Source organism: Rutidosis leptorrhynchoides, chromosome 7, assembly GCF_046630445.1.
Source record: "Rutidosis leptorrhynchoides isolate AG116_Rl617_1_P2 chromosome 7, CSIRO_AGI_Rlap_v1, whole genome shotgun sequence".
NCBI lineage: Eukaryota > Viridiplantae > Streptophyta > Magnoliopsida > Asterales > Asteraceae > Rutidosis > Rutidosis leptorrhynchoides.
This window is the reverse complement of record NC_092339.1, coordinates 50,538,718-50,610,806: the sequence shown is the minus strand read 5'-3', so window position 1 is coordinate 50,610,806 and position 72,089 is coordinate 50,538,718. Positions and strand designations below refer to the sequence as shown.

At 33.9% G+C, this 72,089-nt stretch overlaps 2 protein-coding genes across 2 annotated transcripts; both read left to right on the top strand.

Moving 5' to 3' along the window:
* The first annotated feature begins 26,410 nt into the window (after positions 1-26,410).
* LOC139857618 (large ribosomal subunit protein uL6-like) lies at positions 26,411-28,382 on the top strand. The gene is made up of 3 exons (XM_071846434.1): positions 26,411-26,845; positions 27,310-27,432; positions 28,230-28,382. The coding sequence occupies exons 1-3, from the start codon at positions 26,474-26,476 to the stop codon at positions 28,314-28,316; spliced, it is 582 nt and encodes a 193-aa protein (XP_071702535.1). The 5' UTR covers positions 26,411-26,473; the 3' UTR covers positions 28,317-28,382.
* A 14,374-nt stretch (positions 28,383-42,756) lies between these two features.
* LOC139859203 (uncharacterized) lies at positions 42,757-43,440 on the top strand. The gene is made up of 2 exons (XM_071847998.1): positions 42,757-42,790; positions 42,905-43,440. The coding sequence occupies exons 1-2, from the start codon at positions 42,757-42,759 to the stop codon at positions 43,438-43,440; spliced, it is 570 nt and encodes a 189-aa protein (XP_071704099.1).
* The last annotated feature ends 28,649 nt before the right edge of the window (positions 43,441-72,089 follow it).

Below are 72,089 nucleotides of genomic sequence, written 5' to 3'. Positions count from 1 at the left end.
ACATCACAACTTCTAACTATATTTAATATCCTCATTTACTACTTACGACTCATATAGATAATATAGATGATAAATGTAATGGTAAATTTTTAATTTTTATCTTTTTTACTATCGTAATAAATGACATGGGTAAATTTTATTAAGTTAACCCTATTTATTATTATACTTAATTTTCTAGGACTCAATTCTTATAAATATATATAGATATAGATATATAGATAGATATCGATTATGATTATACGTGCAATTTAATATAATGAAATTATTAGTTTTCATAGAATATATATTTAACATTGTTATAAGAAATATTATTTAAATGCATTTATATATATACATCACTCTTATCATTTAACAAACTACCATCTTATTTTTATTTTGAATTCTTTTCTTTACTCCATCACACCTAATACCACTCGTGAATTGATGTTTCTAGTTTGATCTCACTTTATTCTTTTGACAAAGCATATAGAACCAAAAGCACATATTTTCTTTATTTATTAGATTCTTTGTTGTTTCTTTTCTTTACATATAACAAACACATACACTCACTACTTGTCTTCTACTACTACTCAACGACGGAATACGAAATTCCGCCTGTGACAGACGACGGCTAACTTAATCACACGTTTAAATTTTAAATTATATTATACTTAATATTATATTATTGTTTTTTTCAATAAGTGCAATTATATAATGCACATACATCGCATCTATGAGATTTATGATTGTTGGACACTGTTTCTAATTGATTGATTCATTTGAGTTTTACTGTTTTGCTTTTGATGATATCTAATCTATATAAACATATAAGATTACATTACATGGAAACCACTATCCCCACCCTTGCATTCTTTTTTCTTCCTTCTCCTTGTTTATCCGAGAACCACTTTTAGAACACCCACCATGACCCCAAGTTTAAAACTAAATCGATCATCATTTGTTTCTGTTTCAACCAAAACCATCGTCATGATAATTGCTGAGTTCACCATCACCACACTACCAATATTTCTGAGCGATGATATCGATTGTTTTTCATTCGAATCAAGAACCACCTTTCTTTAGTAACCTTCGAATCAAACCACAATTCATCATCGTGTTTCACCCTACAACCTCACCACCTCGCTGAATGATACCACCTTGTCTCCTTATTCTCCATCACTACAAAACGCCACCTGTTACCTCTCTATCGATTTCTCTCTCTCTCTCTCTCTCTCTCTCTCTCTCTCTCTCTCTCTCTCTCTTCCTCTCCTATTTCTGTCTTGTTGAATCCACGAACAACCACCATGCCAAACCATTGCTTAATGTTTCTACTTATCTATTTGTGACCAACCACCACCATAATTAAACCCATATCGCCACGACATCGTCTCTCAAACACACTCTCTCTCCTAATTTGGATCGAAGGTATTTTTTGTTTCAGCTTATGTTTTCCCTGCTTATTGTTACAATCATCGCAAGATCACCATTAATAACCACACCTTCTTACTAACGCTACTATATAGTTATTTCTGTTTCAAGTTTTAACCATCGCAAAGGAACACCCTTTCTATGTTCCTATTGAACAGACCCAAACAGACTGCAGCCAACATCACGACCACCGTCACACCTCAATCACCACCACTGCATCCAACACCACACATTCACTTTTTATATCGAACTGTTTATAACCTACTGCTACAGAACCTGTTTGTTCCTATTTTCTGTCCAAAATCAAACCCACAAACCATTTAAAAACCTGCTGCTACGCCTTCGTTTATTTCTGGATCTCTGTTGGTGTCAAACAAGACCCATAGCAATTAACAATTGCACCAAACGCCACCTTTGTTTCTATTTTTCTGTCCAAATAGTGGAGATGATTCATGAGTGTGATATTGACTAATAAAAGTGTTGACAACTGGTAAGACTTATTAACCATATACACCAAATACATGTGGGGCTGATGTATAACTTTTTCCTATTTTAATCAGCACCACCGACGATTCTTTTCCTTCTTAAATTTATTCTGTTAAACTGTTGGGCCGATTTTATTAAATGGATTGGGCTTGTGAGGAAAAATATTGGGCCATGATGTTGCAATCTATTGTTTCTATCTTCTGGGTTTTACTCGTCAACAACACAGACTCACACAATTAAGTTCATGATCATTAAGAATGCTAATTAAGACGCCTAAATGATTCGGTTTAAATGATAACGATGCTAGACAGTAGGTTATGACGAGATGAGATAATGATGATTATGATCTAGTTTAAGTGATGACGACGTCATGGTGATAACTCGATGATGATACATGATATTTATAAAGATGACGAGTAGTAGATGTTACTATGATGTACGTGATGATCTTAGGATGCTTGTATAATTCGTTTCTGTTGTAACCCATTCAGTTTAGAAGATTGATAAATGATAATGACGATATGATGATATGAAGAAATAGAAACAGATAGAACGGGTTATACATAACTGGTTTACGATTTAATATAGAAAAACAGAAATGGACGAATGGTCAAGGATGTAGTGTGTTAGGCGAGAGGTCTCAGATTCGAGCCTTGTTTAGGGCATTTATTTTTAGGAAAGCTCTTTAAAGGTAGTAAACTAATAGGGCATTTATTTTTGGGAAAGCTCTTTAAAGGTAGTAAATTTACTACTACTACTACTACTACTACTACTACTGCTACTGCTACTGCTACTGCTACTGCTGCTGCTGCTGCTGCTGCTGCTGCTGCTGCTACTGCTGCTGCTGCTGCTACTACTACTACTACTACTACTACTACTACTACTACTACTACTACTACTACTACTACTACTACTACTACTACTACTACTACCATTAAAAAGAGTATTAGGATTATTATCATTACTCTTGTTATTATTATTAATATTATTATTAGTATTATCATTAAATATTATTATTATTATTATTATTATTATTATTATTATTATTATTATTATTATCATCATTACTAAAAGTATCATTTTTAAATTTATCATTTTTATTAAAATTAGTATTATTATTAAAACTAACATTCTTATCAAAATTATCTTGTTTTATCATGATTATTATCATAATTAGTATTATTTTTATCATCATTACTATTAGTATTACTAATATATCAAATAAAGATTTATCTATATAAAAATATATTATTAACATAAAACATAACTATATTGAGATTTTTGCAATAAATACTAGTTATCTATTTAATATATATAAAAATAAATATATCTAATTAAGTTATTAATGGAACATATAATTTATTAAAATAACAACTATATCAATAATAATATGTAAATTGTTCGATTACCATTATATGTGTTAATATATATATAAATGATATAGGTTCGTGAATCAAAGGCCAACCCTGCATTGTTCAGTTCCGTCGTATGAATATTTTTACTACAAAATATTGTAGAGTGAGTTTCATTTGCTCTCTTTTTAAATGCTTTTGCAATATATATTTTTGGGACTGAGAATACATGCGCAACTTTTATAAATGTTTGACGAAATAGACACAAGTACTTAAAACTACATTCTATGGCTGAATTATTAAACTGAATATGCTCCTTTTTAGTCTGGTAATCTAAGAATTAGGGAACAGACACCCTAATTGACGCGAATCCTAAAGATAGATCTATTGGGCCCAACGAGCCCCATCCAAAGTACCGGATGCTTTAGTACTTAGAATTTATCATGTCCGAAGGGAGTCCCGGAATGATGGGGATATTCTATATGCATCTTATTAAGGTCGGTTACCAGGTGTTCACCATATGAATGATTTTTATCTCTATGTATGGGATGTATATTGAAATATGAAATCTTGTGGTATATTAAAATGATGAAAATGATCGTTTATGATAAACTAATGAACTCACCAACCTTTTGGTTGACACTTTAAAGCATGTTTATTCTCAGGTGTTAAAGAGATCTTCCGCTGTGCATTTGCTCATTTTAGAGATATTACTTGGAGTCATTCATGACATATTTCAAAAGACGTTGCATTCGAGTCGTTGAGTTCATCAAGATTATTACTAAGTCAATTATAGTTGGATATATTATGAAATGGTATACATGCCGTCAACTTTCGATGTAATGAAAGTTTGTCTTTTAAAAACGAATGCAATGTTTGTAAAATGTATCATATAGAGGTCAAGTACCTCGCGATGTAACCAAATGTAATGTATTCGTCCAGATGGATTAGGACGGGTCACTACAAAATATCCTCACCTCTTCGCGACCCTTCCGTCTACCTCAGCTTAAAATTTCGGGACGAAATTTTCTTTAACGGGTGGGTAATGTAACGACCCGACTTTTTCGACATATATTATTACTTTATACTTTCACGAATCTGCATATATGTGCGTACTGAGCTAGATAATATTCTGGGATCATTATCCATGTTAATTACTTTCGTTAATATCTTAAAACATGTTATTAAGTGCTTAATTACTTAACTTGATCCTCGAATGCTTTTATGACCGTTAGTGTCACTTGTCGTTTGGAATGAAATATGTACTTGGTACACGTTAAACTTTGGTCATAATTGGAGTATTATGACTACTTAATCCTAATTGTACTTCTTAATGACAATTATGAACTTCGTTGATTTCTTAATTACGCTTAGTGTTTTATTAATGCGCACTAGTTGTATTAATGGGCTTATTGCTTTAATGGACTTAGTTTATCAAAGGTCCACCCTACTCTAGCTATTGGGCTAGTAAGTGAGCCCATATTAATGGACTTATGAACCCATTAAGATATAAGACAAAGTCCATTAAGAATTAAGACAAAATGCTTGCATGCTTATGTACCCTTTCTTACATATTTTAACACCATGCAACATGCTAGCCAACATGCCTACATCACCATTTGTACCACCACCATGGACCACCCAACCCCCCAAAACCGATCGGTTTGGGAGAGGATGTTTTATTTTATTTTTTTCTTTTTCTTTCTTTGTTATATACATGCACTTCATTCATTTTTCACAAACACACACTTCTCTTTACATTCCCACTCTAGAATTCTCTCCCATTTGTAAGTTCTAAAACTTATTTCCTTTCTTTTTCTTTTTTTTTACAAAACGAAAATCATCATCATTATTCAAAGATTCAAGTTTTGTAGCTTGAATCTTCATACATCTTGTAACTTCAAGCCTTGGTTTGAAGAACATGCAAGAACAAGGAATCCAAGCTTTGTAGCTTGAGGTTTCTACAAAAAGTTTGTTAAAAGATCAAGTTTATTAACTTATGATCCTCTTTAAGTTGTTTTACTTCAATTTTGTAACTTGAGTTTTCATTAAACAAGGATACAAGCTTTCTAGCTTGAAGTCTCATAAGTATTGTTAAGAGATCCAAGCTTTCTAGCTTAGGGTTTTATCATTTTATTTTATCGAAGTTATGTAACTTATGGTCATCCAACTTGTTAAAACAAAAGCTCACTAGCTTATATTCATTCTACATTGTAAAAATCTGTAACAACCCGACATCGTTTTACCAAAAACACGCCTTAAAAAAAAATTTGTTAGACAGCGTATCTGGACGGCGTCCCATAATCTGGACGGCGTCCAGAGATGAAGACCAGGACGGCATCCCATGATTCTGGACGGCGTCCAAATGAACTAAAGTGGACTGATCAGTTTTTATTTACACGCGAGTGGAAAACCCGCTTCCCGACACTTTTAAACGTAGCCAATTTCACAATATGTCATATTAAGTAAAACTAAGATATTTCCACCATAAAAACAAGTTTTTACAACACCGGTCCCACAATGACCCGTTTTACAAATAATGTAGCGATTTTGACCCATTTATCTCTTTAGACGGATTAGGACTCCACAACCCAACCCGATACCAAGAGCATAATCCCGGGGACTACCAAAACCCCCATCCGCGTCCAATTGTCCAAAAGCTACCCCATCAAGCCCAACCACTCCTGCACGTCTAGTCTAACAACTAGCTAGCATCATTAACACAATACCTGTAAAAAGGTAAACAACGAGAGGGGTAAGCCGAGGCTTAGTGAATGCAATACCTACTTGCAAACACTTACACACATACCGTATACATGCTAGCAACACGATTAGCTTATCATCTCAAATACAAAGCTATAAACCTCCAATACCACAAGCTAGCACAACAATAGCATATATATAACTCAAACAATATAGGATGCTTACGCTACAACACAATAACCATGGTTAAACAATAACATGAGGGAATGGTACTTCGAATTTCCCACCGGTGTTCATAACAACCGTTAGTGTACAACGAAATATATCACTAACCCCTAGGCTATTCGGACAACGCAATATCCGCTCGAAGCAATCATTAGTGTACAACGAAATATATCACTAACTCTTGGTCGGTTTGGACAACGAAATGTCCATCGTTAGTGTACAACGAAATATATCACTAACTCTCGGGCAAATTGGACAACGAAATATCCATCGTTAGTGTACAACGAAATATATCACTAACTCTTGGTGGTATAGACACGTATACTCGGCCCTATCCCCCGCCCTACAAATAGATACATTATATACACACATGTATAATCATTCCACTCACCTCGAGATGCCCACACAAGTCATAAAGTAAGTCGTCTCCAAACTTAACCGAGCAAGCTTTTACCTATAATACGCATATAGATATACACACAATCAACACACATTCTCTACAAGAGAATTCGACGCCAATACCCTTAACCGAGGGTTTATGCTTACTACCACAATCCGCCCATTTAGACACCTAAGTGGACTCACCAATTACCACTACGGGTGGTAATTCCGACCCATTCAAACAAGTAAAATTTAACCTAAAAACGTTTCTCACGATTACTTTCATTAACAATGTCATTTAACGCTTGACACAATTGTTTAAACATCCATTTGATCCAAAATAGTGTCATTACCAATTTTGACCCATCTAAGTCAGCCCATTTTGACAAAAGTCCCAAAAACATCTTTAATCACTAACGTCTAGTGATTAACTTTCCAAAACATCATTTAACACTTACAACTTCAAATCACATGGCCAAACCCTAGATCATAGCTATTAGGGTTTTCCTTAACTCAACATAACCCAAATTCACCCATTTTACCCCCAAACGGGTCTTACAAGTTCCAACACTCCTAAAATCACTAATACTAGTGATTATACCCCACTTACAAACCTTAAACATGCTTAAATTATTAACCAACCCAAAACCCGCAAAATATCAAAATAGCTAGTCACAATAAACCCACTTTGTCATCTAAACGAGTTTCACAACTTAAACAAACTCAAACCCTAACTTGATTATCAAATTAACACAATGAAATTCGGATTTGAGACTTACCAATACTACCAAAATGTAGCCGTGAACGAGGCGAACAACATTAACTCCCGCGACTTGACCCGATTCACCCTTCTTCTTCCTCAAATGGAGCTCTCTCTCTCTAAGCTCCTCACTCTCTCTTTAGATGGAAATGGGTGGAAGAGGTGAAATGAGGATAGAGATAAGCATTGGGTCAGTTTTAGAGGCTCAAAACCGACCCCCAAGTGAAAAGACTCAAATACCCTTCATTAAAACATTGAAATTCCAACAGTTGGCCCATCAGGCCATTTGGGCGGCGTCCAAAATGGCTGGACGGCGTCCAACCTTTCACTGGTGGACGGCGTCCCAAAATCTGGACGGAGTCCCACTGAACTGAGTCTGAAACTGAACTTGTTTTGGTCGTAACTTTCAAACCGTAACTCCGTTTTTAACGAATCAAATATCGTTGGAAACGTAATGAGATTTACTATCCAATGGTAAGGTTTTAGAACCTTAAATCTAACTTTATTTAGAACTCAAATATATGCTTACATGCCTCGTATTTCGAATGTCGTTCGAAATAACACGTAACTGAAAAACGAGGTGTTACAAAATCTAAGTTTTATAACTTAAGATTTTGTAAAAGTTGAAAGTCTAAGTTCTATAACTTAGGGTTTCATCTAGAACACAAGATCTAGACTTCCTAGTCTAAGGTCTTCAATATTTAGTTAAGATCTAAGTCTATAACTTAAAGTCTTGCTTGTTTGGTTTGAATCCAAGTTTATAGCTTAAAATTTCAAATAGAACTTATACTTGTGTCAAAACTAAGAACTTGATGTAACTTTGATTCATCATCCTTCAAAAACTCTAAAATGAGTTGTACTTCTTTTTTTAGTCTTGACATTGTGTGTTGATGGTTAAAACTTGGTCAAAATGATGCTAAAACATCAAGAGTTGTACACTTGAGGCTTATACGCATCATGGATGAGAACCGTGATAAACATCAAACACCAAAGAGCAATAGAATCTGTTTTTCCGGGTCTGATCTGACTCATGGAGCTTCTAGAAAATTGATTTCCAAAAAGTTCGGGATGTGTAGATGACTTTTCGTTTAAGACTCGCCTACATTCGATATATGGTTTAGGAGTTATGGTCAAAAGAAACTTACTACTACCTTGTAACGACGTGCTGAAATTTCTGACCTGTTCTCGCTCAGACTATCGACACGGTTTGAAAGCTTTGAGTTTAGATCTGGAAATTTGGCAGCGGTTAAAGGACTCACAAATGGAGCCTTGGCCACTGACCACTCGTCAATTGAGTTTGTATAGAGGGCACAACGGTTGTCCTAAGTTAGCCCTCTAAACCAGTCTTTACTTTTGTTAAACGACTTTTCTTTTGATGATTGATGATGATTGATGATGATGATGATGTCACTCGACTTACTTTAAACTTCTTACGAAACTTATCTAGACACGATTATTGACTTAGAAACTTGACGAGGGCTCGTTGGATAGACCACCTTACTTGCTTACGTTTACGCACTGTTTACTATACTGAGCATTCACTGTGAGTTATAGCTCCCTTTTTACTTTAACTATTTTTGGGACTGAGAATACATGCGCTTTTTATGTTTTACATACTAGACACGAGTACTTTAACTTTATATATGTGTGGGTGACATAACGACACAAATTTTCCCCTTAGCTCTGTAACGTTTAACTATTGGTTTATGAACCGGTAGACGCAAATCTTAGATATGGATCCATAGGGTTTGACACCCCCACTCGGGCTAGTCGCGCTAGCATTTAACGGGTGTTTATTACTTCGTCTATTTTAACGCACTCGCCAAGTGTACTTTTAGGGGGTGATATTTATATTACTTTGTTAAGTTAGTTACCTAGTGCCCACGGATAAGCATATACTTTCATACTGTTTTGAATACAAAAATCTCGTGTTCTACATTATTTTATTGGTTACAATAAAATTATAGCTCACCAACATTCGTGTTGATCTTTTTAGCATGTTTTATTCTCAGGTAACTAAGACGATTATGCATCCGTTATACTCTGCATTATTAGAGATGTCTCCTAATCATGAACTTTTTATTTTGCATTCACTACTTATATTGTATTCGAACCATGGTTTTGTAATGACCTAAGTGTCACGTACTATTGTTAATGCTTTCTATCCGTAGAAGCACGTTGCTTTTGTAAAACTTTTGTCGTTGGAAAAACATTATATTTTTATGAATGCAAAAACCTTGTTTTAAAATAGTATATAGTGTTATACCGTGTAATGGACTTGTTGTTGATGATCCGTACCATAGAGATTTTGGACGGGGCATCACAAATTTAAATTAGGGTGATGATATGTACACAACCTATTTTTTGTTATGTACACAATTATCATGCTTTACAGTGTTGTACAGTACAACGCTGTAAAACATGATGGTTGTGTACATAACAAAAATGGGTTGTGTACATATCACTCTCCTTTAAATTAATGTAAGGTCTTATTTATATTTAGTTAAGTATTATTTTTATTTACATATTGTATTGAAAATTTAATTTAAATAAGTTAAAGTTTGAGGTAAGTGTAAGGATTATATGACCCAAACAATAAGATTAATCACTGAGATTAATCACCCACTTCGACAAACGAAAGAATAATAATGAAAAAAATTAAAGAACGCGAAATTTAACGTTGTTATATGTAATCGAATGTCGATTACTTTAATCCACTGACCATCTAAGGAGATTTTATTGATATAATTCGTACATATATATGAGGGTTACAATAGGATGCTTATATAGGCCAAAAAACAACAAGGAAACACCATGGAGAACAAGAAAACTGTAAATATAGAAATTGCCAGTCAGAAAAGCCGCGCCGTGGCTACATAGGGCCGCGCTGCGCCTCCAAGGCAAAATCCCCGACATAAGTTTCTCGAATCTGATGCTCTGTTTATGCATTAGGCCGCGTCGCGCCTCTTCCTTTGAAACGTTTTCTTCGACTTGTTTTGATATCCTTCACATCCAACAGCGAGAGTGTAAGATATAAAGTGTTTAATTAAAGGAATGTTAAAGTTTTTTGCACTGATGTGGCGCTGAAGTAGAGGAGAAAAGTTGTGTTAAAGGACTAGTCTAATGGTTGTCAAGATCCATTATGTATTTCAAAGACTATAGTATTTGCTCCGTATTAATTTCCAATATCAAACTGACCCGCCCAACATTTTAATCGGGTCGGATTATTCGATCCAAAAGCTAGTGGTGATCTTCTGAAATGAAGAAAAGATACCCCACGAGAAGCGCCTATGACACGTGATGACTGTTTACTTGATTAGTAAAATCAAAGGCATTCTTATCTTTCTTTTCTATTTTTTGATAGTACTCGGTACTCACTTATCTTAATCTTATACTCGCATCTACTTAAACATGGCTAAATAAAGAGGATGATTCCACCAATGACAAATTCAACAGAATTATGCATGAGATATCAATATGTTTAACTTTAATGGTAGAACTTGGCGATCTTAACACGGGTTGAAAATTATAATTTGAAGGCGAATAGTATAATAAAATTTACCCCTAAAAATTATGAACATTACGCTAGAAAATTTTCGCGGGTGGAGCTGGTACTCCAATTGGGCTACACTAACTTCCGTCCCTGTTTAACTTGTTCATCTTTCTGTTACTATTGGTTCTTTGCACAATAAGTGACACTTTCTGAGTTTTATAGTTTGAGGCACACTAATTGGTGGCTGCTTTGTTTTATTCGATGGTTTTATGTCAACGTAAATAGAAGTTATGGGTAGGGGTGTCCATGGTCCTTATATTTCATATTTTTCGGTCTTCGGTACGGGATGGACCGTTCCCGAAAAAACGGGAAAAATACCGGACCGAACTTTTAATTACTTATTCACGTGATGATGTTGCTTCTTTTAAGAACTATTGGATTTTGTATGATAATATACTATTGAGAGTTAACTTGGTTAGAATGGATCAATGTATATATATTATATTTAATTTACTCTACCGGTTAGAATGGATATATTATACTCCGTATAACATGTAGTAAATTTAGTGTAATTTTGGGTTTTAATCTACACTTGTAAATGGGTTTGGAGGTACGGAGTGTACACCCATTAAGTGATAGATTACCCGAACCCAAAAGTGGTTTTCCATTATTTACTATCATGACTTGGTCTACCTGAAATTTGACTAAGTGTTTTCAGTACTAAGTTTTCTTAGTAAGCTGAAATTTGGCTAAGTGTTTTGTGCTGGTTGTTCTGCATTGCTGGTCCTTGTACTGGTTGTTCTGCATTGCTGGTCCTTGTGCTGGTTGTTCTGCATTGTTGGTCCCTGTGCTGGTTGTTCTGTGCAGCTGGTCCCTGTGCTGGTTGTTCTGCGCAGCTGGTCCCTGTGCTGGTTGTTCTGCGCAGCTGGTCCCTGTGCTGGTTGTTCTGCGTAGCTGGTCCTGTTTGCTGGTTCCTCTGCGCTGCTGGTCCTGTATGCTGACTTTTGCGCTGCTGGTCCTGTATGCTGACTTTTGCGCTGCTGGTCCTGTTTGCTGATTTTTGCGCTGCTGGTCCTTTTGCAGTGCTGGTTCTTAAGAGACAGCAGTAAGAAAACACTTAACACAATTTTGAGTGATTACGGAAGAATTATTCTTGCACCCACTTTTGCTTTAGTGGTTGAAGGAATAATACTTGTTTATTATAAAGTGATCACTCATGCTTTGATAGTTGTAAAATATAATATTTGTTTATTGTAAAAGTAACAACTTTTACTTTAATGATGGAAGTGATAATATTTGTTTATAGAAATATTCTTCCTGTAACCACTTTTGAATATTATAGAAGATACTTTTATTAATCAATCGGCCAATTGATTTTAATAAAAGACTCTTTCATGATTAAGGGTGTATATAAATATATTAACCAATATGCATGAGAAAATATACACAAGTTACGAACACCAAAATATTCTTCTGCAAAAGGAATTCTTGTTTCTGCCAAAACAAGAATTTAATCTCTGTCTTATCCCAAAGTGATATTCGTGTAACCCAGGCTATAAGGGTCGAATAATTACTTTCGGAAAGTGATACCACTATTCAGTGATTTATCCGGCTATCGATTATTTTACCCTACACGAAAGAATTTAATAAAACATCCAACAATCGAAAGTAATTATTCGTTATAATCGATGGCGGCTACGATGAAACACATGACGGCGAATTTCTCCAAACTTGATAAGTTTGAGGGAATTGATTTTAGGAGATGGCAAAAGAAGATGCACTTCTTTCTGAGCAGCATGAGTGTGGTGTACGTACTCAGCACACCAATTCCTGAAGATCATGGTGATGATGCCACTATTGAACAAATTCGGAAAAGGTGCAAGTGGGAGAACGATGACTACATCACTAGAGGTTTAATCCTCAATGGTATGGCTGATTCCCTTTTTGATATTTACCTAAATGTTGAATCTTCTAAAGAACTATGGGACTGTTTAGAAACCAAGTATATGTCTGAGGATGCTTCTAGTAAAAAGTTCCTTGTGAGTAATTTTAATAATTACAAGATGGTCGATTCTAGACCGGTCTTGGAACAATACAATGAGCTCATTCGTATACTTGATCAATTCACACAACATAAGATCAACATGGATGAGTCTATTCAAGTCTCAAGCATAATTGATAAACTACCTCCATCTTGGAAAGAATTTAAACATTCTTTGAAACATAAGAAGGAGGAGTTAACTCTTGTTGAGTTGGGTAGTCATCTGCGTATTGAGGAATCCCTCAGGTTGCAGGATAATGACAAGCCAAAGAGCAACGAAGTTGCTGGTACGTCTGTTGTCAATATGGTGGAACATAAAAAGTTCACTAGTAATAATGACAAAAAGGGCAAACGTAAACATCAAGGTTATAACAAGGCTAATCCGAACAAGAAGTCTAAATTGACTTGTTGGAAGTGTGGTAAAACTGGACACATGAAAAAGGATTGCAAGTTTATTTTTGGTAATAATAATGCCAAAGGATCTAGCACAAGCGGTTCGGAAAATGGTTTAAACAACCACAACTCGAAAGGTCAGAATATATTTAATAATTCAAATGAGAATTATTATGTTTCATATATATCTGAGGCTTATTTTGTGCAGGATGATGATGTCGCGTGGTGGGTTGACTCGGGAGCCACCACCCATGTATGCAAGGATAGATTTTGGTTCAAGACTTACGAGTCCGTGACTGATGGATCAATTCTTCATATGGGAAATGAGTCAACAGCCTCTGTTCATGGACGTGGAAGTGTGGATTTGTGTTTTAGTTCTGGAAAAACTATTTGTTTGTTTGATGTTTTGCATGTACCACAAATAAGAAAAAATTTGGTTTCCAGTAGTGTGTTAAATTGTTGTGGTTATAAACAAGTGATTGAATCTGATAAGTTTGTTTTGTCAAAACATGGTATGTTTGTTGGTTTTGGTTATTTATGCAATAGAATGTTTAGACTTAACATTAATCACTTGAATGTTAATTTTGCTTTTATATCTACTTCTAGCATAAATAATTCTACACTTTGGCATGCTAGACTAGGACATATACACTTTAAAAGAATGCAAGATATGTCTAAAGATGGATTAATACCGGCTTTTGACATGAACAATGAAAAGTGTAAAACGTGTATGTTAACAAAGATCACTAAGAAACCATTTCAAAATGTACATCGTGATACTGAAATTTTGAAATTAATACATAGTGATTTATGTGATTTGCATGCTACTCCTACTTTAGAGAACAAGAAATATTTTGTGACTTTTATTGATGATGCTTCTAGATTTTGCTATGTTTATTTGTTACATACTAAGGATGAAGCATTAGATAAATTTAAAATATTTAAAACTGAAGTAGAATTACAACAAAAGGCTTTGATTAAAAGACTTAGAACAGATAGGGGAGGTGAATACATTGACCAATCGTATTTCCAATCCGTTGGTATTATCCATGAGACCACAGCTCCTTATACTCCACAACAAAATGGTATATCTGAAAGGAAGAATAGGGTCCTTAAGGAAATGGTTAATTCCATATTATCCTATTCGGGTTTAAGTGAAGGATTTTGGGGGGAAGCTATGTTAACAGCTTGTTATTTGCTTAATAGAGTTCCTAACAAAAGAAACAAGATTACACCTTATGAACTTTGGAATAAAAGGAAACCTAACTTGAATTATCTTCGAGTATGGGGCTGTAGGGCGGTTGTAAGACTACCTGATCCTAAGAAGAAAAGTTTAGGTGAAAGAGGTATAGATTGCATATTTGTTGGATATGTTGAACATTCCAAGGCATATAGGTTCTATGTAATAGAGCCTAATGAGTTTGTCTCAATCAATTCTGTGATTGATTCAAGGGATGCAATCTTTGATGAAAATCGATTTTCATCTATACCTAGACCAAAGGATATGATTCCAAGTAACAATGGAATCAATAAGGATTGTAATGATGAAGTCTCTGAAAAGGCTGTTGATCAGTCACTTGAGCTTCGGAAAAGCAAAAGAAAAAGGAAACCTAAATCATTTGGACCAGATTTTCAACTATACTTAGTTGAAGGTTCTAGGGATGATGTTTCTACCCAATATTCGTATTGTTTCAATGTTGATGATGATCCTAAAACATATGATGAAGCAATGAGGTCTCAGGATGTTGCATTCTGGAAAGAGGCAATTAATGATGAGATGGATTCTATCATGGGCAATAACACTTGGGTGTTAGCTGATCTACCTCCTGGTTGCAAACCTTTGGGTTGCAAATGGATCTTCAAAAAGAAGATGAAGGTGGATGGAACTATTGAAAAATTCAAGGCAAGGTTAGTCATTCAAGGCTTTAGACAAAAGTCTGGAATTGACTATTTTGATACTTATGCTCCCGTGGCACGTATCACTACCATTAGACTGCTGATTGCTTTGGCTACGATTCACAATCTAGTTATTCACCAGATGGATGTGAAGACAGCATTCTTGAATGGTGAATTGGATGAGGAGGTTTATATGAACCAACCTCAGGGCTTTGTCATGCCAGGAAATGAAGGCAAGGTGTGCAAACTTGTAAAATCCTTATATGGTTTGAAACAAGCACCCAAGCAATGGCATCAAAAGTTTGATGAAGTGATTTTATCTAGTGGTTTTAAATTAAACCAAGCAGATAAATGTGTATATAATAAATTTGATGATTCTGGTAAAGGAGTTATAATTTGTCTATATGTTGATGACATGTTAATCTTTGGGACTGACCAAAGTCAGGTTGATTTAACAAAAGAATTTTTGTCATCAAAATTCTCCATGAAAGATATGGGGGAGGCTGACGTTATCCTTGGCATTAGGATCAAACGTGAAAGCAAAGGAATTTCGATTTGTCAATCTCATTATATTGAGAAGGTGTTGAAAAAGTTCAATTGCTTTGAATGTAATCCTGTGAGTACCCCTGTTGATCCAAGTGAGAAGCTTATGCCTAATCAAGGTGAAGCTGTATCACAACTTGAGTATTCTCAGGTGATTGGCTGTTTGATGTACGCCATGACTTGTACAAGGCCGGATATTGCTTTTGCCGTGGGAAAACTGAGTAGATATACTAGTAATCCTAGTACTCATCATTGGCAAGCAATTAGGCGGGTACTGAAGTACTTGAAGAAAACTATGGACTATAGTTTATCTTATAATGGGTTTCCTTCGGTAATAGAAGGATATTCTGATGCGAGTTGGATAACCAATATTGAAGATCATTCTTCAACGAGTGGTTGGGTGTTCTTGCTTGGGGGAGGTGCTATTTCATGGGCTTCTAAGAAGCAGACATGTATTACCAACTCAACGATGGAATCTGAGTTTGTTGCTTTAGCTGCTGCTGGTAAAGAAGCAGAATGGCTTAGAAACTTGATCCATGAGATACCATTATGGCCTAAACCTATAGCACCCATGTCTATCCATTGTGATAGTGCTGCGACATTGGCAAATGCTTATAGCCAGATGTACAATGGAAAGTCTAGATACTTAGGTGTCAGACATAGCATGATTCGTGAACTCATCATGAATGGGGTGATTTCTATAGTGTTCGTGAGGTCACAACAGAATTTAGCTGATCACTTGACGAAGGGATTGGCAAGAGACTTGGTGAACAAGTCTGCTGTGGGGATGGGTTTAAAGTCCACATAAGTTTCTAATTATAAGATACCCAATTCCCTTCTGATGAAAATTAGAAGTTGAATTCAATGTGGAAGGCTTATACTTAGAAATTTGGAGTACAAAATTTTGTATCATCCCAAGGTAAGGTATGTACTCGGACCTGTTGGAGGTGAGGATGAAGTTTAGCTTCTTAATGGTTTATTTGAAAAAGTGCAATAGCAGGTGCATGACTGAAATGAACTACCTATGTGAATGTGAAGTTTTGCCGCTTCAACAAAGCTTGGACTTTTGCTTTAGATACATTCATGAATGGATATGGACACATGGCTTGTAAAGTGTCAGGATAGCTTTAGAGTATTTGAAAACTTATGTGTATGTTATTTTCAGTTATTCAAATGGGTTGAAGGGTTCAATTCTTAGAACACCCCGATTCTCGAATATTTGGAATGTGTAATGTACTAAGGTGAAAATTCAATCTTCAAGATATTTTCATTTATGCATGAGTTTTGTTTTAATTTGTTTAATTCTCATGAAACGAATTGCACTAAATTGGGGAGGATTGTTGTAAATTTAGTGTAATTTTGGGTTTTAATCTACACTTGTAAATGGGTTTGGAGGTACGGAGTGTACACCCATTAAGTGATAGATTACCCGAACCCAAAAGTGGTTTTCCATTATTTACTATCATGACTTGGTCTACCTGAAATTTGACTAAGTGTTTTCAGTACTAAGTTTTCTTAGTAAGCTGAAATTTGGCTAAGTGTTTTGTGCTGGTTGTTCTGCATTGCTGGTCCTTGTACTGGTTGTTCTGCATTGCTGGTCCTTGTGCTGGTTGTTCTGCATTGTTGGTCCCTGTGCTGGTTGTTCTGTGCAGCTGGTCCCTGTGCTGGTTGTTCTGCGCAGCTGGTCCCTGTGCTGGTTGTTCTGCGCAGCTGGTCCTGTTTGCTGGTTCCTCTGCGCTGCTGGTCCTGTATGCTGACTTTTGCGCTGCTGGTCCTGTATGCTGACTTTTGCGCTGCTGGTCCTGTTTGCTGATTTTTGCGCTGCTGGTCCTTTTGCAGTGCTGGTTCTTAAGAGACAGCAGTAAGAAAACACTTAACACAATTTTGAGTGATTACGGAAGAATTATTCTTGCACCCACTTTTGCTTTAGTGGTTGAAGGAATAATACTTGTTTATTATAAAGTGATCACTCATGCTTTGATAGTTGTAAAATATAATATTTGTTTATTGTAAAAGTAACAACTTTTACTTTAATGATGGAAGTGATAATATTTGTTTATAGAAATATTCTTCCTGTAACCACTTTTGAATATTATAGAAGATACTTTTATTAATCAATCGGCCAATTGATTTTAATAAAAGACTCTTTCATGATTAAGGGTGTATATAAATATATTAACCAATATGCATGAGAAAATATACACAAGTTACGAACACCAAAATATTCTTCTGCAAAAGGAATTCTTGTTTCTGCCAAAACAAGAATTTAATCTCCGTCTTATCCCAAAGTGATATTCGTGTAACCCAGGCTATAAGGGTCGAATAATTACTTTCGGAAAGTGATACCACGATTCAGTGATTTATCCGACTATCGATTATTTTACCCTACACGAAAGAATTTAATAAAACATCCAACATAACATAGTCTACTTGATTTATATTTAATCTATTACAGTTTATACTATATATTACAGTAAATATTATATAGTGATATAGTGATAGATTTTATTATATAGTGATATAGTGATAGATTTTAATTTTTGTTGTAATGTTATTGAATTTCGCATCTTCATGCCTAGTTTTGATCATGTGTCTTGTGTACGGCCTAATGTTTTTCAAGTGAATTGTATAATGTGCAAGTCCAGCTTGTTTTTGTAAGGTTTTATAATTTGTGAATTTTCACTACTCGGTGAAAATTCTCTACCTATATAATTTCATCCTTTTGCTAAAAAAATAATAATGCATATATAGTGATAGTGATGATGGTGAGATTATTATAGTATATACTATTGATGATTTATTATGATGATAATATTGTACTCTGTAATTTCAAAAAAATAAATAGTGATCAAAGTTACATCAAATGTGAAGTAATGATTAACGATGATTTCAGTATACATAAAATATAATATGGGTAGTGTCTATTACAACAACACAACAAAAGGGTTGAAGTGGGTAAGACAAATTTACCTTCAAAAATTAGTGGGACGGTTCTTCCCACGGAACCGAACCGAAAATCATGGAACCGAACCGAACCGATCCGAAATTATTTGGTACGGTCCTTGGTACGACTTTTTGCTATAAAACGGGACTCGGGACGGAACCGAACCGAATTAGTTTGGGACGGAACCGTACCATGCACAGCCCTAGTTATAGGATATCTCCTTTGTTAGTGGTTCAATCATGTTAAATTTGTAGTTCATTTAGTCTTCTTATTTGTAGTATGCTTTAGTGATTCTCTAGTTTTTGTTTACTTTCACTTCTAGTTTAGGTTTAACTGTATTCATTCAATGTGTGTTTTTTGTTTTGTTTCACTATTTGTATTGATTGTATCTTTTATTTATTGATGATATATGTCCTTATATCAAATTTAATTTTTATTCTTTTGAATTTATTAAAATTTTAATGCCAAAAAAACTGAAGCCAAAAATAAAAAAGGTGATTCTTCCCTCTTGAATTTATTATTTGATTTAACTTTGTGATAGATTTAAAATATATTTGCGAATTATCTACTATGCCCTCCATCCAGTGAACTTAATATTATTAAAGTAACTTGTTATAACTAATAATTAACAAATTAATTGTTAATTAGATTAGATTTTATATTTTTCAATGTTCTTTTAGAGTAATTGATAATGATAATATTTTTAAAAAATAGAAATAGAAATAACAAGGTGGAGTTTTTTAAAAAAAAAAAACGAAATAAACACAATAATTAAAGGGGGATGATTCTCACACACACTTTTTTGATCCTCACACACCAATTTAAAGAAATGGAGTATTATTAGAAGAGTAAAAGGTTAAAATAGGTGTGTGAGGATCAAAAAAAGGTGTGTTAGAATCATCCCCGTAATTAAAGCCACATAGTAAAATAGGACCCACCAACACGCACTCCCCTCCCGAACAAATGAAACCAAAGCATTGAGAATAAAGTATGAGAGTTGCTTGAAATGATCGGTTTACTCCCTTGAACTTATTTCATCCACATTTTACACTTTAAGAATTTTCTAATGACAACCTTAGTTGTCAATAAAAATTAAATTATGTAGAAAATGATTGTACATTTTACTAGTTGAAGTAGTTTATTGTATAGAGTGGGTGATTATTTCTAATATACAAATAAAATATGCATGTCTGAAGATTTTATTGACAACACTTAGAACTATCATTAAAAAAGTTCAACACTTTATTGTAAAAAAATGTTACATCGAAGCCCTTTGCTATAAGCTAATTGACATATTTGATAAATAAAAATCAATTTGATCTAGCATTAGATGCCCCTTTATAGAAGTTGTAACTTCAATAGGAACACATAAGAGTAAAAATGATTTATTCTAAACGTTGAGAATCTATTTCTCCGAGCTTTGATTAATGTCATAAAATAAATGTTAGAAGTAAGCTCAAAATTCTGTATCAGAGCAAGTGGTTAATTGATTATAACTACTCACTCCTTACATAAGACAGTAGTTTTATTCTAATATACAACACATTTATAAATATAATTAACTTTTAAGTATAGCCGTTAAAGCTATAATTAAAAAAAAAAAAAATGTTACTACGTACAACAAATAGACACTTGCAAATAAGTTAAAATAATAGGGGATGATTCTCACACACACTTTTTTGATCCTCACACACCAATTGAGTATTATTAGAAGAGTAAAAAGTTAAAATAGGTGTGTGAGGATCAAAAAAGTGTGTGTGAGAATCATTCCCCTAAAATAATGAGACGTGAGTTGCAATAAACTAAAACTAAAGGAGCAAACCACAAAAACAGTTAATAGAAATACTCCATAGATATAGATATTGGGGATGATTCTCACATACACTTTTTTGATCCTCACACACCTATTTTAACCTTTTACTCTTCTAATAATACTCAATTGGTATGTGAGGATAAAAAAGTGTGTGTGAGAATCATTCTCATATATACAGATATAGATATAGATATAGACAAATCCTTTCCCCTTTACTCTCACTCAATAAACGGCACTGTATTAACCACCAGCACCACCATCAGCAGCTGCTCACGATGGAAAAGGACCACTGGGTTACGGCGGCGTTAACAAACAACGACGTCGTAGCCGAGCTTCTCATCCGATTAAAACAACAGCAACAAACATCATCTTCACAACCACCGTTATCACCTTTGATTACGTGGGGTCATCGTAAGTCACGCTCCAGACCACAACCTTCTCCTACCGTCACCGCTGCCGTCTCCGTCGTCAATGGTGGTTTGAGAAAAGAGCAACAGCTAAGTGGTAGTCCAACAACGCCGTTATGTTGGACCAGTGAAGACGGTTACGATGAATTTAGTCGTCCTTCAGATCATTCTTCCGGTGGCCGTAGATCCACCAAGGTTTGTGCTTGTTGCTTTAATTTTGACTTTTTTATTTTGACAAGATCTGTCCAACTTCCTCTTTTTCCGGTCACCGGTAAGTTTAACAATCATCGTCATGGTTTATATAAGACGGAAACAAATAATGTATTACCATTTTTACCCTTCATCTTCAGTCTCATCGTCTGGTTTTTGCTAATTTTCATGAAACACTACTTCGTATTCGTCAGCAAATAATGTGTCCTAAGGGCATTTTGGTCAATTTGATATATATATATTTTTTTAATGAAAATGGTAGATTTGGTGTATTCTCATATGGGGGCTGATTCGTACACCACCAAATTTAGCCATACACCACCAAACATGCATTACAGTGTTGTACAGTACACTGTTTTAATGCACCTTATAGTAGTACACTGTTTTAATGCACCTTATAGTGGTGTATGGCTAAAATCTAGTGGTGTACGAATCAGCTCCCTTCTCATATACTCGAGAGAATAATCTAATCTGACCCACATTCGTTTTAACTTTTTCTGTTTGCTCATTTAGTACTTTTACAGTTTTACTTAACGTAGTCCAAACAATTTCGTGTTTTATGAATTTCGTTTTTATTAATTATTACCTTGGATTGCTTTTTGTTTTTTTGTGGTAATATTTTGTTTTGGGTTTATAAAAAATGTTAATGTTAATTTTACACATGTTTTTGAGTAATTTTAGTTTAGTTTAACCGAGAACTCGCATTTCGTATAAAGATATACGTAGGAAACTTCTCCAACAGGGACTAATGATTTATTTTTAATGGGCGAAATTGCCCTTGCCGAATGTTGTTGTTTAGATGATTAGATCCACGTACGTACTGGGGTAGGTTTTCATGTTTATGACAAAAGGTGGGGGAGGTAGAGAGTGGGACCCTTACTGGTGAAGGGTAGTTATGTCTTTTTCATGTTATTTGATTTTATTCCGTAATGTTTATTTATTTTATTTTCGGAAGTTGCAATTTTTCTGTGCGGCTTTAATTCCCATTTTTTCTTTTGTTTACCTTTTTGAATTGATATTTTTGATTGATATTAATTAATATATTAATATTATATTATTATATTGAGGATAATGGGTGTCTTTTTTGTTTATCTAATTTACTTCATCCACCATCATTTATGTCTTTTTCTCTAAAATGTCCCTGAATAATATTTAACAAAAAATTTGTATAAGTTATCATTTAAGAGTATTCTAGAACATTCAGGTGGAAGGAGTAAAAGTGATGTGGATATATCATCTCCCTTTTGGTTTGGGTTATTATCTACTCCGTATTTCGAATCATGGGTAAGCCCATTTTTTGTAATTTTCGGATCTGGTGTTTATAAGTATCATTTATAATTTATAATTTATCATCATAAATTATTATAAATACTTGTAATAAGTACATAAAAATTATTCCTTGTTTGACTTTGGATATTAATCCATTGCTTACTTCGAGGAAGAAATGAAAGGGTAAAGTGGTAAAAGAGCTGGAAGATAAAGCAAGGACTGTGTTGGTTTGTGATTTGACTTCGATGTCTTAAATTGTTTTCCACGTGGCGATCCATTATTTGCCTCGTCCTCATGAATTTGGCTCCGCATAGGATGTTTACATTTACATTTATTTTATTACTTTATAAAAAATTAAATAAAAATAATTGTTGTTTATATCTCAAAATAGAGCATCGAATTTTACTTTTTTATCATATATCTATCTATAGTTTCTATTAAAATTCCATAATGATGATGTCACTATTAGACTAATTTCTTTATTAAAAACAATCAAAAAGAAAAAAAAAATTAAACTCTTAATGTCAATAATCTAATTAATGACTAATTAAATTAAATCTACTTATTTATTTATTTCATATTTTTTTTTTTGAAAGGCAAGGTAATTGTATTAGATAACACAAACGGAATTTATTTCATATTTTTAAGGAAAAAATTTCACTCTCATTAATTATTATTATATTATTATTCAAATTCAAATATGAGTCCTCTTTACGTAATTAATTACGTTATATATGTATGCGAAATACACGTCATGAAAATTGGAAGATAATGGTGAAAGAATAAATTGAATGTGTTTGTAAAAACAACGAGAAGTTTTTAATCGGAATCCGTCGGGTCATTAAACTAAATGACTTTAGCGTTTAAATTCACTTAATACCTAAAATATATCATTAAACTGTTTCATTTAAACAAACCTGTGGTTCCAAACAAATAAATTTTAGTTCTAAAATAATTACCTAAAAATATATTTCAATCTATTTGTTTTGAGACTGATTAATTATTTATTATACATTTGAGTTGATCATTATATAAAAACAATTGAAGGTTGTAGCATACTTTGCAACGGAATATTATCACTGGAAGAAAGTTACTCAGTAAATATTTTGTTTGAGGCCTTGAGGGTCAGGAAGCAGTGTTGCAAAAAATTCGTTTACTCTCCGTTTAATCCCCGATTAATCATTTTTAAGAGCAATCCGTTTCGATTTTTTAAAATCCGTTTAAATAATTAGTCAACGTCTATTGATGGGTCAAAATCAAATTTGGTAATCAACGTCGGTCAAAGTCAAAATTGATCAACATTTTAACATGAAGTTGAACTAGAATTCTAAAGATTTTGAACAAAATGAACACTTTTAGACAATTATGTTAAACTTTATGTCCTTTTTTGTTTTGTACACAACCAATATGCTTTACAGTATTGTACAGTACAACACTGTAAAACATGTTGGTTGTGTACATAACAAAAAAGGGTTGTGTACATATCATCATCCGTCTGTTTATTCTTATGGTTTTATTCTATATTTTCACATATAATTTTTGATATTCAATATTTTAATGTAAATAGTACAATCCGATTAATCCCCGATTAATCTCCGAATTTTCGATTAATCCTTCCAAAGTGCCGACCGATTAATCTCCGAATAGCGAATTTTGCAACCTTGGTAAGGAGGATTTCATTTATTTGTTGGCGATAATTTTTTTGCTTTTTTTGTTTTTTTTTTTCCCATTATTAGTTACACCGTATCTTTTTATTTCACGTGGGTCCAAAATATCTTCCATAAATTATAGATTGTGACACTAATGGAATTACATATCATGTGTGATGCCACCCGAAGCTAAGGCTCACAAAACAGGGTTTGTTTTGCCTGATCTAAACATGGCACCAGATGATGAACAACTCTGACAAGATATTTCTAGTGCACGAATTGTCTAACAGATAAAAATCTTCTGAAACAAGACAACTACAAAGTGGTTGTCGTTTTGAGAGGTTTTTTAAGATGCTAATCTTATAGCGATCGTGTAATTTTTTTTTTAGTAAAGATGTGTACATTGTTACTGATTTGGTTTTCTTATTGCCAGAAAAATGTGTTACTGAAGTTAGCATATACTAAGATAAGTTAAAAAGTTTTGGTAATATTTTTGCTAGTTTGATGTTATTCTTAAATGCTTCTTTACAGATTGTTTTATTTTTCCTACATATAATCTCACACTAGGCTTGGAGACTGGGAAAAAAATGAGTCAATCTATATTGTTACTTTTAGTACTAGTTTTTACATAAGTTGTAAATTATCATATTACTGTCATACTTATTTTAATCTGCCATAAAAGGTAGAATTTGGTTTGATTTTACAAGAATCTATATCTATATAATGTATGTGAATTAGATTAGATAGATTATATTATGATATGAAGTAGAATATTGCAATTTTAATATGATGAAATGAGATACAATTGAACAATAACAATTTTTTAATTAATAAGATAAAGATGACGATAATCAATTTTAAGGTCAAGTATGTAGTTTTTTTTTTTTTTTTCAATACCTTGGATATACGTTGCACGGTTCAGTAAAGCTTATTGGTGAATAATGATTATCATTTGGAAGGTGATTCGTACACCATTAATTTCAGTCATACATCACCAAATGTGCATGAGTGTGTTTTACAATATAAAGCTTTAATGCATGTTTGGTGGTGTAAGACTAAAATCTAATAGTGTACGGATCATCAGCTTTATGAGTTTGATACGGAGTATATTTCAATCGTTTATTGCTCAATCTTTCAACAAATTTGTTAGTTTATTGGTCAATATCAAGACCACTTTCAACAATTTTGTTAGTTTATTGGTCAATCTCAAGACCACTTTTAACTTTCAACCATCACTTTGAGACTTAGTAGAATGAACTCAAATGTTCGTTACCGAATTAAACTTCAAAGATAAATTGTCAAACTGATATGAACTTCTTGAATTCGTAATGAATCAAAGAGGTTCTCCTAACAATCTGAAAATGTTAGGAATAAGAAACGGATCTTGAGATTGAAACAAAATGACATTTATTGATATACTCAAATATAGTCGCAAGTATTATAGAAGAAGAGGAGGAAGAAATGTGATCACACACATACAAATTCATAAGCTAACCTATTACGAATGGTAAGAACTATATTAATACTACTATACTACAATTATGTTAATTGAGTTGGAGTCACGTGCTACACACGTCTCATTTAGACCCATAATAACCTAAACCACCATCGCCTGATTACTGGATCGCAAACTAGGTTTGTACCAATATCGGAGAACAAACAATGAATTCAAATACACTCCTTTTTACACTCAAGGCTGTAAAACGATTGATCAACGGGATTATCACCAAAAAGCCCATTTTTTTGAACTTGTTTGCTCGAGAGCCCATAAAAAAAAGTTTGACAATTTTCTCTCGCAAGGAGCAAGATGCCTATTGCTCCCTTGCGCCGTGCGTCCTTGCGACCTTGGTTTCACTTGAGAGCAAGGAGCAAAGAGCAAGGTGCATCTTGCTCCCTTGCTCCCAGGTGGAAGCAAGGACGCAAGGTGCCTCTTGCTCCTTTGCTCCCAGGTGGAAGCAAGGACGCAAGGTGCATCTTGCTCCGTTGCTCCCAAGTAGAAGCAAAGACGCAATGTGCATCTTGCTCCCTTGCTCCCAGGTGGGAGCAAGGGAGCAAGGGGCACCTTGCTTCCACCTGAGAGCAAGGAGCAAGAGGCACCTTGCTCTCAAGTGAAACCAAGGACGTAAGGCGCAAGGGAGCAAGAGACATCTTGCTCCTTGCGAGGGCAAATTGTCAAACTTTTTTTTATGGGCTCTCACGCAAATAAGTTCAAAAAAATGGGCTTTTTGGTGATAATCCCTTGATCAACCGTCATATAAAATTAAGAGAGATAATTTATTTTTCTCTTTTTTATAAGTGGCCCGTTAAAATAATGTAGGGTGTCCAATGGCCTATCTAACATCACATGATATGGCCCATTACGATTTAATCGGCCCATACAAGCAACCCTAAAAATACATACAAACATTATATGCCTTATTTTCTAGGGTTTTATTTCCTTGCCTCCAAAATCCTTCAATTCTCCACACCAACTGTAACCACCATCACCAAAAACAAGAAAAATGAAGACGATTTTGTCATCGGAGGCCATGGATATACCAGAAGGTGTGGAGATCAACGTGAAGGCCAAAGTTATCGAAGTGAAAGGGCCAAGAGGAACTCTTACTCGTACCTTCAAACATCTTAACCTTGATTTCCAATTGATTACTGATGAAGAAGGAAAACAGAAATTGAAAGTTGATGCGTGGTTTGGATCCAGGAAAACCACAGCTGCTATCCGTACAGCTCTTAGTCATGTTAATAATTTGATTATTGGTGTTACTCAAGGGTTTAGGTACAAAATGCGGTTTGTGTATGCTCATTTTCCAATCAATGCTAGCATTACTAATGCTAATACTGCTATTGAGATCCGAAACTTTCTCGGAGAAAAAAAGGTTTACATCTATTTATCTTTAGTATTACTATCCTATTAGGTTTCTGTTAGTTTTATTATGTGCAAATTGATTAATATTTAGTGGGTTAGCTGCTGATTATTCTGTGGTTAGCTGCTGATTATTCTGGCTGTGTTGCAATTTAATGTTTGATGTATTGCTAATTAGGGAGTAGTTAGTGTCTTTGAATAGATATCTAAAGCTTAAGTGAAGATGTGACATAATTAATCTGATTAAATTTAAATTAATCTGATGTAATTTAGGTGTGCTTAGTAGTTAGTTGTTTGTTTGTTTTAAACAATTCATGTTTAATATTATTGTACGTGATTTAGACATCTATATTGCAATTATTAGAACCTTTAAAAGTGTGTGATAGTTTTTAATTTGAATTTGTATTGTATTGTATTGGTTATTATGCTTAATCTAGTTGTCACTATTTATCTAATGAGATGTGTTTCTATAAGCAGGTGAGGAAAGTTGATTTGCTTGATGGTGTTACTGTGGTTAGATCAGAGAAGGTTAAGGATGAGCTCGTACTGGATGGAAATGATATCGAGCTTGTTTCTCGATCTTGTGCTTTGATCAATCAGGTACCTGTTTATTTTGTTTGATTGTTTCTTTATGTGAAGCTCTTAATATGCAACCTACATATTAGTGCTTTTTTTATGTATTTTGTGAATGCACTTTTAGTGAACGTTGATACAAATATATACAGTGGGGAAGAATCTAGGCGAAGTAAAATTTTTGAGGGATTTAGGGAGGAAGTGTTCAGGTCATATATTCATTTATCATGTTAATGCCATTTGATGTAATATTCATCAATGAATATTATGGATAAAAGGGTTGCTTCCCTTGAAAATTTATGCCTCCATCTTGTCCTCCCTCTATATTTGGTTAAGTCAATAACTGGAATGTTAGAAAGATGATATGATTCATGTTGCACATATAAGTAACGTATGCATAATAGTACGGCTTTAATTGTATCATGTATGTGCCTTTGCACACAACATATTGAATACTTTTATTTAAACTACTCTTTGTGTTGACATATAATTGTCAGCGAGCTTTTTGTTTCGAAAACCAGAATTGGTCACATATGTTTGTTAGTATATTCTCAAAATTGAAATCTTCTGTTTCAATTGATTTGTAAAACTTGTTTACAAAAATCACTCCCCTTGAAGGTTAAACCAAATAACACAGTACTTATTGGTGTCATAAACTTACATTGTATCATTTAGAGAATTAAGGACCAATAATATTAGGCCAGTGTTCATTTTTGTTATGAAACAGAACATTACATTACAATTACATTTACAATGAAATTAAAAACAAATAATCTTGTATCAGTTATCTACTTGTTAACTTAAACATCTTTTTTTATTTCCAGAAATGTCATGTGAAGAACAAGGATATCAGGAAGTTTCTTGATGGTATTTATGTGAGTGACAAGGCCAAAATTGAAGAGGAAGCTTAACTTTGCTGAGCACAACATTATTTTCTTTTCTTGAGACAGGATTTTATAATTCTAGCCTTTTTGTTGAACCTTTCGAGTTGAATTTGATATTTTGCTATAAGTTCGCGTTGGTTTCATTTTTCTTTTAGATTTTTGTCTTGCCTAGCATTAATGTTTACAACATCTTTGATTGGACTAAAATCAAGTCTTGTTAGCTTTAAACAAATGCAGTTAAATTCTGTTTTAGGTATTTTTATTGTGTTTTGGTGTATTTGTCATTCAGTTAGCAATTCACTGTATTCAGCCAATGACCAGAATACAAACGATATTAAACTGATTCCAGTAAAATAGACATAATATGTTTAAGAACCGAGAGCTGCCCAGTCCATTAAAAGGTATTTTCTCACGCCATTTGACCTTGCCCAATTCATTTCTTTGGTTCCAGAGGAAATGGGGTTTAAACTCATGATACATTCTTGTATCTTGAATTCTTGATTTAGCAGAAGGCTTAAGCCACTCGCTCATCTCATTAACAATGGTCTTCGTGTTGGGATCGAACCCGCACACATATCACTTTCGAGATCGATCCCCATCACATTAAGAATCACACAACCATGTATAAGTCAATAATTAAACGACAAAATATAAAAGTTATACGCACACAACATTTTGCGTGGAAAACTTCTCAAGGGAGAGTAAAAACCATGAGACTCGTAAGCCACTTAAATTCCACTATATACGAACAATATTACAAGAATGAACGCTCCTTACAACACTCTTGAATATTATCACGTATCTCTCAAGACCTCTCACAAACGGTAGATTACAAAAACGGAATTCGCTTCCATCGTTATTGAATCACCGAGACCACCACTCGGGACGGAGTTAAACGACTTTCATAAACTCTCTATTTTTATCTTTAACTCCTCCACTTTTCTTCTCACACAATGACTACTGTTAATAGCCAAGGATTCCCTCCACAAAAGTTACCTCCAAATCTTCCCACCATCCCTCCAAAACTTCCCACCAAATCTTTCCACCAAAACTTCCCACCAAAATATTGTCACCAAAAAACTCCCACCAAAACTACTCTTACAATATCTTGATAATTTAAATCAATATCTAACACTTTGCGACATTCATATTTAAATCCGAGATTCGAAAGAAGATAATTTGTTTTATTCTTTGAACCTTCTTCAATGATGGATGGGTGAAGATAATTTTGTCATTTGCGTATCAAGAGTGATTAAACGTTCTTATATTGCTTATTTGAACACCTTTGATGGACCTGTTCACAAGATCATTGAAAAGCAACTTAATATCGTAACCAACATAAAAAGAAAAGTGAATAAAGGGCCATATACATTGAAAATAATTTCACGTAAAAGCTAAATTTTTCAATGAGCTAGACATAGAATTGTTTGTTTATATAATTAATAATTTAATCCAGTTTTCTAAATTAATTAAATTTGATTTAATTTTAGTGTAATGATATTAATTTAAAAGAAACACCTCACCCTTAACTCGAAGACGACTTAAAAAAGAAAAAGAAAAAAGAAACCTAAGGCAATGAAAGTCCATGGAGAGGAGTTGAGAAATTTTAACGTTGAAGGCTTGTGAAGTCTTTCGTTTGTGTGGTGTAATTTTTTTGTTATGTATCTCATTTAGTTGTTTTTTTCTTCAGTTCATTTGCATTGTGTGTCATCTCGCTAGTTTGGGGTTTGTTTGTAACGTTTGTTTCGTCTTTGTATTGTAGGCCTTGTTGACTTTGTATGTATGTATGTGTTTCGAGTCTTCAAATAAAACATAGGACTTCCAATAGAAAGATGGTATAATCATCAGGGACCAAAGTAATAAAACAAGGGTTATATTCCCATTTCTTCTTCACTGCAAACCGTCACTCTCAATCTCAAACTGTCAACTAATCCTAATCTCCTGCGATATTAACATAAATGGAGACTGACGTCAGCATCGATACAAATTCAATAATCCGGATATCCGTTAATCCAATCGGATACATCCACCTACACTTGTTCTGTGCCTACGCCATGTCACCTTAAGATCGAACTCTTAAGTCTCAACTATTACTTCGGTCTACACCGAACATCAAAAATTGCCGAGTCCGTGGGAAGATATTCAATTGAATTGTAAATTCACGGCGTTATTGGAATATGTCACTGTCCGTCTTCTCCTGATCTCGATTACGTTGTTAATCAGTTTTCAATTTCGTGTAAATGTTATCCTTCGTCACTTGTTCAAAGGTGTTTTGCATTTTCGACTGGTGATAAACAGGTAGTTGTTAAGTTTAGTTCATTTAATTTAAGAATTATGCTTCAGATTTTAGTACTGTGAGAAAATTAGTGTAGTTAAGGTTATTTTGTTATGTTAATGTGCATCATTATTTTTAGTACTAGTTGTTAACTGGTGAATAGCTGATCATTTCTTAGGTTAAGTAACAAATTGAATACTGTAGTTGATTAGCACATACATGATACACCTAAGTGATTTGGTGTAACTATATCGCAATGGGAGAGCATTGGGTATCATTTTTCTTGCTGCAAACCTTACACTGCTACATTATTGAGCCAAATCAATACCGAAAGAAAACATTTCTTGGATTTGTTTGTTATCATCAACTTGCAATGCTCAAGAAGGTAACAAAGTTGTAAATAACTCCCAAAACTCATGAACTTGATGGAACTTGCACCTTATAAATCAAAACTAGTACACCACTGACTGCTAAGGTTAACTAAATGATTCTCTTTTGATTAACCTTTTTTATTGGTTTGTGATCAATAACGGGTATATAATACTTTTATCTTTCCTTGAAATGATATTTGTTATTTGGCTCATCCGTGTTTTTGTTTCTATATGTTGCAGCTGGCAGATGGTAATAACACTGGAAATAAATTGGTTTTATTTCCTCCTGCTGACCAGCGGACTCAAGAGATTCACTCACAAACGATGATGCAAGATATCACTGCTTCATTTTTAATGGAATTTGAGAAGTGGTTCCTTCAAGCAGAGTCTGAGATTTAGATGAACGGCTGAGATCATCCTAATTAGTTATTAGGGCAGTGTCATATAGCATAAATAGAGGTAGTGATAGAATGGTAGTCAGTCAGGTTTATTTTGTGAGTTTTGTATCGGCTATTGCAGCTTGGGCAAGAAGTAAGCATGGTGCTTCTTCTTGATTAGGCAGAGTGTTTTCCATCACTATGGATGTCCTCTGATTTTGTTTATCATCTATCTTTAGTTATCAATAATAATAAGTATAATCAGTTTATTCATCTTTAATTGTTTCTACTATCATTTGTTCATCATCTACCCTCTGCTCCTATTTGATTCTTATCAGGTTCCTTCAAGCAGAGTCTGGTGGAACCAAATTAAGCTCAGAGGAGGTCTATGTTTAAGGTGTCCTGATGATTGAATGATTCCTACATTTCCGTTGTCCTTTTTTTTTTTTTTTTTTTTTTTTTTCCTTTTTTTCCCTTAAAAATACCAAACACTAAAATGTCAAGTGCATGCTTCAAGAATGGCAGCTAAACCAACTTGATCAACTGTTTTAGGTGATCAAAACGAAAAAGAGGAGACTTGGTTGAGCGCAGAAAACGATTGGAGCTTATTGTTTACTTGCTGGATCACCTGTTGATGCTAATGCCCATTATTCTACTGCTTTGGAACTTGATAGGCTGACTGGGGATTACTTTTGATATGCTGGTGCATTAGAAGGTGGTGTTTGTGCCTTGCTGGTAAGCATATAAAAAGATTAATCATTTAAGATGAAAAAGATACCGTAAATTATATTTTGGCTCTCCAACAGGAATGACATCCATGCTTCTTATAGTATTTGATTTAGCTTCAAAATGTGTGCTAAAAGTAACTCATATAAGCTATTAGTAGATTGTGATACTGTTATGTAGCAAGTAAACCGTGCTGAAAGCAATGATAGGCTATGTGCTATCATCATGCTATATATAAATGTATATGGTAAAAGACTGAAAGATTCTCGATATTCTTTTCTTAAGCTCTGTGATCAGATCAGTTTGCAACTCTTTTTTGCAAACGTTGATTGCTAATATGATTATCGTCTATCGATATTTGGTGTGACATTTCTTCGGTTTCTGTTTTTGTACAATAAGATGGATAAAGAAGTTAAAAAGGATCCAGTTATAGAGGAGGAGGACAAGTATCGTTACAATAGTGTCATCATGTATTACAGGAAGTCATTTACACAAGACAATTCTGATAGGTAGCTTTAGATTGCCCTATACTGATGCAGTTATGTCTTTCATTAAGACCATCTTTATCCCTGAAGGGGATGATGGGCGTGTTGCTGGGTGGGGTGGAGTGCTTGATGAGCGTGCTGCCATACTGCTGGGTAATGGGTGGCGTGCTGAGTGGCGTGTTGGGGTATTTTTTATTTCTTTTTCATTTTTCTTTCAATTTTATTGATTTATTAATTACTTTATACTATTATTTTATTAATTAAAAAGAAAACAAATACGATTAAAATAAAAACGATACGATTAAAATTAAATAAAAACGATACGATTACATTAATAAAAACGATACGATTACATAATAAAGACGATACGATAGACGATACGAAAAATAAGTCATAAACTAATAAATAGAATCCCGACTCACGTAACCTTCTTCAAGGCTACTCGAATCGGAGGGCTCCCGATTAACCGGAGTAACGCCCATGTTTACAAGATACAAGACAATTCGACATGGTCGTGTCCTGGCTCGCTCTTTTTGCGCATCCCACTGCTCTTCGTCGAAATACACAATTTGCGTAAATACGTATGGTGTTTCTTTTTGGAGAAACTTGGACAGCTTCGTCCAATCTTCAATATCAGAAACGTCAACATCTTCAAATGATTTTTTTTCCCGTCTACGTACGATTTCCAGTCGTACTCAGCTCGGCCCCCGTAGTGAACGTCAAGAGAAAGTTTGGTGGAAGACATTCTGTTTTGATAAAATATAGAAGTGTATTGTATATGTTTGTGTTGTGTGAATATGTTTGTGTGTATCTTTGTATATATAGAAGAAGGAGAAATTATATCCGTTGCAATATATAGAATACGTACACATTTTTACTCAACACGCTCCCAAACTTCACGTGTTAACTTGAAGCACGCGGCGGAGTTCTCCACCCAACACGCCGCGCTACGGCGTGTTCGCCGGTGTGTTGGTGCAACACATCATCGAGTGGGTTAAAGGTGGTCTAATATGAACTGAAAAGACTATTTAGCCCTTTAGTGTAGATCTCCGTGGTAAATTATACATTGGCATGGTAATAGGGAAGAAGTTTCTGAGCATGATATATCCAACTTAAGTAGTCAGTGTTTAAAAAACTTTATGTTAATAAGATGTTTAAATTTGAAATTGACATTAAAACACAGATCCTTATGTTATCAGGATCATTCTGTTAAGTTATTCATAAACTCACTTATAATTATATTTATTATTTGTTTACTCTATTCAGGGTCTCACCTGTCAGCTTTGAACTGGAAGCTACATTAAAATTAGCAAGATTTTTATGCAGGTGCATTCCCAGAACCTCATGTTTCTTATTATGTCTGAAGTATGTTTCGTGAATGTTATGATATGATCCATGTATATAGGGTAAGGTACCAGGCGTTGTCTTCGTTACGAGATGGACGTGTAAGTTATTTTAATATCGCTTAACATCAATAAACCATTTCGTTTCTAACTAGTTGGAGTATGCTAGAGTTAAAACCCAACATAAATAAAGTGGTAAATTGTTTCTTGGAATCATGTTTTCTCACTTCCCTTCATTCTTTAATCAGTTGTTATTATTAATCATCATCTCTTTAATTCTCTTATTAGTATCTATCCTATTTATTGGAAGAATTCTGAATCCCAATAAAATCTGAACTACTCCCATTGGGATCTCTTAAACCTACTAAAAAAATTTCTATATTTTTCCGAATGTCCGTCTGTTATGTTTCGGGTCATTTTATATAGTCTATTTCTTTTGTCTGGTAAATGTTATTTCTAGTTTTGACACAACAAAATGAGTTCTTTCCTATGACAACCTTGCTGTACTTAGTTATGGCTCTGCCCGTTTCTTTTTTTGTGAATTAAATGACTAAATATCATCTTTGATAACACTAGGATACATTCATTTTCTCTACGTCCATCACAGATGGACATTATTGTTGTGAATATGAGAGGATCGACTGGACGTTGGTACACACAAATTTGAGAGAAAATAACTCTATTACTTTCAAGAATAGATTACAGAGTATTACAAAACTCAAAAAACAAAAAACTTTCAAACTAACACACTAGGAATTCTCACCACTCTCTAGGATGTATTCACTCTTGGTTAGGGTTACACATATCTCACACACACTAACTAGGTTGTGATTACACTTTTTTTGAATGATTTACAATGAACGTTTGGACCTCTATTTATAGAAAACTTTGAGGAGGTGGAATGGTGTGAACATAACATGGTGTGAACACGAAAATGGTGGCTAGCCGTAATCGTTTCCAATTTTGCTACTTCCTTATGAGGAGGTGTATTGGTGTGAACGGAGAACAACTTGCTAGCCGTCATTATTATCAAGTTTGCTTCTTCTACATGAGTTGTCAAAGTTGACTAGCTTTGAATATCTAGACGATTCTAGATTACGGCTGGAAGTTATCAATTCTCCCCCTCCAGCCGTATACAAGAAAACACATCCCGGTTATGTCTTTGCATAACTCTAGCTTCTCTCGAGTCACCACCTTTGTCAACATATCTGCAGGATTCTCCTTTGTATGAATCTTGACTAGTCTCAACAGTTGTCGATCAATTACCTCGCGTATCCAATGATAGCGAATATCAATATGTTTTGTACCGGAATGGTACATGGAGTTCTTGCTCAAATCTAGAGCACTCTGACTATCACAATGTACCTTGTACTCCTTTTGCTTGATTCCAAATTCTTGGAGATAACGCTTTAACCACAACATTTCTTTTCCAGCTTCCGCGGCAGCAATATATTCTGCTTCGGTTGTGGATAATGCAACACACTTCTGTAGTCTTGACTGCCATGAAACAGCTCCTCCTGCAAAAGTGTAAATGGATCCTGAAGTAGATTTCCTACTATCAAGATCTCCAGCCATATCAGCATCCGTATAGCCTTCCAAGATTGGATCAGCTCCCCCGTAACAAAGACATATCTTCGTTGTACCTTTAAGATATCTGAGAATCCATTTTACCGCATTCCAATGCTCTTTCCCGGGGTTAGAGAGAAAACGACTCACTGTTCCCACTGCGTGAGCAATATCGGGCCTCGTACACACCATTGCATACATCAAACTTCCAAATGCTGAAGAATATGGTACTGACGACATCTCCCCGATCTCTTCCATGGATGAGGGACATGATCTCTTACTTAACTTGAAATGGTTGGCTAATGGAATGCTAACAGGTTTGGCATTGTTCATATTGAACCGTTCAAGCACTCGTTCAATATACTTCTCCTGAGATAGCCATAACCTTCTATTCTTCCTATCTCGGGTAATATGCATTCCCAAAATTTGTTGAGCCTGTCCTAAGTCTTTCATGTCAAAAGACTTAGAGAGTTCCTTCTTCAGCTGGTTGATCTTCGTTGCGTCTTTCCCTACGATCAGAATATCGTCTACATATAGTAGAAGAGCAACGAAATCTCCTCCAGAAAACTTCTGAATGTAGACACACTCATCTGTTGCAGTTTTCTTGTACCCTTTACTCACCATGCACGAGTCAAACTTCTTGTACCACTGCCTAGGTGCCTGCTTTAAACCGTATAAACTTTTCTTCAGCTTGCATACGAGATTATCTCCTGAAACCTCAAAACCTTCTGGCTGCTCCATGTAAATTTCTTCATGTAAATCTCCATGAAGAAAAGCTGTCTTTACATCCATCTGTTCAAGTTCCAAGTTCATACTTGCGACCAATCCAAGTATGACTCTAATTGAAGTCATCTTGACTACTGGTGAAAATATCTCGTCAAAATCAATCCCTTTCTTCTGTTGAAATCCTTTGACTACAAGCCGTGCTTTGTATTTCACCACTTTTCCGCTGCCCTCCTTTTTCAGCTTGAACACCCAATGTTTTTCAGTGCATTCTTCCCTTGTGGAAGTTCTACGATCTCATAAGTCTGATTTTTCTGCAGAGAATCCATCTCATCCTGCATTGCGAGCAACCATTTTTCTTTGTCCTTATGAGATACTGCTTCATGAAAACTCTCTGGTTCTCCATCTTCAGTAAGTAGAAGGTACTCGGATTCCGGATATCTACTCGATGGAATCCGACCTCGTTCAGATCTTCGAACTTCTGGAATATACTGAGGAGATCCACCATCATCTTTGCCTTGTGATGGTCCTGAAACGTCTGGTAGATGGGGTTGTGGCTCCCCCTGCTCAGCACCTTCATTTTCCTCATTATCTTCTACTTCTGGTATTTCATCTTGCAATGTATATTCATTTCTCATGAATGATTCCGTTGTTGCCTCTGGCACTTGAGCAGCAACATTTGATTTCTGAGATATTGTGGGCTATTCAATATCTTCTATTGTCTGGCTTTCATGGAACACTACGTACCTACTTCTGATCACCTTTTTCTCCTTTGGATCCCATAATCTGTATTCAAATTCTTCATCTCCATAGCCTATGAATATGCACGGAGTAGTCTTTACATCCAGCTTCTGTCTGAGCTCCTTGGTTACATGTGCGTACGCCAAACATCCAAATACTCTTAACTGAGAGTATGATGGATCCTTTCCAGACCAAAGTTTCTCCGGAACTTCAAAATTCAGTGGTACTGATGGAGATCGGTTGATCAAGTAACATGCGGCTCTGACTACTTCTCCCCAGAATGGCTTTGGCAGCTTAGCCATACTGAGCATGCTCCGAACACGTTCCATGATTGTTCGGTTCATTCTTTCTGCTATACCATTGTGTTGAGGGGTACGTGGAACTGTCTTCTCATGTCGGATGCCATATGATCTGCAATAGGCATCGAACTGTCTGGAAGAGTATTCACCGCCGTTGTCGGATCGAAGACACTTTAACTTCTTTCCTGTCTCACGTTCTACCATGACATGGAACTGTTTGAAGTAATCGAAAACCTGGTCCTTCGTCCGCAAGAAATATACCCACACCTTTCGAGAAGCATCATCGATAAACGTTAGAAAGTATCGATTGTCGCCAATTGATTCAACCTCTAAGGGACCGCAAACATCAGAGTGTACCAGACTGAGTAACTCTGAACTTCTCGTTGAAGAGGAATTAAACGAGACTCTATGCTGCTTACCAAACAGACAATGATTGCAAGGATTTAGTGTAACATCCTTGTCTACATTGATAAGCTCCTTCTTTATTAGGGTAGACAATCCTTTTTCACTCATGTGACCGAGTCTCTGGTGCCATAAATTTTGTGACGCCTCTTTTTCTGTAACATTAAGGCCGTCTGTACAGATCTTCACATGAGTTTTGTATAGTGTGCCACAAATGTGTCCTCGAGCGACTATCATAGCGCCTCTTGACAATTTCCATGTGCCTATACTGAAATGACTATCATAGCCCTGTTTGTCAAGAGCTACTCCAGAAAGTAGATTCAGCCGAAGATCTGGCACATGGCGGACATCCTTCAGAGTGATTGTGCTCCCGGAATTTGTCTTTATTGTGACATCTCCAATTCCGACAATCTCAGCGGAACTGAAATTTCCCATTTTCACAGCTCCAAAGTCACCAGCTTTGTATGTTGTGTAGTATTCCTTGTATGGAGTCACGTGGTAGGATGCTGCAGTATCTACCACCCATTCTGTGTCTTCTCGTGAGACGTGAAGGCATGTCTCAGATGAACAATAAGCTACATCACCAGTGATAGTAACTAATGTTTCTCCACCCTTATTCTTCGATTGTGAACTGCTCTGACCTTCTTCTTTCAATCGGTAGCAGTTCTTCTTCATATGTCCCTCTAATCCACAATGATAGCATTTATATATTGATTTTCTGCCACTGCTCTTACTTCTGCCTCTCCATTTATTTTTGCTACTTATTTGTTGTCTCCCCCGATTCTCTGTGACAAAGGCATGGGTTTGATCTGTGCCCATGTCCTTTCTCCTTGCCTCTTCACTGAATAGGGCATCCTTGACCATTGACATGGTAAGTTTCCCATTCGGGGCTGAGTTGCTGAGTGTTACTACCAGCGTCTCCCAACTATCGGGAAGAGAACTAAGTAGCAGTAGTGCCTGAACTTCATCGCCAAGAGGCATCTCTACAGACGATAACTGGTTGACCAAGCTCTGGAACTCACTGGTATGCTCGGCAACTGAAGTTCCACTTTTAAGCTTCATGTTGACTAAACGCCTCATCAACAGGGCTTTATTCCGAGCAGTCTTGGCCTGGTACATGTCCTCCAACTTTTTCCAGAGGACATATGCGTCTGTCTCTTTTGCAACATGGTGGAAGACACTATGATCAATCCATTGACGGATCTGACCAATAGTTTTTCGGTTTGATTTCTTCCACTCTTTCTCTTTGGCAGAATTAGGATTTGTACCCTTTAACTCAATAGGGTCAAACAAATCCTTACAGCTGAGGAGATCTTCCATCTGAGGTTTCCACAAGGTGTAGTTGGTGGCAGTGAGCATAATCATGGTGCCGGAAGATGATCCTGACTCTTCCGTGGACATTATCACTTTACAAATAATTTTTCAACACAAACGAGGTTGAAAACTTCAGAAAACTCGACCAACGCCTCTAACCTAGCTCTGATACCACTTGTTGTGAATATGAGAGGATCGACTGGACGTTGGTACACACAAATTTGAGAGAAAATAACTCTATTACTTTCAAGAATAGATTACAGAGTATTACAAAACTCATAAAACAAAAAACTCTCAAACTAACACACTAGGAATTCTCACCACTCTCTAGGATGTATTCACTCTTGGTTAGGATTACACATATCTCACACACACTAACTAGGTTGTGATTACACTTTTTCTGAATGATTTACAATGAAGGTTTGGACCTCTATTTATAGAAAACTTTGAGGAGGTGGAATGGTGTGAACATAACATGGTGTGAACACGAAAATGGTGGCTAGCCGTAATCGTTTCTAATTTTGCTACTTCCTTATGAGGAGGTGTATTGGTGTGAACGGAGAACAACTTGCTAGCCGTCATTATTATCAAGTTTGCTTCTTCTACATGAGTTGTCAAAGTTGACTAGCTTTGAATATCTAGACGATTCTAGATTACGGCTGGAAGTTATCAATTATAAAACGATATCCTGGAAGAGATGATTGGTGGGTAATGCTGGTACAGTTAGTCTAATGGTATACGTAGTCCTAATTTTTGCATAAGACTAATATGCCAAGTAGTGTTCCTCTACTAGTTTGTGATTTTTTTACTTATTATTATTTTATTTTTTTTGCATAACCCAAAGGACAAATCGACTAGTTAATAAGCTAGTGGGCGAAAGTTGACACCTCTGCTATTTACCCCTGCTACTTGTTTGCTCTCTTAGGTCCTCATGAGAAGCATAACGAGCTTACAGAAAGTGTTATATTGTGCCACCCAGTCGACCCCTAGTGACTCCGTTAAACGTTTGTGTTTTGCAAGGTTTGTCCTTTGTCAAAGCCCGTTTTCTGTCGATGAAAATCCTGGCTCACGTTGGAGGAGTTTTTGATAATTCTGCTGATAACGGGACTGATTATACGAAAAATACAGATAGATTGGTGAAAATTGATCCTTACAGAGGAAACTGGGGCTTAAGATTTATCGAACTTGAGTTATATTATATAATCTGATCGATGTTGTTTTCGAGGTTCGTGTCTCTGTCTAGCTTTATAGTATAAATATTGAGGACGATAACAATAACAATTCTTCAGCATTTGATTATATTCTAAACCAAGAAGAGACAGAGATTAAATTTAGTATGTGCATTCGTTTGAACTATGTTGTAACATTTTACACTTTTGGATCATGGTGTGTAATTTGTCTTATTGCCGAAAACCATGCTTGTATCATAGAATTTCAGGGGAGTTGTTCATGGTCTCTTTGGAACATTTGTGTTCTTGAAGAATATAAATGCGTATGTTTTGCTTTTATCCAGTTTTGCAAGTTTTTTATTGGAAGAAATGTATGACAAGGTAATTTATGTAATTCAAAACTGAAATTGTACATAATCTTTTATTTCAAAAATGGTGTATAACAGTGTACTTGAAGTATGGTGTAGTATCCTTTTTCATGAAAATCTTTTTTCTACAAAAATCTGAAATTTGCCATTTGTTTGATGGGCGTATCTTAGATGCCAGATACCAAATATGTAACATATCTTTTAAATCATTTAAATATAAAAATCATAACACGAAGGTAATTATAAACACAAAGAAAATGTCATCTGTATCTCATTGGGGGAAATAAAGTAATCTTCCTTTAATTTCTAATTGCTGACATATATAACAACTACCTAAAACATGAATTCCTCTCAACCTTCTACCTTCCCCAATTTCAAAAAACCTTCAACCTTGCCAAAGTTCAATCAACCTTCAACCTACCAAAATTCAGTCAATTCCTTCAAACCCTCTTTTCCCAATTCCATCCCAATCAAAAACACCCATTTCTTTTCCAAATCAAACGGACCAAAACCTTTCAAGAATCCTCACTCCTTCCCACAAAAAGCCACTATTTTTATGGGAAATTTGTCTCGATTCACCACTCCCTTCACCATTCGCAACATCATTCAAGATCTTGGGACAATTTTGGGTATTTCCTGGAAAAAAGGTCGTTCATCTGCTTTTGTCAGATTGGTCAATTCGCAACAGGCTTCCAACGTGATAAAATCTTTCAATGGTGTCATCGTGAATGGCATGACCCTTACTGTAAACTTTGCAAAGAACGACCTTAATGCTGATTTTTCTCCTAAAAATCATGGTAAATCTCATACTCAATATACACAGGCAAGTGAATCTACTATTAATTTGTCCAAAATAGTGAAAGTTGTAGTCGGTTACAACTAATAGCCATGGTGATCGACAAAATCCCTATTTCTGCTCTGAAGTTGTTCAAATGGTTAAAGAGTCAATCAATTGCAGTAGAGGCGATCTATGCTTGGGGATTATTTGGATATATTGTTCAATGCTCGGATGAAGAGAGCTTCAAACGAATCACGATGGGCCCAACGCTAAACCAACACGAATTCCTTGAAGTAATTCCAATGATTCAAAGAATGAACACGTACTCAAGAATCACCAAAGTTGCAATTTCGGGTACCCGTTTCGATTGTTGTTCCCCTAATTGTGCAATTGAAGTAGCTAGCAACTTTGGATGAGTTATTCACATAGACACAAGTTCGCACTCACTCAAACATGCGAATGTCTTATTTGCCTTAATTGAATTTAACAATCCTGGTCCAATCGATAAAATGGCTTCAGCCAATGTTGCAAACGTTGCTAATTATAATCTATGGGTTGAAGAGGTCAATTACAAAGAAGCAATCGAGATTGTGACTGATGAGGCTATTTCGACTTACAATCTCGAGCTAAAGTCAGCCTCTAAAGCTGTTAACGTTATGAAACAGTCGGCTAATCTTGAATCTTCGGTTTCTGAAAAATTTCATTATGTTCATGTTGAAATTCTGGTACCGGAAAATACTCAGGCTCCGGTTGAACCACCGTTGGAGGAGGGAGAAATATGTACCGTTGGACTTTCAAACTTTCACACACCAACAAAAAATTATTCAAAGTCTGATGTGCACAATTCAATGGAAAAGCTGACAAAAGCCTTATTGTCTCAAAAAGACAATAAACATGGTACCAATTCTGTTGCAGATGAGATCAAGAGGTCACTGTTCAAATCTGGTGACAAAGATTTTATAGGCGACAATTTGGGCAATATCAATAACTTACTTTCGACTGCAGACATCCCATACTCCAAAATTCACCATTTAACTTAAAAGAAAAAGACTATCCTACCCTTGTTCACTCCTCTCCAATTTCTTCTCCTAATTTACCTCTTCCCTCAACAAAAAATTCGCCTACTGTTAACCATATTGACTCCAACTCAACTTTTGTTGAAAAACTCCTGTCCAAACCAATATCTCCCTTAGTTGATGAAGATAAGTGTATAAGTTCTGCTTGTCGCAAATCATGTAACGAGATTAAATCTCGTTGCAATCAATCCAGTAACACCAAAGAGGTCTTTCTTCAACCTAAAGTCCACAAAAAGCACAGTGGCAAAAAAGAGGGGAGCACTTGGCTTGATAATGTTCCCAATTTATCCAATGTTTTCGATACCTCTAGTGAAATAAATCATCAAAAGCATACTCTGGTCGACGACAGTCATGGCGGTTCCAAAAAGACTTCATACAAAGAAGAGCTATATAATTTTGGGGTTTTCATGGGTAATATGACTGACGACGACACTCCCTTAAAAGCGACCAAACCATGAGGATAGCCTCATGGAACGTGCGCGGCCTTGGTAATAAGTCAAGAGGTCGTATGGCGGGATATTTGGTAAATCGTCATCAAATATACTTCCTAGCTATTCAAGAAACCATGGTGAAAGTCGTTGATTAACCCATTTTAAATGAAGTTTGGAAACACTACGCTTTTGATTCCATTCAAGTAGAGGCTAATGAAAGATCGGGTGGCCTTGTTTCTATGTGGAGAACGGATATTTTTTCTCTTCTTATGTCTTGGAAGAGAAAACATTGGAGTGCTACCATCGTGAGGTATCTTCCTTCGAATCTTGTTATTCTTATTGTGAATGTTTATGCCCCTCGTCAAGAAAGTAGAAAGAAAATGGTGTGGGATAAACTCACTAACATCGCTCTCAAATGGCCGGGTCCATTGTGTTTTTTGGGCGATTTCAATGCGGTGTGTAGCCCGGAAGAAAGGTTCAGGGAAGCGACTGAATTAAGTAGCATAGCAAATTTTAATGACTTTATTACTAATGCTTCTTTGATTGATCAACCATTGTCTAATGATGTATTCACTTGGGAAGGGCCTCGGGGGAAATTTTCTCGTATTGATAGGTTTTTGGTTAATCATGAATGGGTTACTCGTTGGCCCGAAGAAGTTTTGCAAACGGTCAATACCAATAAACTTTATCATAAGCCGATTGTTTGAGGTAAGAAATTATGTGATTGGGATCCTAAGCCGTTTCGTCTTAATAACTTGTGGTTATCAAAAAATGGTTTTTTAAACCTATGTGAATCCAAATGGGCTAGCTATGAGGTTGACGGTTGAGCGGTTTTCATCTTGAACAAGAAACTTCGACTGTTAAAAAGGGATATCAAGATTTGGAATATTTGTAATAGAGATCAAGATGCCTTCGATCTTAAAAATTGTGAAAGAGGTATCCAAAGTCTTAAAGATTGTTTCAAAACTCGTAATTTGACAGAGACCGAGCTAGCTACTTTGGCATACTTAAAATCTCATAAAAAGAAGTTAAGTATCCTCATTGAATCAAGAGCAAGACTCCAATCTCGTTTTCTTTGGTTAAGAGTAGGGGATAAAAACTTTAAGTTTTTTCATACCGTTTCTCGAATCAATCAACAATCTTCATACATCGCGGGGTTAAAAATAAACGACTTATGGGTAGATGATCCGACAACTGTAAAAAACTTTGGTATCCAATATTTTTGCTCCCTATTCAGTTCTCCTGTTCGTTCCCCTAATTCAGTTTCCTCTCAGATTAATGAGTAGGCTGTTTGGGCCGATTAAAATTTGGGCATAGTGCCTTCACATTTAATACACATCATGGAAGAGGCTTTTTCATCTCAAGAGATTTTTGAAGTTATAAATAATCTTGATGGTAACGAAGCCCCGAGCCCGGATGAATTCTCTCTTCAATTCTTCAAAAAATCATGGTACTATCTTGAAGAAATTATTGTCCGAATGTTTGATGAATTTCATGCAAACCCTTCGTTTCCAATTGGCTTTAATTCTTCCTTTATCGTGTTAATTCCCAAATCCAATTCGGCTAAAACCATTGATCAATTGCGCCCTATTAGTCTTATTAACGCTCCTTACAAAATCATCACGAAAACCTTGGTCAATAGATTAAAGAAAGTTATTCCTCATATCATTAGTGAAAACCAAAACGGGTTTGTTACATCATGCTTATTAATGGATGGGGTTATGGTTGTTAGTGAAGTCGTTCACATGGCAAAAAAGAAGAAAAAGCCCCTCCTTCTTTTGAAGATCGACTTTTCAAAAGAGTATGATTCCGTTTCTCATGAGTTCTTACTTTCGGGCCTACATAGAATGGGTTTCGGGCAAAAGTTCATCTCATGGATCAAAGTTTGTATCTCAAACATACATTTTTCGGTCCTAATTAATGGCTCTTCTTCCCGCAAAGGCATCATGAAACGCTGTTAAGACAAGGCGATCCCCTATCGTCCTTTTTGTTTATCATTGTTGCAGAGGTTTTGAGTAAACTTTTATCTAGAGAGCTTATCAATGGTGATATACAAGGTTGCCGTATTGGAGCTAATTTGAAAGTTAATCACAATTTGCCGATGATACCATCATTTTTGCTCAACCGACTTCTAACGAACTCTTACGGATAAAACACATCATGGATTTGTTTTTTCATCTCTCCAACCTTCAAATGAATGCATTAAAACAACATTGTATGGCATTCATGTTTCTAGAGCGGATATGATAGCTTTTTTTGGCTATCTTTGATTGCAAAGTTTGCGTTTTCCCTCTTATCTATGTTGGTATTCCGATCGGTTTTGGTAGGGATAGAATCTCAATGTGGGACCCTATTCTTAATAAATTCAAACGAAAACTTACCGGATGGTGAAAGGACTCGTTCATATACATTATAAATAATTCACAATAGTTAATTACATCGCGAGGTATTTGACCTCTATATGATACATTTTACAAACATTGCATTCGTTTCTAAAAGACAAACTTTCTTTACAACGAAAGTTGACGGCATGCATACCACTTCATAATACATCCAACTATAATTGACTTAATAATAATCTTGATGAACTCAACGACTCGAATGCAACGTCTTTCAAAATATGCCATGAATGACTCCAAGTAATATCTCTAAAATGAGCAAATGCACAGCGGAAGATTTCTTTAACACCTGAGAATAAACATGCTTTAAAGTGTCAACCAAAAGGTTGGTGAGTTCATTAGTTTATCATAATCGATCATTTTCATCATTTTAATAGACCACAAGATTTTCGTTTCCATTTCTCATAAATATACGTCCCATGCATAGAGACAAAAATCATTCATATGGTGAACACCTGGTAACCGACATTAACAAGATGCATATAAGAATATCCCCTATCATTCCGGGAAATCCTTCGGACATGATAAAAACAACATCGAAGTACTAAAGCATCCGGTACTTTGGATGGGGTTCGTTAGGCCCAATACATCTATCTTTAGGATTCGCGTCAATTAGGGTGTCTGTTCCCTAATTCTTAGATTACCAGACTAAAAGGGGCATATTCGATTTCGATCATTCAACCATATAATGTAATTTCAATTACTTGTGTTTATTTCGTAAAACAGTTATAAAAATTGCGCATGTATTCTCAGCCCAAAAATATAAAGGGTAAAAAGGTAAATGAAACTCACCATACTGTATTTCGTAGTAAAAATACATATAACATCATTGAACAAGTGCAGGGTTGGCCTCGGATTCACGAACCTATATTAATTATATATATTTATGTGTTGGTCAATGTTTGTCTAACAAATTAGGTCAAGTCATAGTGTACAATAATCCTAATGCTCGAGACTAATATGCATAGGTCAACAAAAGTCAATTTGACTCAAAATGATTTCCAAAATCTATATATAGTTTAAATGTCGTCGTTTTATATTTTTAAATATTTAAAAAAAATTACTAGAGTAAATAATATAATTCATTTATTAATAAATAAAATTTTGTATTAAAATTTATATAATAAAATATACTTTTATATATATTAAGTAATAAGATTTATAGAGTTCATTTAATATCATAAAGATAATATGATAGGTATTATTAAAGAAATTTTATTACACGTAGTAAAATATGTTTGTATCACATATTTATTTGATAAAATAATATCCATAATAATAGTAAGTAAAAGTTGTATTATTTTGTAATAATAATTATTATTATTTTATTAATAAAAATATCTATATTTATAATTACTAAGATGACATTATGATAAAATGATAATTCTAATTATGATAACTTTAATATTTACGACACTTTTTAATATTATTTTTAAAATAATAATTCTATTTAAAATGATAATAATAGTGGTATTTTATAATAACAATGACATTTCTATTAAAATGATAATTTTTGTTAAAATGATAGTTTTAATACTAACGATACTTTTAATAATAATAGTAATGATAAAAATAAAAAGAACGATAATTTTATCTAAATCAATATCTTATAATATTTTAATTTCATCAAGATACTCTTACTCATTATTTCCTAATCGTTTCGTTTAATAGCTTTTAATCGTCTTTTGTATTGTGTTCATAATAATGATAATAATAGTAATCAAAATAATTAGGTATTACTAATATTAGTTTTAATTACAATAATACTAATAATGATAATTACTATGACATTATTAACGATAATACTAATAATTATTTTAATGATAATATCATAATAATAATAACAATAACATTAACCATTTTTAAATAATGATATACATATTAATAATGATAATAATAATAATAATAATAATAATAATAATAATAATAATAATAATAATAATAATAATAATAATAATAATAATAATAATTAGATAATAATAATAATAATACTAATTATAACTTTAACGATAATAATGATAGTAATAATAATAAAAATAACAATTTTTAATGATAAATCCTTTTATTGATAAAGATAATAATAATAATAATAATAAGATAAAACTAGAATGACGATAATAACGACGACAATAATAATCATTTTTAATAATAATACAAAAATTCGATTGACTGTAACTTCAAATCCGTTCATCGAAACCGTTCGATATCTAAATAAAAAGTTCTTAATTTTTCGCTAGCTTTCTAACGACATGCATATCTTATACCTTATCTCAACCGCATACGTAACTAATTCAGGATTCAACATATCCTATCTAATGGCAATATCAAAAGTACAAGCATGCATAATCCTATATTCTCGAGCACTAGTAAGGGATACACTGTTAGTATGTAAAAATTAAATTATGAGTACTCACGTATCAATATTGAGATTCAATATTGCAGGAAAGGTACGTAGATACAACGGAGATGATAAACACTAGATTGGCCTTACGAGCATACCCATGAACCATACCCATCACCTCCATTGCTATAACCCATAATTTCCTTAGCCCTATCCTACTCGAAAACCAGTTTTGCAATCACCCACTCATGACCTCGTCGTAGTATTTTATGTATAATACAATAATAATACTACTAATATTAATGTGATTAATAATAATACTACTCTTAACATTAATAATAATAATATTATTAATAATAATAATTAAATGAATATTTACGGAGTATTTGATAGAATAGAGAGATTGAGAAATAGAAAGTTAAATGAATTCGATCAGGACGCGTTCGATCTTTAAAGGACTTTTATGGGCTCCACACCTCAGCTATTGTGACACTTCTTCCCTTTAATCTCCTCAATCTATGTTAAAATGATTCCAGCTCATAAATTGATTTATACATTGCTAACGTTTTTTTATATAATATAATTTTATATATATTAAATCTTTATAATTAATTAAATATTATATTATATTTACGCTCATGGTAAAAATGTAATTTTTACTCAAATGACTTGGACGTTGTCACTCGACTCATGTACCACTTTCGATTTTTCGAGCGCACTTTCGTACGTTTAGAAAACTAGCCTTTTTCGTTACGCGACATGTACACTTATTAATAATTTGACTTACTCATCAATAAATTATTTTGTGATAAATGTAACTTGTAAAATTGAGTGTTGTGGTCATTTGCTTCTATAAATCAGTGACTCTTTGTTTGTCATAATATATTATTTTAAATCAGGTCGTTTTATGACTAAGTTAAAATATATATTTTCATTTCAAAATATAAGTTTGAACTCTTTACTTAATATATAGTTTTTTTTTTTCAAACAAAAGATATTCAAAATTTATGTATTTAGGAATTGTTTAAATATCAAGAATTACTATTTCGTAACATTTGTATTTTTAAAGTTTAAAATTGATATACTTTATTTACATAAAACGTTTACAAAGACATTTTAATATTCCAATTACTTTATATTCCAAATCATTTTATCACAAAGGTTATAATAGTAGAAGTTGTTATGTCATAAGACGTTCTTAAAAAATCTATTATATCGAAATGACGTTTTCGTTTATGAAAGTAAAAATCATATATAAACCATATCAGGTTTTAAGGTTTTAACTTCCAGTTTAATAATAACTCGTAGGATTAAGTCTAAAGGAAAATCAAACGTAAGGAATCATCTTAATCTCGATCTATTTAACTTGTCAATATCTATTCTCTAATTTACCTATAATCCCTAATTTCACTTTCACAATACCTAATATGAAGGTTAATTAATTTATCTTATAAAAAGTCACGAGACAATTATTGTAAGGCATAAATTGAAAAATCAAACGGGAATCTCCACCAACCCTTGTCTAGTTCCCGTTAATTGACACTTTTGTTCCTTCTAATAAATCACTTTACCAATTATTCCGAATACCGTTAAAAAGAATAGATTTCTCAAATCATAGTGGACCTCTTAATAGAGACTCGTAATTATAATTCAATGTATCTAATAATTCAATCATTTGATATCATCTTTTAATTCCATTGATAACTATTAGAATATATTTTGAAACAAATACGTTTATATAAAGTATTATACGTCTAATACTTTGTTAATGTTTTCAAGTTATAATATATACACATATACATATATAATCATGTTCGTTCATATAATGGTTCGTGAATCGTTGGAACTTGGTCGAGGTTTAAATGAATGTATGGACACAGTTTAAAATTCTGGAGATTCAACTTAACAAACTTTGCTTATCGTGTCGGAAACATATAAAGATTAAAGTTTAAATTTTGGTCGGAAATTCCCGGGTCGTCACAGTACCTACCCGTTAAAGAAATTTCGTCCCAAAATTTGATTGGGATGGTCATGGTTGACAATAAATATGTTTTCATGACGCATATAGGCTGAAAATTAGGGTTTTATCATCATTGAGTAATGTGGATAAAACCTTTTGATTTTGTGAAGAGTACGAGTGATGCTATCGCCAAAAGAGTGAAATGAGTAGGTATAGATTCTTCATATCTTTTGACATAGATAGGATTGATTTCCAAGTTCAAGAGATTTAGAGAAAATCTTCGTAATAGGATTTGATTCTTCGATAATCAAGGGAATTAGGATCTGCTTTAAATGCGATCATCTGTTTTGATTTCTTTGTTGGATATTTTACTATAAATCCACCTCCTTTGTTTCCTTTTAACTCATACCTTCCATTATTTCTAACTCATACTTTAAAGCATTCATCAATATGCTCCATTCAGTTCTGCTTCTTGATATATTCCTAACCTTTATATCGGTCATTCTTCTTTTTCATCTACCGCCAGAAGAATCTATTTACTTCTACTATACACTTAGTTTTATAGTGTTTTTAATTCTCCCGTGTCTTTATATTGCTATATGTATTGATATATACGGTTTATAATTTCTGGGTGGTTGTTGGATTTTATATCTTCTCTTATATTTCGATGTCCCTGCTTCTGTCTCCCATAATCATTGTCATCTCTAGTTAATGCTTTCTTTTATTTGCTGCGATTTATACCCCAATTTCCGTTTCGGAGCTTTGTCCTTTCGTTTCTTCTTCTTGCGAGTAAGTACTACTTATAATGATCCATAATTCGCAGATATGAATTTCGGAATGAACATTGTTAATGTTATAAGAAGGGAATTGTAATGGCACGATCTTGACTTGTCAAATTACTAGAATACCTCGGAAAAGACCGAATCATCAAGAAATATTTTCTTGATATTTTAGAGGTTAAAGAGAATATAAAAGTCGTGTAACATGACACATGATGACGTTATGATATGTGAATCATCACGTTCCATTTAGAAACTCAGCATGAATTACTGTAATATAATCACGTTGATCAAGTGTCATTATATTATACTAATTCATGCTTCAGCTCCTAACACTACTTCAAAAGTATTTCTATTTTAAACTCGAATGTTTCAGAATTTAGAAACAAAAATAGTTTCTTTTATGATGTAATACAGATAATGCGAAGAGGTAAATGATTTCAGATAAGAATAATTATGAAAATATCTTCAGAAATATAGAGGATATTTATAATGAAAGATACGATGATATCTTAGAATTTCTAATATCAGAGGATGATGAAGAATATTGTCTGTAGGGGTTTAGTGTCAGGAGCAAGGTATTCGTTAATGACTTCAGCAGACACTGAATCATTTGGATTCTTTGAAGGCAGGTTCAGTCTTTGTGATTTGTCCACAGCCTCCTTCATACTTTGCTCAATCCGTTTTCCAGTTCCAAAACTTATTTTTTTTTTAGCTTTGCCAATACACTAATCTTTATCATCAAACTTTTTACTGCTAAGGTCGTTTACAGTTTTTTTTTTTTTTTGCTTTATCAGCATTTTTCCATTTTCGGAGAACCAATTCGTAGTTCGGAGTGTTTTTCAGAAATTTCACATTCAAATTAAGTCCAGAAGATAGATGTTATATATACACATATAACTGTTGACGTAGACATGCTGCGAGATTTCAAAATACTGATTGCTAATTTCCGATGATTCGTATGACAATTCTTGTTACAAGGTGCGAATGAGTAAATGATGTGGTTTCAATGAATAACTATAATGACTTTTTGGAGAGGCTAAAGTCAAAGGGTAATGAAGTTGTTGGTACATCTGCTGATAATGTGGTGGAATGTAAAAGGTTCCCCGGTAACGATGGTGTATATCTCAAGGTTATAATAAGGTTGGTCTGACTGAAAAATCGAAGTTGACTTGCTGGAGCTGTGACAAAACTGGCTACTTTGAAAAGGAATCGCAAAGTTATTTTTGCTAATAAATGCTAAAGAATCTGACACGGATACATTGTTTAAACTTTTACTTTGGTTTCAAGAGTTTTTCGGGTACATAACTGTGGGTAACATGTGGTTGGATCATCATCTCGATTGCTCATTATTTGAAATGTCTTCAGAAATTTTCGAAGGGTTTGAACACAGATTGTAATCGTTAATATACATTTGATGTTCTAACACAGTTTTGAAGCCAAAATATAGCTTTGAAAGATGTAGGAATCTAAAAGTGATGGTACCGGTTATATCTCGAATTGAATTATGAGGTTTCAAAATCAGAATTGAGTTTGAATGAATATGGTTGTTTTGATTTCTATGAAAGAATGTATATTATTGTGAAAGTAGGAAGTATAGTTGATAATTTGCTTAATCAGATTCGAAGAATGTAACATATTAATTGTGAATATATATATCTCTCGGGTATTACCTACCCGTTAAAAAAAATTCACAATTAATATTTTGTACAAAAGAATTTTATTACAGTCTTTATGAAAATATACTTGTATATATTCTCTTCAGATGTAACATAGATTTTAATGAGTTAATACTAAATTAAACTCATTCGATTTACGGTTGGAACTAGAATTGAATAATCCTTTGAAGGCTTTAGAGGTTACATAAGTATTTCTTCAATAATATTGAAATTATGAATCAATACTTCGTTATTTATTGAGGCGTGATGTTGGTTTTCGTTAAATTCTTGTGAACCTCGCAAAGTACGAATGATGTTATCTGAAAAGTTTCGGGTACATCGATGATGAAAGTGTAAAATCAAATATATACTTGATTTATTATGAATTGGAATTTGTTGAATTGAGACAGAGATTGTAGTTAACGATGGTTAAGTTGCGGGCGAAGGATGTACATTATTGCATATTTGTAATATGAATTAACCGAGTAGTTAAGATCCATACATAATAGCTTAGTACGGAAAGATTTATTTTGATCTCAACACATATATATATATATATATATATATATATATATATATATATATATATATATATATATATATATATATATATATATATAATATACATATAATTTCTTCAGTGGGAATGAGTTAATACTTCATAACTCGTTGATACAATATACGCGTTATTGATTCGTAATGATGTCCACAGTGATTCTTGAACTGGCAGAGCTTTTGATGTTATAAGTGTTGCTGGTTCTGACGATGCTGATGGTACTGACTGTGTTAGTGATGTTAACAGTACTGTTGATGTTGTTGGTAAAATAAGTCTAGCTTGTGAATCACGCATCATTCTTGTCAGGGTTTTTACTATTCCTTCTATCATTTTGGTTCACTAATCTGATTTCTGGTTAGGGTTAGAATAGATAATCTCTAAGACTTTAGAGATTATATAATCGTCGCAAAATGTGTCTCCAATGAAGTTATGAATCAACACTTCATCGTTTGTTGTTGGTACTCCTTGGTATCTATGATGAGTATGACGTTGATGCTCGTGGAACAGTTCATGATGTTGAAGCATGGGATGTGGATGTTGTTGGTGGTGGTAATGGTTCTGTTGGCGTTGCTGATGGTGGTACTGGTTATGCTGCTGATGCTGCTGCTGGTGTTTGTAACCTTTGCACCATGTTCTCCAAAGCCACTACCTGAGCGCGAAGCTCGTTGACTTCTTCTATTACACCGGGGTGATTGTCGGTTCGGACGAGCGGATAAATAAAATCTAAAATTTGATGTAGTATGTAATCGTGACGAGATACTCTGGAAATGAGAGAGAAAATGGTGTCTCGAACAGGTTCGTCGGTAAGTGCTTCAGGTTCTTCGCCAAGAGGGCAATGTGGTGGATGGAAGGGATCACCTTCTTCTTGTCTCCAATGATTAAGGAGGCTACGAACCCATCCCCAATTCATCCAGAATAGATGATGGCTAATTGGTTGATCCATTCCGGTCATACTGCTTTCGGAGCTGGAGTGGGATTCCATTTCGGAATCCGAGGAACTTGAATTAATGATGAATTCCATTTCGTACGATTGAATAAGGATTTTTTGATATGAAATGATTTTCGGTTATCGGATGGTATTCTAATTACATAGAATATCCATAGATATAGAACAAAAGATTTCGTAGATTACGGAGGAATTTGCGGGATATGTCAGGCAAAGTTTAAAGTAACAGATATGATAAGATATGATTTAGCAGATACGCTAAGATATGAATTTTGTGTATACACTACTCATGCAATTAATGTAGCAAGACGTGTCTAGACTAATAATGATAAGCAGGTAATTTCCTAAGGATGATAAGCAGATGATTTCCGACTAAAAATGATAAGCAAAACTTTTGACATGCAGACACGGTCGAAGTCCAGACTCACTAATGCATCCTAACGACTTATCAGTTAGACACACTAATGCAGACCTAGTTCGCTAAAACCACCGCTCTGATACCAACTGAAAGGATCCGTTCATATACATTATAAACGATTCACAATAGTTAATTACATTGCGAGGTATTTGACCTCTATATGATACATTTTACAAACATTGCATTCGTTTCTAAAAGACAAATTTTCTTTACAACGAAAGTTGACGGCATGCATACCATTTCATAATACATCCACCGATAATTGACTTAATAATAATCCTGATGAACTCAACGACTCGAATGCAACATCTTTCAAAATATGCCATGAATGACTCCAAATAATATCTCTAAAATGAGCAAATGCACAACGGAAGATTTCTTTAACACCTGAGAATAAACATGCTTTAAAGTGTCAACCAAAAGGTTGGTGAGTTCATTAGTTTATCATAATCGATCATTTTCATCATTTTAATAGACCACAAGATTTTCGTTTCCATTTCTCATAAATATACGTCCCATGCATAGAGACAAAAATCATTCATATGGTGAACACCTGGTAACCGACATTAACAAGATGCATATAAGAATATCTCCTATCATTCCGGGAAATCCTTCGGACATGATAAAAACAACATCGAAGTACTAAAGCATCCGGTACTTTGGATGGGGTTCGTTAGGCCCAATAGATCTATCTTTAGGATTCACGTCAATTAGGGTGTCTGTTCCCTAATTCTTAGATTACCAGACTAAAAGGAGCATATTCGATTTCGATCATTCAACCATATACTGTAATTTCAATTACTTGTGTCTATTTCGTAAAACAGTTATAAAAATTGCGCATGTATTCTCAGCCCAAAAATATAAAGGGTAAAAAGGTAAATGAAACTCACCATACTGTATTTCATAGTAAAAATACATATAACATCATTGAACAAGTGCAGGGTTGGCCTCGGATTCACGAACCTATATTAATTTCATCAAGATACTCTTACTCATTATTTCCTAATCGTTTCGTTTAATAGCTTTTAATCTACTTTTATATTGTGTTCATAATAATGATAATAATAGTAATCAAAATAATTAGGTATTACTAATATTAGTTTTAATTACAATAATACTAATAATGATAATTACTATGACATTATTAAGGATAATACTAATAATTATTTTAATGATAATATCATAACAATAATAACAATAACATTAACCATTTTTAAATAATGATATACATATTAATAATGATAATAATAATAATAATAATAATAATAATAATAATAATAATAATAATAAAATAATAATAATAATAATAATTAGATAATAATAATAATACTAATTATAACTTTAACGATAATAATGATAGTAATAATAATAAAAATAACAATTTTTAATGATAAATCCTTTTATTGATAAAGATAATAATAATAAAAATAATAATAATAATAATAATAATAATAATAATAATAATAATAATAATAATAATAAGATAAAACTAGAACGACGATAATAACGACGATAATAATAATCATTTTTAATAATAATACAAAAATTCGATTGACTATAACTTCAAATCCGTTCATCGAAACCGTTCGATATCTAAATGAAAAGTTCTTAATTTTTCGCTAGCTTTCCAACGACATGCATATCTTATACCTTATCTCAACCGCATACGTAACTAATTCAGGATTCAACATATCCTATCTAATGGCAATATCAAAAGTACAAGCATGCATAATCCTATATTCTCGAGCACTAGTCAGGGATACACTATTAGTATGTAAAAATTAAATTATGAATACTCACGTATCAATATTGAGATTCAATATTGCAGGAAAGGTACGTAGATGCAACGGAGATGATAAACACTAGATTGGCCTTACGAGCATACCCATGAACCATACCCATCACCTCCATTGCTATAACCCATAATTTCCTTAGCCCTATCCTACTCGAAAACCAGTTTTGCAATCACCCGCTCATGACCTCGTCGTAGTATTTTATGTATAATACAATAATAATACTACTAATATTAATGTGATTAATAATAATACTACTCTTAACATTAATAATAATAATAATAATAATAATAATAATAATAATAATAATAATAATAATAATAATTAAATAAATAAATATTTACGGAGTATTTGATAGAATAGAGAGATTGAGAAATAGAAAGTTAAATGAACTCGATCAGGACGCGTTCGATCTTTAAAGGACTTTTATGGGTTCCACACCTCAGCTATTGCGACACTTCTTCCCTTTAATCTCCCCAATCTATGTTAAAATGATTCCAGCTCATAAATCGATTTATACATGGCTGCTAACGTTTTTTTATATAATATAATTTTATATATATTAAATCTTTATAATTAATTAAATATTATATTATATTTACGCTCATGGTACAAATGTAATTTTTACTCAAATGACTTGGACGTTGTCACTCGACTCATGTACCACTTTCGGTTTTTCGATCGCACTTTCGTACGTTTAGAAAACTAGCCTTTTTCGTTACGCGACATGTACACTTATTAATAATTTGACTTACTCGTCAATAAATTATTTTGTGATAAATGTAACTTGTAAAATTGAGTGTTGTGGTCATTTGCTTCTATAAATCAGTGACTCTTTGTTTGTCAAAATATATTATTTTAAATCAAGACGTTTTATGACTAAGTTAAAAATATATTTTCATTTCAAAATATAAGTTTGAACTCTTTACTTAATATATAGTTTTTTTTTTTTCAAACAAAAGATATTCAAAATTTATGTATTTTGGAATTGTTTAAATATCAAGAATTACTATTTCGTAACATTTGTATTTTTAAAGTTTAAAATTGATATACTTTATTTATATAAAACGTTTACAAAGACATTTTAATATTCCAATTACTTTATATTCCAAATCATTTTATCACAAAGGTTATAATAGTAGAAGTTGTTATGTCATAAGACGTTCTTAAAAAAAATCTATTATATTGAAATGACGTTTTCGTTTATGAAAGTAAAAATCATATATAAACCATATCAGGTTTCAAGGTTTTAACTTCCAGTTTAATCATGACTCGTAGGATTAAGTCTAAAGGAAAATCAAACGTAAGGAATCATCTTAATGTCGATCTATTTAACTTGTCAATATCTATTCTCTAATTTACCTATAATCCCTAATTTCATTTTCACAATACCTAATATGAAGGTTAATTAATTTATCTTATCAAAAGTCACGAGACAATTATTGTAAGGCATAAATTGAAAAATCAAACGGGAATCTCCACCAACCCTTGTCTAGTTCCCGTTAATCGACACTTTTGTTCCTTCTAATAAATCACTTTACCAATTATTCCGAATACCGTTAAAAAGAATAGATTTCTCAAATCATAGTGGACCTCTTAATAGAGACTCGTAATTATAATTCAATGTATCTAATAATTCAATCATTTAATATCATCTTTTAATTCCATTGATAACTATTAGAATATATTTTGAAACAAATACGTTTATATAAAGTATTATACGTCTAATACTTTGTTAATGTTTTCAAGTTATAATATATACACATATACATATATAATCATGTTCGTTCATATAATGGTTCGTGAATCGTTGGAACTTGGTCGAGGTTTAAATGAATGTATGGACACAGTTTAAAATTTTTGAGATTCAACTTAACAAACTTTGCTTTCGGAAACATATAAAGATTAAAGTTTAAATTTTGGTCGGAAATTCCCTGGTAGTCACAGATGGAAAGGAAGGTGCCTTTCTTTTGGGGGTCGCTTAGTGATGATCAATGCGGTTATTTCAAGCTTACCTCTTCATTACATGTCCATTTACAAAGCTCCTTCTTCCGTTTTAAAACAACTTGAAAGGTATAGAAGAAATTTTCTTTGGGGCGGAGATTGTCTTAAAAAGAAAACATGCTTAGTGAAATGGGAAGCGGTTTGTTTACCTAAAGATTTGGGGGGGTTGGGGATTACTCCCCTCCGGATAAAAAATTTAGCTTTGCTAGCTAAATGGTGGGTTCGATTGAATTCTAATAAGCATTGTTTGTGGGAGGCCATCGATGTCTCTTCTTTTGGCCCTTCCTTTCGTGGTAAACTAATGAATAATGTCTCATCTTTGAACTTTTTACCAAATCTCTCCCATTTGGAAAGACATGATAAATCTACAAGGTAATGATCCCGCTCTTCGTATTCTTGGTCCTAATATTTGGAAATGGGTATTAGGTGATGGGGCAAGCATTTTGTTTTGGTATGACACATGGGTCGACGGGCTCATTTTAAAATATGAATTTCCATCTCTGTTCTTCGTTTGTGTACAAAAAACTGCATGTGTTAAAAGCTTTCGGTATCCCCTGGACAGTCGTGTGCAAAAGGAGGGGTGGGATTGCAATTTATCCCTCCCTTTATCCCCTTTCAACGTTATGAAGGTTCGTCAACTTTCTGCTATTTTATCACACTTTAAGCTCAATGATTCGGCTCTTGATTCAGTTAAATGGGCTGCTTTTGGCTCTGACTCTTTCTCTGTTGCGGATTCTATTCGTATTATGCTACAATAGAGCATCATTTCTCCTCCCGTGTGGCCTAAGGTTGTTTGGGGTAACAATGTCCCGTCCAAAGTGATGATTTTCCATTGGCTTGCAATTAAAAAGTGTATTCCCGTCAAAGAGGTGTTATCGAGTAGACACATTTTGCCTCCTAATCAATCCACGTTATGCATTTGGTGTATGAATAATGTTGAAAGTGTTGATCACTTACTTCTCCATTGTAAATGGTCGTCGGCTATTTGGACGGATCTATTTAAATGGTGGAACATTCGTTGGGTTATTCCGGCCTCAATTGTCGACTTCTCTTTCGATTGGTTCTATGGAATGGGCATAAAAGCTTCGAGATTTTGGAAGTTGATTGGGCCCGCGAATATTTGGGCCATTTGGTTGGCGAGGAACGATATTATTTTCAACAAGAAATTTACTTGCCGTTCAATCGTGGTCCGGAATATTAAACTAAAATCGTTTCTAAGGGCTTCTAATCTCAAGCTCGTTCATGGACTTCAAGCTCATGTTTGGGAGCAAAATCCGTATCTTCTTTGTCATTAGTTCTCTTTTCATGTATTGCGATCAATATGATGTAATTGTATTGTCTTTTGATCATATGTACTTTTTGGCCGATAACATTCATCGCTTTGATGAAGTTATTGAGATTATTAATATACATCTTCTTCGCCGTTAAAAAAAAATTTATAAACACAAAGGTAATTAAATTAATAGCACCTAAAGAGTGAGGCCCAAGTCAAAAGTGTAACCTTGATGTTTGAACACGTGAGTCTATTAGAGATAAACTCGTGTTATATGAGAAAGACCTAACTCAAGACCCAAGTATGATAAATATCTTACCTATCTTGGCAACCTGGTTAAGATATTTACATGTTCGTCTTTGAATCTCTAATGATTAGCTTTATCTTTATTTAACACCCGTATTTAGTTAAGTATACAAAGTTCTGTTAGGTATAAAATGATTTGAAACATAGTTAGACCTACTTAGATACAGTATAAAGTAAGATTCTAATTCTATATCTGGTTATCGTGGTTTACCACAATTTATAAAAATTGTATCTGTGTTTCTTTTTTACCTAATATAACAAGTTTACATTTTTGTTGAAAATAACTATTCATTCTAACTAATTTGAAAATGACATGTACACTCTTGTGCAGCTTAACCGAGATATTCTTGTGATCGTTTTTGACCCTTTCGTGGCCACTACAAGAATGCAAAGCTATTGACTTATGAATCTAAAATATTTTTTGAGTATATAGGATCAATCAATATATCATCTTGATCTAGTAAGAGTTATGTCTTGTAATAGTTGTTATAAACTAGTATATATAATATTTGTACTTACTTCAAAGAAAAACATAGTAATCGAGGATATGCAAAACAGAATGGCTTAAATTTTACATTGGTGTATTCTATCTCGAATAACCATATTTGTTTCGGATGATCTAACATACTTGTTGAATGAAGATAAATGTTATACCCTTTATTGTCAAGTAAAATCCAAGAATCATCCATTACCAATATGTACAAATAACTTTGAATCATAGTTCCAACTTATCACGCAATTGCCATATTCCCCACTCCTATCAGTCCCCCTCCCAAAACACAATAATGCCCTAAAAATGCTATAGAAAACACTCCACATTCTCATTCCCTTTTTATGGACCATATTCAATCACAAAATTTGGTCAAATTTCACCAAACATGATCCACTACTGTCCAAATGAGACCCGCCCTATTCACACTCATGCTATGTGTACATTACATTACATGCCTATATGAATGTGCAAGTGTAATTAGCATCATATCAACAAACTATTGAATTACACCCCCCTTGTATGCCTTGTAGGATTGCAACTCAAACTCCCTTAACTAACTAAAGAGCCATTGGTCTGGCGGTATCGTAGTAGCCCTTTCAACTAAGAGGTTGAAGGTTCAAGTCTCGTTGTGAACATATTTCGTGAATTATTGTAAATATTCGTGTAAAAGTATGTGTGATTTTGTCTTTCAAAAAAAACAATGGTTACCTCTTACTATAATTTATAAAAGACGTGATTTGTTTACTAGTTTACTACCTCAATTAAGTTTCCTCCTTTGTCTTAATTTGATTTTGTTGGTTTATCTTCTCATCTATCATATCACCTATGGGTACGTGGGGTCTTTTGTACCATGATTCACTAATTAGGATTTTTAGTTACCTCATCAAATGTGTGGATCCCAATAATTTGTTTTCTTTTTGATGGGAAATGTACAAAGTTATTAAGTGGTATTGTGGTCCAAGGATGTGAGCTATCCTAAGTGCTAGTGTGGTCCATGAAAGAAAAGCCTATTTTTGTGGGCAAAGGAACAAAGATTAAAGAGGAGGTTGTGGACTATAAATGCTATTCAAGTTCTACCACTACCTTATCCAATCAATGCTTTCAAATTTTGGAATTCACCCTAAATATCTTACATTTCAGACTCTTTAATTAATAAATACTCAATATACATGTTATAAAACATATATTAGCATGATAATCAATCATATGTTGCAAGATTAAAATGTAAGTGATCGAATGAAATTTCATGCGATGGTTTAAATGTTGTTTACCATTGCAACGAAAACGCATAAGCTCATTTTAATCAAACCGGATTCTTGTTATTAGCCTAACATTCTTTGATGCTATAAGGACGAGTTAATGATATCGATTATGTTCCAATAAGAATCTAAATCAAGGTAGATAAGTGTGAGATGCCAAGATCAAATGAGTTTATGTGCTTCTTTTACAATATAAACGAATATTTTTTTCATATCAAAAGGTAAAAGAATATATAAAGTATTTGCTTATGTACTTGCTACACTTTGGAACATTTCAGGGAATTACTTTTTGGATGAATTACTTTCCTAATAGTAAAAACTAAGACAGGTTTCACTTTATTTAGTACGAAATATTCTTAAAATGAATAATAACAAGCATCTAAAAAACAATGATCGAATAAAGTTAAAAACAATTGCCTTCTAAAATGAAATTACATTTTAAAAAGCTTAAAAAAAGCAATACTCAGCATAAATGTGTAGTAGTAGTAACTAGTAAAAGGGGCCCGCGCGATGCTTCGGGGCTTTTGGGTTGCATATTCATAGTTAATGTAGTGTTATGTATTTACAGAAATAAAAACGTTTTGCTATGGGTGTTTTTAGATACACGTAGTTAGTACATAGTATACCTAATGGCCTATGCGTTTTTAACGGCAGGAAGATTGCGTAAAAAAAAGGAAAACATAACCATCGATATGATGTAGTTAGTATGGGTAGTTGTATATGTATTGAATATAGTCCGAGGTATTTAACGTTTTTTTAAGAAGTGTCCGTTTCGCGTATAGTGAGTCCCGTTGTGTTCGTAAGATTTTTTGAGTTGAACGGTGGGTTTGAAAAAATTTAACGCGTGGCGAGCGGGAAGATATGCCCCGTTAAAAATATGGGTGAGGTTTGATTAAGTTTTTTAATTAAAATAATAAGTTTACATTTCGCACCTTTGATTTGAAGACTGAATTTGAAAATTGCTTAAAGTTGGAGGGAGTGTTTGGTTTTTTTTTTTTTTCAATGTCGTTTTCCAATGGGGGCCAAAACGATCAAAACCTCCATGCACTTTAACCAAAACTCTCATAGATAGATAGATAATAATAATAATAATAATAATAATAATAATAATAATAATAATAATATTTGCCTCTCTATGTTATTAGTTGATGTTGGGGTTATTCTTCATACTGTGAATCGGTTGATTGAGGATCGTGGCTCTGATGTTGGCCTCTCTATGTTATTAGTTGATTTTCAAAATGCATTCAATCTAGTTGTTCGTACGGTCATGTTACGTGAAGTTCGCCGCTTTTGTCCGAGCATTTCTCGGTGGGTTGAATTTTGCTACTCTAATCCAGCCAGATTGTATTGTGGGAACCACACCTTATGGTCTTCTCAGGGGGTGCAACAGGGTGATCCCCTTGGTCTACTGCTTTTTGCTTTGGCCTTACAACCCTTGGTTTCTAAAATCAGAGATAATTTTGAGGTTTGTCTTCAGGCGTGGTATTTGGATGATGGCACTATTATTGGGGACACTTTGGTGGTGGGGAAGGTTTTGCATTTGATTATGGAGGATGGGCCTCGTTTTGGGCTACATCTCAACGTTGAAAAAACTGAAATTTTCTGGCCTACGGAGGACCCTCGCAGCAGGCAAGTAGGTGTCTTTCCTCCTAATATTGCTCGACCTTTAAATGGTGTTAAGTTGCTTGGGGCCCCCGCAAGTTCCGATCCTGGTTTTTGTAGTGAACTGGTGATGCAAAGGGTGACCAAGTCCATTGCGCTTATGGATAAGGTTGCTAAGCTTGATGATCCTCAGTGTGAGTTGTTGTTGCTTAGGGCATGTACGGGAGTTTCTAAACTCTACTTTACCTTGCGTACTTGTCCTCCTAGTATATTTGAGGCGGCTCAACGCGCTTTCGATGGAGCCCTTCGATCTTCCTTGGAGCGTATTGTTACTGCTTCAGGGCCTGGGTTTGGTGATTGGCAGTGGCGACTTGCCACCTTGCCATTTGCATTTGGAGGGCTTGGTGTTTTTTCTGCGGGAGATGTTCGTCATTATGCTTTTTTGGCTTCTCGATTACAGTCTGCTGGGTTGCAGACCAAGCTCCTACGTCATGCGGGTATTGTTGGTCTTGGTCTTGGTCGTGCTTTTGAAGATGCTTTTGAATATCAAACGGTTGGGTTTGATATTTTAGGTAATCCGAGTGAGGTCGCTGCCCCAATACTCATGAAGAAATTGGCAGATGTTTATTTCACAAAGGTTACCGCTTCTGCAGAATCCTCTTTTTCGTTATCTCCCCGACAATCGGCCTTATGGAAATCACAGCAGGGTGATCACACCTCTGATTGGCTAAGGGCAGTCCCTATTTTGGGGTTGGGTCAGACGATGAACGCAAAGACTTACCGATGTGTGTTGTGCTACCGGTTGGGTGTTCCATTATTCTCTATCTCGACGGCATGCTCTGCCTGTTCAAGGGTTTTTACTGGGGATATTTTTGGGGATCACGCGGTGTCTTGTGCTGGTGTGTTGGGTATTAAGCATCGACATAATGTTGTTCGGGATTCACTTGTTGATGTTTGTTATCGATATGGGATTTCAGCGAGGAAGGAGGTTGACATTGGGTTGTCTGGAGAGAACGACAGAGCCCTCAGACCTGCAGATGTGTTACTTTATTCATGGAATTGTGGTCGCGATGTTTGTGTTGACTTGACAGGGTCTTCTCCTTTGACACAGTCTGGGCTTTCTGACTTTGTCCCTGGACGTGCTGTGGTTGATGCGGCTCGTCGGAAGCGGGTCAAGTACGGATCTAGCTATCAGGCGATTGGTTATGGTTTCATTCCTTTCTCATTTTCTTCCCTTGGGGAATTAGAAATGGAGGCTGTTTCTTTGCTAAAGCGGGTTCAGAAGAGTTCGATGGCTCAAGATATTGGTGCCGGTGCTGCTGCTCATATTTTTACTAGGATAGGTTTTGCTATTGCTAGAGGTGTGGGGCCCAGATTGTCTCTAGACTTCCCACTAATTTTTTGTAAGTTTTAAAACTTTTAAGTTAATAATAATAATAATAATAATAATAATAATAATAATAATAATAATAATAATAATAATGAATCATAATGAATAATAATAATAATAATAATAATAATAATAATAATAATAATAAAAGTAATAATAATAATAATAATAATAATAATAATAATAATAATAATAATAATAATAATAATAATAATAATAAAAGTAATAATATAATGTAATGTAAATTAAATTAAATTAAAGGTTTTTAATAACGGATGATATGACTTTTTATTTATTTTATTCTTTGCATGATATAAGGCCATAACTTCACTTTGGGAGTCCTCGAAATTCTTATTTTAGGATGTCAAGGCAATAGCTTTCAATCACAATTATCAATTTTACACATATTTTGAAAACCATCTTATTCTTAAATAGTATTTTGAAACTTAATTTTATAAAGTCATTCTCATAAATACTCTAATTCAATCTTCCATGTGAGTTATATCACATCTTCTTATATCTATTCGAATTATTCGGTTATATCGTTATCGTTTTCAACCGTTTTACTTGTCATCCCAAAATACGATGTTAGTTTAACGATCTCAACTACTATGTTGTATGTTAGGAATTTAAGACCTTATCAAGAAAAGTGATATCTCACTAACCCACGAACGACAAACGAATTAGCTAAAGCATAAACGACGCAAGGATTAACGTGGTTACATACCAACTCCAAATATGGGAAAGGTTTACTTCACGGACGCAAATCAGAAAATTTTTCACTAATACTTTGTGCACACAATTATAATGAGGCTACAGGTCTATTTATATTGAAACATTAAATATAGTTCTTTGTCGCACAAGTTAACTTGGCCTTCAAGCCAAAGAGATTTCAGAAATCAATTAGCACTTGTTGAACAAGTTAATTTTGCCTTCAAGTAAACAACTTTTCTAAAATCAGAAACTTGCTCCACAAGTAAAAATTAACCTTCACGTAAAACTTATTTCCCAAGCAGTCTTGATTTTCATTCCTTGTTTAAAGTTTCCACATCTCAACAATCTCTCACTTGGAGACTTTGAACAAACCTCGTACCGATCTTCAATAGTAAATTCAAACCACCTGAACTGTGTTATACAAAGCCCATAATAACTCCAAATTAGCCGATTAGAACTCCTTTTGATACCGGTAGATGAGACACCCGAATCACGCCACATTTCACTCGTTAACCCACGAGTAAATGAAGTCTTTCGACACCAAAAAATATCGCTGAGTGATAATCCAATCTCTTAGTTACTAGCTTGGGTCATCTCGAGTTTTACACCTCTATCTTCCCACACGAAGATCATCTTCTTACACTAGAAGAACAATTGAAGTGAGCGAGATTTAAATTATAGGATTCTTCACTTAAATTGTAGGATTCTTCCATGTGACAACATCGCCTCACCCATCGCTCTAGACACGTCCAATCATAAACTCACATGTCAACGATCACACATAAAAAATTTCCGTCTATATATTATTATCTTCACCAATAATTAGAAAACCCCAACAGACGCCTTTGTAGACTATTCATCATGGTTCCATAGTAAGAACGCAATCACCACCTCGAAATCTACCATCTTTTCAACTTTCAGCTTTCTTGTTGGTACACTAACCTTCTCATAGCGCAATGAATTTCACAAACCCCATCTTCTCATCTCAAGCACGCTCCCACTGTATGAGTAAGAATTAAAACCGCGACTACTCGAGAAAAAACTTGGTTCGTATTAGTCACAAATTTCTTTGTCATCGGAGAGCAAAACAAGTATTCGAAGCCCTAGTGTTATCCTGAATCAACATACTAAACTTAAGAACATTGGAGAAACAGGTCGCTCAACCATCTCCACAACCCGCACTAGTTATCAAACTACCACTAGCTCGATAACTTTCTTCGGTTACCAAACTCACACCAAGTTCCCGACACTCTCAATATTCCTAGAAAGCTCAAGTTCCGGGACATACAAGAGTATCCGTTCCTACTCCATCACCTAAAGATTGTTAATTGATCACCCTCCAATAAAAATCGCTCACTTTGTTGAACCCTCAACCAAACTCGCGCAACCTTCGAATGTGTTCTATCCAATACCCTTCTACAATCAATTTCTTTAGTGACAAGGAACTCTAACCCTCCCGTATATTCCATAAATCCTGGAATATCTGACCAAACACCATTGGTCATCCCGTTTCAAAATCGGAAGTACCAAACTTCCCCAATGCTTCCAATATCGACTTTCAACCGATGCATCTCGTTTATTACCCAATCGCTCTGACCCGAGAGAAAACCACCCTCTTAAGCTCCCATACCAAACCCACATCTTTGAAAACATAACTCGTATCACTCGAAGTTTTCGAGACAAAACCGTCTCACACTCGCGTCATCAATCTCGAAAAAAGTTCATACTGAAACTGCCCAAATTCGAAAAATCATATCTGAAAATCCAACGGTCCGATCAACCTCAAATTTTACCACATGTAGACCCATGTGTCTGCTACCCACAACCCATAAATTGATCCAACGGCTAAAGAACCCTGTATGAAGTTTCTCCTACAGCTACGCATGAACATCTGAATATAGCTCATTCGTTCCTTCGCACAGGTTAGCGAGGAACGAGAACTCACACCTGTCACCGCGAACTCCCAAAAATCTCCCCGAAACGTACCTATAAACCCGACCCTTGACTCTATAACCCTTCGCGAACAAAAAACCACCATTATAACACAATTGTGATGACCAACACCATCATAATTTTTCATTGTCGTTACCTGAAGCTTGATGTGATCAAATCTACTGGGATACATAGACATACTGATGAGTTCATCGCGACCGAATAAGTCAACTGGTCTCGATACATGTTGCACGACAAATCCCTAGAACCCGTCATTTAATCTAATCCAAAACTAATTCTGCCGAACCCCCCATCGCGACCACAATAGGTCCATCGCAACCGCGATGTACCTTCTGCCACGAATTCTAGATTTTGTCGACTTCTTGTTCAATAACCTTGCTTTCAAATTGGAATCGTGCCCGACCTCGTAGCCTATAGCTCTGATACCACTTGTTAGGAATGTAAGACCCTACCAAGATAAGTGATTTACACCATTCACTAACTCACAAACAAAAAACGAATTAGCTAAAGCATAAACGACAAATAAAGCATAAACAACACAAGGATTTAACGTGGTTATATCCCAACTCCAAACACGGAGAAGGGTTTACTCCACGGGCGCTACCCAGAGAAATTTTCACAAATAATTTGTGCACGCAATTACGATGAGGCTAAGGGTCTATTTATAGTGAAACATTAAACCTAATTCCTTGTTGCACAAGTTAACTTGGCCTTCAGGTCAAAGATATTCCACAAATCAATTAGCACTTGTTGAACAAATTAACTTTGCCTTCAAGTAAACAACTTTTCTAAAATCAAAAACTTGCTCTACAAGTAAAACTTAACTTCTAAGCAAAAGTTACTTTCCAAGCAATCTTGATTTTCATTCCTTGTTTAAAATTTTCATATCTCAACATTGTATTTAGGTAGTTCAGGTAATAAATGAGTGATTTGTCGCAAATAAACTTATCAAATTCAACTTTTAAAAGAGTTTGAAAGTGAAGTATTTGTTTTTAATTGTGAAACCTAGAAATATTAGATAATATTAGTTAAAGCAATTGATGTATCCGATTAAAAGTAAGCTAAAGTGGAGGATGAAATTAGCAACCATATAGAAATGAGTACACGTTGTAGGTGGAAGTGTGCCAAAATTCTAAAATAAGATATAGTTATTCTATGCTAATTTGATGTGCGATGGAATCAAATATAATAAGAATAAATTGTATCCTATGAAATGTCATTTTAACAACATATTTCTACTCATGGTGAAAATGACTTTTTGGTTCCTTGGAGTAAAATGGTTAAATTTGTATTACATGTGTACTTTATACTTTGAAAAATCAAAGTCAAAAATGATATAGATTTGTATGCTCGAAAATGAAATACGTTTGTATTATCTTTTCTACTCTATTATCTCTTATTTATAAGCAACTATTGAACTATTGAATGTGCCATTTACCATATCTATACACAAAGGAGGAGGTATGCATACATGCAATCCTATATTTAACATATGACTTTTATTTCATGCAATCCTATTATTTAACATATGACTTTTATTTTTAGGTCAAATGACCGAAAAAGTAAACTAAGTTTTTCAATTTGACAATCAATGTAACTTTCAATTTGCCTAATTCCAAAAATAATTTTAATTTTTAATTTGCTCAAGAAAAGAATTACGTGTTCAAAAATTCAAAATTGGAGCAATCTTCGTGATATTCATCAACAATCGTTAGTCAAAAATATAGGAATGGTCCCTGAAGTTTGTTAGAAAATTGCATCACTCATCCTCTTCATCACCATCTACATCTTCACCGCCACCATCTGCATCATCATCTTCATGAGCAAAATCTCCATTGTGAAGGAATTTCAGCAAAAACACCAGCTGAATTGCAGTTTAAGATGATGAGCAGTTTAACCTCCATTGATGAACTCACGAATTCAAATTTCAATCTGATTGATTTTAGAAGAAGAAACCTGAATGAATGTTGCTTAAAAACATCATTCGAACGCTCGACTAACATATTTAAACCTTGAATTCGCTTGAATTGTTCCAATTTGAAAGCTCCCTTTTCAACCAAAAACTATAGATCCAAAAATTCGATCAAGTTTTAAGAAACTTCAGGGACCAACCACAGTATTTTTGAATAACGACCGTTAATGAATTTGACGGAGATTACCCCAATTTCAAATTCTTTGAACACGTAATGTTTTTGTTGAGCAAATTAAATATTGAAATCCTTTTTGGGGCTTAAACAAATTGAGAGTTACCTTAATTGTCAAATTGGATAACTTATGTTACCTTTTCGGGTCATTTACCTTTATTTTTATCAGGAATTATTAGTTAAGAATATTAAGGTACTTTTATATGTTACTTAAGAGTCATTAGTTTAGAATTATTATTGAAATTATCTTCAATTCCGACTGATTGTAAATACTCCGTACTTGTTATAATGGTGTAGTGGGAGTACTTAATTTTTGATAAAATAAGTTAGTTATCTGGTTGTAGTTTTACTAGACTAATAACAAATACTCTACTATTGTTTGACTCGTATTACTTAAAATAGTACCTTAAGATTTTGAAGATTAAGTTACTTGGAGAGCATACCCTCCATCTAAAAATTAATTCGTTTTGAAATTAGGAATAACTACTATACTACTATTAATCAAGTAGTTTTGTATAAATTTTAGTACTCCGTAATAAAGTTGAGAAGCACACATACATACATATACAAATACAAGATATATAAGGATGCGTTTGTTTACCTCTTAATTGAATGGTTCAACGTTGAATGCTGAACCATTCATCATTCAGCTCGTTTGTTTCTAATCTCTTAATGAAAGATGGTGCTGAATGGTTCAACATTTAGTACTGAACTATTTAGAGCTTGCACTATCTCTTAACAAAAAAGCACATAAATATTACTCCGTATATAATATGTTCTTTAAAATATATCAAGAACAATTATTAAACAACTATTTTAAAGTTTTTATTCATATTAAAGGTTAATAAGGTAATTTTACATTATTCACATACTTCGTTCAAAATGATTATCAAATACGTTATTTTCATTCAGAAGCAATTTCATTCAGAACTTTTGAATCATTCATATCATGAATTATTCAGCGGTAAGTCATTCAGTTTATCAAGTACCCTAAGTCGTATTGTGAATCTCCTTCAGTAATATTGATGTCATCTTTATTATAGGCGGCTATATGTGTGACCAATAGCGGAACTTTTGTGTTCTCTAGTTTTGTTTAAGCGGAAAAAAATTAAATGAAAAGAGAAAATGTGAAAAGGATGGAAATAAATGTAATATATAAAAGTAAAATACATGTATTATTATCGGCTTGGAAGTAGAATAAAGAAATGAAATAAATATAAGAAAAATAACATTTTTGTTATTTAATTAAATGAAATATTTGAATTAAATAACGTATATATAAATTATATGATCAATATGTAACATATAGTAAGTATTTAAATGTTAGTTTTATACATTTGATTATTTTTTAATAATGTTGTGTAAAACAAAAATAATGTTGGTTACGAGATAATATGATAATTAAAGATAATATAAGATAAGTACATAGATATCCTTTATAATCTACTCAAATATGGACGAAAAATGTTATTAACAAAAAATCTTATGTACTCTCCTTTCTAATCCTCTCATTTTATTTTCTTTTCACTAAAAATAAAAATTTAAAAATGCTTTTTTTTTTGTAATCCGTTATATTCTTTTTTTTTCCACCACTAAAAAACACAAACATTTAAGGGACAAGAAAGTGTCTGACAACCTCTGAATTTAATGGCGCTAATCTAATTTTGTTGATAAAGTTCATTATATTGTAATACTTCACTATTTATAAAGGGTATGTACTGTTTACAGGGGTATTTATGCCTTTTTACGTCAAACTAGTGCTTAATGTTGACTTTTTAATGGCGGTTATCAACTGAACAAACATTTACTTCACGTTAATGACAGTCTTGAGAGCTGTGTTAGCAAACTCTATAAAATTATTCTTTAAGAGGTATTTTATATTAATAATTATTTTTAATTCAAGATAGAAATTTTATTATTATTATGAATACTATTACTTTTTCGGTACTAAATTAATGGTTATGTTTAGACTTTCCAAATTCTTTGTTTGTTAAATTTGACTTTAAATGACCTTTTGTATTGTATTTTACTTAATGAAATTTATATGAATAAATTTATAAATTTATGTGCTTTCATTTCTTATAATTTTCATCAAATATTATATAACTGATATTGCTCGGTTTATACATTATTATCTCGCAATATCGGGTTCATTTTTGTTGGTTTTATGATAAAGAGTGAAGATTTTATGAAGATTGATGTGAAGATTAACGCCAATTTACATTATGGTGTTAGATGATGATTTTTGATGATTTTAGAGTGTTTCGGGTCCAAAATATCGAGTTTAAAGTTCCGGGTTTGAACTCGAATCTTTAAAGTGAATTTTCAAGCTAAAAACAGAGTTATAGGTCTCGCTATCGCGAGATTTTAGTCACCAGTCGCGAGATTAAGGTCGAGTACAAGTTCGCGAATCGAGAAAGAGAAATGCGAACTCAAGAGCTGATTTTACAGCCCTCGCGATCGCGAGAATAATAAGGGGAACAGGCTCACGATCGCGAGCCTGTGTCGGCCAGACCACAACTATAAAATAAAATCTATGATTCAATTTTTGGGTATCACGATTTTTATATGACTTTGGGCGATTTTCAGCTATTTTTAAGGGTTCAAAACCCTATTTTTATCATCTTGAAGAGGGCTAGACATCAAGATTGAAGAATTGCTTCATTATTACAATTGGTACTCTTGTTTTCTTTGATTCTAGTGATATTATCATGAATACTTTTGTTATCTATTGTTTTATTGCTTATCTCAAGAACATGTTAGGCTAAATTTCTTAGTGTTTACTCAGATGTACTAGATTTTGATTATGGATTGTTCTTATTTTCATGAATATAATGTTTGATTGATTCAGTTTAATTAAGTTTGGTCAAAGAGCCATTGTTATGAATGATTTCTACCTTAATTCGATTATACATGTAATCTAGTCGTTATTGTGAGATAATAGTGTTAGATAATGTGTATTTCAACACTTTAAGTGATCTAGACGTGTACGTATTTGATTTCAAGTGATTGAGTTGAATGTTTATGTGGTAATTGAATGGTAGATTGACATCATAATTGTGTAATTACATTGAGTGATCTTTGTAGTTAGGATTTTAAGTAACTTTAATCCAGACTAAATCTTAATAGCTTTATCTTAGTGATTTATAATTATTGTGTTTAATCAAAAGATCCATTATTGTGTGAATCATTTACTTTACTTTAATTACATAATTTGTTGCCTAGTTTACGTGAGTTTATTAGTGATAAACAGATTATGCTTCAACTCTTAGAGATCTAGACATTTACATGTGAGTGTGAATGGTGATTAATTGGTAATTCGATAACACAGTCGTGTAGTTACTTTGAGTGATTGGTGTAATCAAGGT

Excerpts from the sequence above, each read along its gene's own strand:
- LOC139857618 (XM_071846434.1), top strand. The coding sequence starts at position 26,474 with ATGAAGACGATTTTGTCATCGGAGGCCATGGATATACCAGAAGGTGTG. Across the intron at positions 26,846-27,309 it reads ACTTTCTCGGAGAAAAAAAG|GTGAGGAAAGTTGATTTGCT; the intron begins GTTTACATCTAT and ends TTCTATAAGCAG. Across the intron at positions 27,433-28,229 it reads CTTGTGCTTTGATCAATCAG|AAATGTCATGTGAAGAACAA; the intron begins GTACCTGTTTAT and ends TTTTATTTCCAG.
- LOC139859203 (XM_071847998.1), top strand. The coding sequence starts at position 42,757 with ATGAGGATAGCCTCATGGAACGTGCGCGGCCTTG. Across the intron at positions 42,791-42,904 it reads ATGGAACGTGCGCGGCCTTG|TTTGGAAACACTACGCTTTT; the intron begins GTAATAAGTCAA and ends TTTTAAATGAAG.